At 26.1% G+C, this 72,089-nt stretch overlaps 5 protein-coding genes across 6 annotated transcripts; 3 read left to right on the forward strand and 2 right to left on the reverse strand.

The window, feature by feature from the left end:
- Positions 1–3,464: 3,464 nt before the first annotated feature.
- On the forward strand, positions 3,465–10,149 carry LOC132930162 (ankyrin repeat and LEM domain-containing protein 2). Its single transcript, XM_060995871.1, has 12 exons — positions 3,465–3,889; positions 3,969–4,288; positions 5,152–5,457; positions 5,520–5,681; positions 5,754–5,953; positions 6,032–6,332; positions 6,395–6,660; positions 7,199–7,407; positions 8,391–8,444; positions 8,518–8,574; positions 8,639–8,774; positions 9,863–10,149. The coding sequence occupies exons 1-12, from the start codon at positions 3,805–3,807 to the stop codon at positions 9,993–9,995; spliced, it is 2,229 nt and encodes a 742-aa protein (XP_060851854.1). The 5' UTR covers positions 3,465–3,804; the 3' UTR covers positions 9,996–10,149.
- Positions 10,150–12,514: 2,365 nt separating this feature from the next.
- Positions 12,515–18,658, reverse strand: LOC132929474 (dynein regulatory complex subunit 2-like). Its single transcript, XM_060994852.1, has 8 exons — positions 18,268–18,658; positions 18,091–18,204; positions 16,566–16,704; positions 15,514–15,737; positions 14,910–15,107; positions 13,791–13,985; positions 13,594–13,710; positions 12,515–12,876 (listed from the first exon to the last, which is right to left on the reverse strand). The coding sequence occupies exons 1-8, from the start codon at positions 18,406–18,408 to the stop codon at positions 12,658–12,660; spliced, it is 1,347 nt and encodes a 448-aa protein (XP_060850835.1). The 5' UTR covers positions 18,409–18,658; the 3' UTR covers positions 12,515–12,657.
- A 1,358-nt stretch (positions 18,659–20,016) lies between these two features.
- Positions 20,017–27,063, reverse strand: LOC132930385 (uncharacterized). The gene is made up of 6 exons (XM_060996232.1): positions 26,381–27,063; positions 25,464–25,677; positions 23,139–23,575; positions 22,831–23,047; positions 21,189–21,485; positions 20,017–20,972 (listed from the first exon to the last, which is right to left on the reverse strand). The coding sequence occupies exons 1-6, from the start codon at positions 26,881–26,883 to the stop codon at positions 20,568–20,570; spliced, it is 2,073 nt and encodes a 690-aa protein (XP_060852215.1). The 5' UTR covers positions 26,884–27,063; the 3' UTR covers positions 20,017–20,567.
- Positions 27,064–29,307: 2,244 nt separating this feature from the next.
- LOC132929863 (protein N-terminal asparagine amidohydrolase) lies at positions 29,308–52,096 on the forward strand. 2 transcript variants are annotated; one of them, XM_060995479.1, is made up of 10 exons: positions 29,308–29,494; positions 29,643–29,722; positions 32,035–32,118; positions 46,482–46,669; positions 47,898–47,963; positions 49,776–49,958; positions 50,066–50,173; positions 50,250–50,350; positions 50,892–51,053; positions 51,501–52,096. In XM_060995479.1, exons 4-10 carry the CDS (start codon positions 46,483–46,485, stop codon positions 51,624–51,626), a joined length of 933 nt encoding a protein of 310 aa, XP_060851462.1. In that variant the 5' UTR covers positions 29,308–29,494; positions 29,643–29,722; positions 32,035–32,118; position 46,482; the 3' UTR covers positions 51,627–52,096. The 2 variants fall into 2 exon arrangements, with proteins under 2 accessions (XP_060851462.1, XP_060851463.1); XM_060995480.1 differs by lacking the exons at positions 29,308–29,494; positions 29,643–29,722; positions 32,035–32,118 and adding an exon at positions 39,368–39,622.
- Positions 52,097–66,010: 13,914 nt separating this feature from the next.
- On the forward strand, positions 66,011–71,083 carry LOC132929773 (ATP synthase subunit alpha, mitochondrial-like). The gene is made up of 10 exons (XM_060995332.1): positions 66,011–66,163; positions 68,334–68,451; positions 68,939–69,052; positions 69,192–69,532; positions 69,589–69,737; positions 69,822–69,991; positions 70,048–70,362; positions 70,427–70,571; positions 70,747–70,864; positions 70,944–71,083. The coding sequence occupies exons 1-10, from the start codon at positions 66,051–66,053 to the stop codon at positions 71,050–71,052; spliced, it is 1,692 nt and encodes a 563-aa protein (XP_060851315.1). The 5' UTR covers positions 66,011–66,050; the 3' UTR covers positions 71,053–71,083.
- The last annotated feature ends 1,006 nt before the right edge of the window (positions 71,084–72,089 follow it).

A 72,089-nucleotide genomic window follows, 5' to 3' on the forward strand; every position in this document is an offset into this window, starting at 1 on the left:
TGTCCAGTGACCTGCAGTCCAAAACATAATTTTAGATATTGTTTATATTCCATTCACCGTGTATAATAAATGTTATAGTCAATGTTGACAATCAGTTTTTTCAGTAATGACTGGCTATTATATTAACAAAGTAATATTTGTTAAGGAAATGGTAACATTCTTTAAACATTCCTAGGACCATTACTAAAAATTACTAAAATCGATAGTCAGAGTAAGCAATATTAATCGAAATTAGTATATAGGTATTAGTGGTATCATAATTTATTTTAGAATATACGATATATTATTATAAAAACAACGATATGTTATATTAACTGTATAAAATAATAATCGATAAAATCATGTATTATATAATTTATTATTATAGACATTATTATTACTTTAATTTACTTTTAATACTAGTAATATTATAAAAATATATTATTTAATTTATTTTCACTATAGAAAAACTGCTATAGTCAGTATGAATATATACGTCATGTTTCTGACCCATCATAACGGAAATATATAGTACATATATGGTGCATCATTCGACAATATGCATGCTTTGGTATAAACGTGAAACTAAAAATAAAGTGGAGGGAGCCTGAGTCGCCGAAGTTGGTTATTTAGCCTATGATAAATGTCATAACTCATAGGTAAAGAAATAGATAAAGACATTTTTTATTAGTAGGTCCTTGTCGATGGTTGTTCAAGCTTTAAAAATAATTATATCATAAGTGCTTCAAAAGACATCGGTTCCCTTGGAGGGAGCTTTAGACAAGTGATGTCTCCCCCTCTCACAACTATCACTATAAATATACTGGATTCAAATGTTTTTCCTACGTATGTAATTATAGCTTATAATAGTACGATGTTTTCAAAATGTGCAGGTCACTCCTCCCGTCCCCCGTCAGAAAAAAAAATATTCTTCTAATTAGATCATGTACTTAGTCCTCCCCTCACTACTTAAAATAAAATTTTAGTTTTACAAAGGTAATAATAAATAAACTAATAATACATTTCATCTCGTTAACACCTTTAATTTGTCTGATCAATCTGATTACCATTCATTTTATGATACAACGATATAATACATATTATAATATTATATTTATTATACAGAGTGATTCTTTTATCATTATATACACTCATTATTTCGTCAAGTATTGACTTAGTTTCATATTTTTTTCAAAATATTTTGCATCACGCTTTTCTTAAACTGTAGGAAAATTTTATTTTTTCACCCTTTTATTTAATAGTGAAATTGTGAAACCACTATAGACTATTGATTTTCAAATGGCAACTTACATTTAAAATGTACTAAATTAATAGGGCTATTTTTTATGAATTTTAACGTTCAAATTATTATTTTTCGTTAATTTTTTAGCGAGATATGCTTTTTCAATGTTGGGCAGTTTTTGTTTTTATAATACTTTTTGTTTCTGAAGACTAATAGTCACATGAATAATAGATAATAAGAGAGGTACATATTTTCATATGTAATAAACTCATTATCGACTATCGACGCAGTGATAAACTTTGTATCTGACATCTGTAATTATACCAATGCCTCACAACCGTAATAACCTGTAGTATGAACACCTAAAAACTTCAAACCACCCAACTTTGAGCAGCTAAACCCACTAACGATTTTAATTTTAAAATTCATAAAAAAAATTGCCCTATTTTATGACATTTTAAACATAGGTTACCATTTGAAAATCAAAAGTTGATAGTGGTTTCACTAAATAAAAGGGTGAAAAAAATAAAATTTTTATACAGTTTAAAAAAGCATGATGCAAAATATTTTGAAAAAAAGTCAATACTTAACAAAATAATGATAAAAGAATCACCCTGTATAGCTATAGTATATATGAATACGATAGTATACTATACTAATTATAATTGTCAACTTATTTGATTATTTTCTTATGAATTATAATTATATATTCCCTATTAAAACAAAACGTTTGATTATTAATTTATAGTAAAATGTTCATTGCAAATTAATTAGTAGGTATCTAGGCAATTATGAAATAAAATCATTCCCGAGAAGTATTAAAGTATTTCAAGTAATACATTATGATACCGAAATATTGTCTTAGGCGATTGAGCACTGAGATCGTAGTTTTGGTTAAGTATTACAAATACTTTTAAATTTTTTATTGACAAATATTAAATACATTATAGCCATTATGTTTTAAATATTTAAAATGACTGCATATTTTTATTCCGAAATACTAAACACTTAACATTCATTTCACTATTTATTATTTAATTCCAATCACAAACAATTTCGTGTTTTAAATTTTGTTTCTAAAATATCTATTTATCATAAGCTTTGATGAAATAAGTAGATAACAGAAAAATTAATCCATAATCTGAAATTCATGAATTCATTAAGTAAATGTATGTATAGGTATTAAATATTTATAAATAAGTATAAGTATGTATAGCCGTATAGGTTATAGGTATCTATTTGTGATTAATGTACAAATATTTCAATATTAAATTTATTGAACCTAATTAGAATAGGTACGAATTTCAAATAAAAGTGATACAAAGTAGGTATTTAATATTTAGAACGTATTTTGAATACATTTTATAATATTTTTAACAAGATTGCAGCGGGTTTTAAAACTCGCTATACTTACCTATACTGTTTGTGTAATTTAAGAGCGATAAAACACAAATTATAACAATATTTTGTTTATTTAATTTATAAGCTAAATATAAAAATTATCTGTTTTGTTAAATGAACAATTAATAATGATTTAAAGCATGGCAATTTTTTTTCAGAATCATTCGTAAATAGGTATTGACGTATTGTATTGTAGTGTGTAGGTAACTATTTTTTTTTTTTATAAGGGCGTTTATCGTTAGAATTTAATTTATTCATCAAGCATCTTTGGAGCCAACTTCGTATTATGAGTTTATGACATTGGAAACAGTAACCAGTAACATTGTTTAAAAAAAATTGAGTGATTCACTGATTCGTTCAATAAAGGAATCTTTGAGACTGTTTACAATTAATTATAAATATAATTTGGTATTCTGATAAACAAATAACAATAATTACTTTACAAAAATCTTCGATATTCCACTTAGCAATATTACGTAATGTATTAATGTTTTAAGTAGTGATATACGTTTGTACGTATTACACTTACGAATTGGTCGTATACTCGCATATTATATTGTACTATTGTAGTTATTAGTTATTACTATTATTAGTTAATGTTAATGTACATCGTCATCACAGGAGTACGGGAATACGGGATAATGGACATGGACATTGATCATAATATTATTATGATAATAATTGATAAGTGGTAACACTTTGTTATTACGTCCACGTGACTAAGGTATCCAATGGCGGTATTGAACACGGTATCGTATGATCCGGGAAGCTGCTGATCTTGGTTGCGTTTTTGTTGGCACCGCTGTTTCAAAATATAATCCAATGATTTTAAATGATACTTATCAATAACGGTGTTCGTCAAACAACAAATAAAACCAACTGGCAAGTCGACCAAAAATAAGTTATAAAAATACGTTTCGGTAATTTGTGACAAAACCCGGTTCCCGTTTTATTCTTGGCTTATTTTACCATACAAAAAGTGAAAAAATGCTGTTTCTTATTGAATTTTTTACCAATCATCCCAGTCATCTATTAAAGAACTATAATTCATGTTTAGTGCAGCAAAGTCCATAGTTGTAACTTGCAAGTGTGTTCATTACGAGACATAGTTATTGATAGAATTGAATTAAAATATATTTTTATACTTTGGTGGTGTGCCCTGCACTCAAAGGAGTGATCTCATGGATTCGAGTAATACTGCAAACGTTTCAGATGACGAAGAATCGTTTTATGGCGTTTTTTTGGAATCAGACATTGATGACAGCAGTAAGTTTTTTCATCAATTTTTTAAATTTTGTTAAAACTATGTTTTTACTTTAATTAATATTATTATATGAAACCATAGGCACTCCTAGAGTGTTCACTAATTTTCAAGAAACACTTTCTGCAGTCAAATCTAACAAAACTGCCAGATTCAAGCTGTTCAGATCAGCAACTGAAGCTGAAAGATTCAGCGTTTTTGGACAAGAATTACCTATAAAACAAATTGAAAAAAATATACTACCTAATGTATCTACAAGTTTCACTTTTAAGTCTCTAAAATCTGAAGACCTAGTTGCATTCCGTCGTCTAATTGAAGGCGGAGAACTAGATAAGGTGAAACTGGCTGTGAATTCAAATCCGAGGTTTCTTGTTAGCAGTGGTGATACACCATCAATAATTCAAGTAAAATATTTGAAAGTATTATAGCTAAATATTTTGAGGTTCTTTTAATTAACTTTAGATTAACTCTTGTCGTCGAGCTTGTCGACTACTTATATAAAAAAATAATAATATTTAAGGTTTGGAAGTTGATGCATTTTCCATTTTTATTTTTGGAACTTTTTAGACGATGTCTTCTGACCATAAATGTATTTCATTAGTATGTGAATCTGAACAACTAATTTTTATTTTGCATTTTTTTGGTGTTTTTAACTTTTTAAATTATTTTTGACAATTTTAGGTCATTTTCCCGCATTTTTAGTCATTTTTACTGATTTTGCTTTAGTTCACTTCTTATCGTTTCTTGTTGACCATTATGCCGATAACTTACTTAAAACATCTAATATATTTGTAATTTTTTAATTTAATTTTTTGTCATTTTTATGCCATATTTTGAGTAATTTGTAAGCTTTGATAAAGATATATAGAATTTTATAGTAAAATATAATACAATTTAAAGGAAATATATATTTTATTAATTTAAAATAAATATTTATAATTTTTTTAGGTCATTTTTATGTCATATTTGTATTTTTTGTCATTTTTATGTTTTTAAGGTCATCAACTTCCGAGTCCCAATAATATTACTATAAATTTTATTTATTATTTTTTATTATCTATTTTACAAACTATTAGGCTTAAGTATGGTTTGAACTTTTCATATTCAAGTTTGTACTATTTTTATCAAATAATCAAAACTATCTTGCTTAAAAAAATGTTAGTTATTTTTTTTTTTTAGTGTGGTTAAAGAGTTGTATATTTTGAAAGTATTTTAAACATCACTGTCTATACATTTTTTTAAATTAATTAAAATATATTTTTTTTAGGAAGGATGTCGGTATAATGCTATGCATGTAGCAGCTCGGTATGACCAACCACAAATTGTTCATTTTATAATGGAATGTATTACTAGTTCAGAATTTATAAAAAGTTTATATGGTATGGAGCAATCATATTTATCACGGAGTGAAATCATCACAGATTTGTACTTAAACACACCTGATAAAGCTGCAAATGATACACCTCTACATATCGCCTCAAAATTTGGCCATGTGGGTGTAGTGAGAGAGCTAGTTTCATATGATAAGTGTATATTAACACCTCTAAATAAATATGACCAAACTCCTAAAGATGTAAGTTTCATTGATGAATTAAGTTTTTTTTCGAAACTAAAATATCATATAAAATAATATAGGTTATATGCTCGAGAAACAACAAGGAAATGTATAATGATATATTACATTTATTAGAGAATGGATATTTTGTACCAATGTGGAAATCTGATGATGATTGTGTTCAACCTACAATTGGCAAACCATTTTCACCTAAGTCTTCATCTATATTTCCACCATTACAGGTGATAATTATAATATATTTTAAGTAATTTCCTATAAACACAATTCAGTTTTATTATATTGTTTTCATTTAGAATGACAATCCTAAATCATTAAATCCCATACTTGAAGTAAGAGCTGTGGCCGGCCCAATGAATGAATCACAAGCCCTAAAGTTTTGGAAAGATTGGAAATCTCCAGTGCGAAAAACATTATTGTCACCTTCACCAAAAAAGTCTCCTTCAAGTCCAAAACAAAATGAGTTTAAAAATAAAAGTATTGAAAAGGCAGGAAGGTAATTAAAATTATTTATAATTTTTTTTTTTCATTATTAATCACTTAAAAATGTGTTATTAATTTTAATAATTTATAGAGATTTAGCTGAAAAAAAGAATGTTGGCTGGGCTGAATATTGGCCCTTCCTTGATCAAATAGTAGATCTCAAATCAGATAGAGGTTTAGATCTGCTTGAAAAATATTTAAGACAAAGATTTAGTACCAAAGAACAAGATATTCCTGAAAAATCATTTACATCAGGACGAACTGTTTTACTAAGCCCCATGGCTGAATTATGTAAAGCGTTAGAGTCAATGAGAATTGGGAGTATGCTAAGTAGGAAAACTCGTCCACAACATACTCTTGTATCTTATACTTGTCTTGTAAAATCTTGTAAAGTATGTGTAAACTAAAATAGTTGTATAAATAAATCAAGGTATTATATATTTTAATTTTTTAGTTTTTAGCAGAACGTTTATCGAATGTAATAATATCCCAATATAAAAATATATTAGACATTGAGTCATTAGCTACTCGGTTATGTCATGAAGTAAGGCATTTATTGGCTTTGGAAGATAGTTTCTACTCGGATAGTCGTTTTGATTCAAATATTAAAGGAAAAATTCATGGAAAAGTAGCTGAACATCTTTGTCAGTTGTTAATTAATAACTTGGAACTTGCCAGCAATGTTTCTTTAATAGTTACAAAACTTCAGAAGTATTATGCGTGAGTAAATTTAAACTATTTTTTAATATTATTTTACTCAAAAGAACACTATATCTACAAGTTCTGTCTATGTCTTATAAGCATGTAACATACAAATAATTTTGTGTCAGTTTTAAAATTTGAGTGAATTAATGAATTATATAACTTAGCAAAAATTCTAATATGTCAATTTATAGTTTTGTATGTAACCCCTGGGATTATAATGAATTTTTAAAGTGGTTCTCAAGATGATTTAGGTTGTTCAACCTTGCTTTATAATATGCATAGTTATAGTTGTTATAATAGTTAGACCATTATATTTTTAATTAATTCAATTACGTATCAAATATTGCTAACTCTAAAATCATCAGACAAAGTTGCTTGTTAACAATGAGATAATAAATAATAGATATGTAGGTAATTTCAGCAGCCTAAAATTTAAAAATAATTGTTAAATTATACTATTATTTAAAATATTTCATATCAAATTTAGGTACATTTTTAAATCCTATTGATTGATCTAATTTTTAATTTACTTGTTTATAAAACTATATTACAGATTTCATGCAACTGGGAGTTGTAGTGAAATTACTGCAGCTTGTTTGATAACTCAGGTACATAAAATTCTTATTGAAAAGTCTTCTATTATACATAGTATGCAATCTGATGATAATGAAGAAAGTTGTAAGCTATGGTTTTTAACTGCTGTTCCTTGTTTATGTAGTATTGAAGCTAAATCAGGTTTAAAACCAAAACAATTATTTTCTGGTAAGTATGCAAAATATTTAGTTATTAATTCAGACAGATTAGGGTTGGGCAGTATCAAAGATACAATTGTATCTTGTATCGTGATACATAATTTTGAAGTATCAAATATCATGTATCATGATACATTTTTAGAGGTATCTTGTCTCTTTTTTTGTCAAAAGATACAAGATCCTTTTATTGTAAATATTTGTACTGAATAGTACCAAGAAATTTGAATTCGATTTGTAGAACCTTCAAAACTTAGATACGTAAATGAAACAATAATTATAATTTTTATTATTTATTAATTTTTCTTAAAGGAAATCAAGATTTTATTTAAACAAATTAATTTAAAAACTAACCATTAGACTATAACCAATTAAATTTATTTATTAATTTTTAACAATTAGTCCATAACCAATTAAACACATGTATAATTATATATAAGTACAATTTAAGTTGTAATTTTTATGTAATTTATTAATTTTGGTGTATTTATATACATAATAGTATAATGCATATAGTAATTTATTAGTTATAATTTTATGTGTATTGACTTATTGTATTATTTAATATTTATGATTTTATTGTACCTAATGCTTAAGCTAGAATACTAAACTATTATAGAGTATGGACTGTATACTGTATTGTATATACTATATGTTTGTATAGACGTTTTACGTTTAATAGTTAATAAAATTCAATTGGAAATATAAAAGTATTGTGTATCAAAGCATAAAGATACATGTATCTTGTATATTTTCTACATTCACAATGTTTCTTGTATCTTGTATCTAGATACACTAAATGCAAGTATCATGTATCATAGTACTTTTTTTTAAGTATCTTGCCCAACCCTGAGACAGATAGAACATACAGTTTTATTTATTTAGCTTAAATGTATTGTGTTATTGCATTTTTATTATGTTTAGATGTATATTTGCTAAAAACGGGAATGTTGTATATCTAAGTTTTCATATTATGATATGTTTTATTTTAATTAGATAATGAACCTGTTAAAAAAGCAGTTGAGACTGAAGAATCTAAAAATATGCATGGTAATTATAAATATCAAGAACTAAAATTAATATTAGTTATTAAAGAAATATTTTATTAAATTTTTCATTTTAGATAATATCAAAAATTCTTTAAGTTCCACTCATGAAAGAAGAATATCATTATCAAATGGTATAACATAACTAAAATTGTATTTATTTAGTTTTGTTTAATTAATAATTACTAATGACTTTAGGCTATGACTCGGATGATGATGTTTTTTCGAGTGCTCCTACAAGTCCATGTAGTGAATATTCTTCGTCGGAAGAATCTGATGAATCAAATATGTTTCATAACGCTGAACGAAATTTTTCTTACCTATTATTTTCAAGGTAACTATTTTAATAATATTTAAGATTTTGAACAAAATGATTAAATTTAGTTTTACTATTAATATAATATTATGTATTACTTTTTTTTTTTTCGGTTACATCCTTCTAGAGTTTAAACCCAAACGTAACTATCTTCATCCATTTTGATTTTATGCTAGTATATGACAATCTAAACCTGGACAGAAATATCTTGGGTTCCCTTTATGTGTGACCATTCCAGTCTATTTATTTTAACCTTATTTACCATATCTAGTCTATTATTAAGGTTTTTTGGTTCAATGTTGTATATTGCCATTTCCCCATTTTTGAATTACGGTATGGGTCATGTATCCTTAGTTTTATTTTTTTTTGAAAAATCAGTCTTCAAAGTTATTTATTGTTACTCGTACATTATTATAAATGTTATCATAATGGTGCTTAATCTTATACTCTGAGAGTAGCCTTGACTTAATATATAAATTTTCTAGGGAATATTTATAATTGCTGTATTTGGATCCTTTTTAGTATCTCAAATTATTGTACCTAGATACTTAGATTGTGTAACTTTCTCAAAATTATAGGATCAAACATCTAAGGTCTCTTTAGTTTATCTTCTTTCCCTTATTTTTTTTGACTTCCCTTAAATGTTTTTTCTTCATTATTTCAAAGAAGGCCTGTTTTCTTAGTTGTTTCTTGAGTCTTATGCATAGCTTTTCACTGTTTTTATACCATTCCTTATCCACACCATATTGTACTATAATATTATCTATATACATTGAAAGATTATGTTATGATTTTTCATTTAATGTTTGTTTATGTTTATGTTATCAATATTATGTTCTAATTTTTTTCACTGTAATAATGAACTAATATTATTTTGAATGTGTAAGTCAGTATACCTTGTCTCAATACTCAATAAAAAAAAAAAGCTAGCTTTGTGCAATACAAATGAGACTAGTTATTGTCCATATGGCCCAGTATCTTATTTTGGGATGATGCATATTTTTTAAATTATACTATAATAATATATTATTGTTATTAATTTTGATTATTTAAAAAAATATTGATGCTCTACAAGTAAAATTATTTATTAAATATCCTTTTTTCAGAGATGAACCAACAGATTATGATTATGAAATATTTGATGCTATTAATGGTGTAAACGTAGATTCCAACAAATATCCATGGCTATTTAGGTGGTTGTATTCGATGAATGACTATAATTATGTTAACAATCTGTGATAAACAATTAATGTAATGTATATATTTTAATGTGGTGATTTATTAATTAAGTAGGCAATATATTTTATTCGATTTGTAATGTGTATATATGTCTTTGTTATAATTTAAACACAAAACTAAGTTGTTAGTATTAAATATTGTTATCTATTTTCAATGCTTTGAATTATTTTGTGTAATTCAGTGTTTATTTTTTGTAATCATTTATATAACAATTTGATATATATTTTTCTTTTCAAATTCTAAAGGGTAATTTTATATGGTGTTGCTCATGAAATTCATTAAATGAAATTTCTATGTATAAGATTAAATTTATTGTAAATGTTTAAGTATCATATTACATAAATCTGGTAACTGCAATATAGAAATGTAATGTTTAAAATACAAATTATTTTCATTATTCATGAAATATTTTATATTTTCATATGTGTATTAGTTTGGAGAATGAACATTTTTTATTAATAAATTAATATATTTTTTATATAATTTATAAATATTAAGTATATATTTCTTGGTAAACTGAGGAACTGAAAATAAATAATAAAAGTTATTTAAATAGGTTGTTACTGTATGACCTTATTTACAAAAATACAGATTTTTTATTTTATACTGAAGTTATAATAAAATTATAATATTAAAAACTTTTCTACTTTGTGTTTTTTTTTTAATTCACTCATTTGATTGTTTAGTTATCTTTTAAAAATAATTAGATTTTGTTGAATGATTTTACTAGGAAAAAAATGTAACATTATATTTTAAACAATATTATTGACTACCAAAAATTATTAAAACCGGGGTACATTTTTATATCTAATAATGTGGGTTTTATGAAATAAATGAACTATTATACTTTTTTTTTTGTTTTCTAAAGCAATATACAATCTGTATCATTTGATACAATAATAATATAGGCTAAAAGTAACAAATATAACAGGTTAACATTATTTTAATAAAAGGAGCCCCCCATTGATGACACTTACTAATACTATTATACTAAAAATATTTTTATCAGTTTTTTTAAAAGATATTTTAAGATATTATTATTTAAAGTTAAGAATTAACAATTGTAATCAATTTAATAAAAATTATAGTATAATTTTCGTTATACTAACTTAAGTTATGTTATTAATTTTAACCACACAATTTTGTTAAGTTATCTGCTTAAATGTTGTTAGCTTGATAATTAATTTGTATTGTTAACTTGGTGATTAAAGTTATTTTAGATATAATAGTTTATTTAAAAATGATAGATACCTTGTTAAATACTATGCTAGGTTACCTATAATAGTTAATTTCAAATTTTATATTTTATTCAATAACAAAAAAAAAAATAGCTAAATTTTAAGTCATCAGAAAATTTATAAATTGAACTTTGACTCAATGACCCCAAGCCCTGATCAATGGTATTAATGGGAACAATTTGCAAATTTATTTGATATTTATTTTTATTATCTATTCAAAATGAGATCGGTACAGAACGGCAAACAGTTTTCGTCAGCGTTGCACAGAGTCCAGTGGCGATCAGGGAGTACTCCGGCCCGGGTGGAGAAGATTTGAGCGGCCAAAAAATCTTTTGTATGTTCAAAAAATGTACAGTTCGATTATGGCCAATTTTACAGACATTACGTACATTTTTAAAGATCTCTATATGTATAGTATTTTTTTTTATATCAAATACAATTCTGTTATAGCTCACAAATTCATCACGTCGGTCAGAGAAAATTATTTTTCAAATGATAAGCAGATAAGCTGGGTTGGCAATGGTGTATATATGAGAGGGGCGCGTAATTATGATATTATATATTTATACAATGAATTTTAGTCATTTTTAAACTTGAATAAATTTTTGATATAGGTAGAATGCTTAAAAATATAACAACTCGTATAGGTAAGTAATATGTTGAATCAAAGCGAAGTTTGAATTTCGGATTTAAACAGAGAAAATTATTGAATTTAAGTAAGTAGATACTCTGGGACCTGGGTACTCATATGCATGTATATTATTACTTTTATTTTTACATAAAAATTATGGATACTTAACAGTTAACACAATACACAAATGAGTTCTCTCTGGAGTGTCTGAATGGATCAAGAAAAGTGGTCCAGTCTAATAATAAAAACCTCTAGACCTCTAGTTCAAACTAAGGTTAGGTTAGATTATAAAATGGCTGGTCTGCTAATCCCTACTTGCCGACTGGTTACGTAATTGGGCTCGGGCTAAAAGGAAAATCACAGAGGCTAACTGTATAAAATAAAACAACGATGGGTCAAGCAACTGCGACCAGAGAGGTTTTTTTGTCTTTTTCATTGACGTAGGTTAGGCAATAACCTCCACATCAGCCCCTATAGTACCCCAACCAAAGTACGTACTATTTAGATCTAGTTTTCTACAAGAAATCGCTCTTAATATTGAAGATTCGGTAATTTTCCTAGTCCTTAAACGTTAAACGTGTCGTTGAACATAAAAAAAACTCATAATTATAATACCGGAATATTACTCGAATCAGCTCAAGATCAGAATCTAAAATGTAAAAAATATTTTATTGTACAAGCGGTTACTAAATACGTATATAATACTACAATACATCATACTACATTTCTATTATAGTATAGTATTATCTAAGTATATTATAATCGAGATTATTATTTGACGCGTTTCATGTTTTCATCCAGCTTTGACTGGAAGCAAATTCAACTGTATCCCGCCGTCTTTCATGTCTCTCTGCACTGATGCCGGCCGGGCTATAGTTTTTAAATAGTAGGTGAGAGCGGCTTTCAGGTCCTTGTTCTCCTGTGCAGCTTTTGTTCGTCTGACGTCGAGCTCTTGACACTGCATGTCTGCTCGAGCAAAGCGCTTCCAGAATTTCGACATTTTATCGAACTCCTAAAACGAACATTTTTACTAACTACCTATTTAGTATACTGTTTTTGTTGCTATTTGTTATTTAAATTAGTGTGTATACTGGTGTATTAATATTTATACATCATTTGGATTTTATTATTTAGGCAAGTTTCTTAGCGTTACTTATCATTATATATTTATAAAGGTCTTTTAATAACACTGCTGTATTCTTGCAAAACAATCACATTTTTTTAAACACTATATAGTGTTTTAGAAATACAACCAATATTATTTATTTGAACATTTAAGAAACTATATAGATACTGTATATCAATTTAGTATTCTTAGTATAGGTACCTGGTACCTACTTCAAATTATATCTATTTGTTTTTAGCATTTATAAAAATCAATTTGCAGTAAAATAATTTGATAATATATATATATACTTAATAAACCAATACTCATATATTTTGTACCCAGGGGTGTTCCCATAGGGTATACTACATATACGCCGTATACTCTCAAGATTTTTTTTCAATATTATGGGTAACTGCGTATACCCATAAATCCATAATACATGCGTATTTGATGATATAGTATACTCTCAAAAAAATTCATGGGAACACCACTGTTTGTACCTAATAATTTGTGTCGTATATACTATATGTATATATTATGCCTAGCCACCTATAGGTATTTTATGTAGGGATTTAGAACAGGTATTATATAATTATTATAATAGGTATGTACTATACGTACTTCTCCGTGATTGTCTTCGTCGGGACAGACAATGTTGTCATCGTCTACCATTAGTTTGGCACAATTTTCTACAGTTTTAACTATCCTTTCGCTCTTTTTTGTAATACTTGTTAATTTCTTTACGTAACATTAACACAAACAATTTAATTTTTATGTTTAACTATAATATATTGCCTATAAACTTAAATCATTCTTACGTCAATAACGTTTTTGTATATTTTCGTCATGGCTTCAAGTTTATTTTTATATTCGTTTCGATTAAAGCTTAGTTGATTTTGTGCCACGAAACAACGTTTTATAAGGTCTTCACGGTCCTGTTTCAATTCATTTTCTCGTTGAGCATATTGAGCTTCACGTTTGGCACACAGCTGTGTTAGCATTTTGATCTCTTCCTATACATAAACATGTGCAATTAGTATACATGCCATGCCACTATAATATGTTAATATACTAGTACCTATAGTGCTTACTTAGAACTTATATTTTACATATGTTATATATATATATATCATAATATATGAAATTATAGTTTATATATAGACCTATTAAATCAAGTAATACACCAATTTGACAAACATTTTCTTGTCAACTTTTATGATTTTGTAATGTTTTTATTTAGTTTTTAGTTTGAAGTATAGCCAAGTCCCTAGATGCTTATTTTATAATTTTTTGTTTACGGTCTTATTTTAAATGGCTATCTTGCAAAAATTTAATTTTATATATCAAGCAGTATACTTTTTTAAAAAATGTTAATGTATTAATATATATATATATATAACTATAAATGTAAAATAATAATATATTATTTTATTTAAAAGTATTTGGAAAAGTCAAAAGTATTCCGTTTCAGAGTATAAAACTAAAATTATATATTTTTATATAGAAAAAAAGGAAAACATCAAAATTATTTATGATAAAAAACAGTTCAAGATTAGATTTTTGACAGATAGTATTATGACTGTTATCAGAAAAACAAATACAACATTTAAACTATCTATAATATTATTATTTTAAAAATATCAAAAATGAATTGAGTTTTATTCGTTAAATAGATTACTTTGTACTTGCATATACCTACGTATTTATTATAAGTGTAATCTAGCTATATTATTTTTACATTATTAGCAGCCATTAGGTATATTTGTTGAGTCTAAAAATTTAAATAGTCCCTATCTATTTAGTATTTATTAAATACTTTTATAGATAAATGCGGACTATATACATCAACAATGTCAAAACTGTGTTGTTGTGACAGACAGGTGATTTTTTTTGTGAATACTATAGTTTATCAGTGTTAAAATGTCAGAAACACGTACAGAATATTCGTGAATTCGTTTGTTGTTCTCTTCAATAGATGCGGTGTTGGCTTCATCTCGCATTTTCAAATAATTGTAATGATTCTTTTTCGACTCAGTTTCATTGCTGTAGTCGTCTAGGACTTTTTGAAATTTCTTCATAGTGGTTTGCATCTCTGCAAAACGTATTTTTGTGAACCTGTCTTTCTCGAAAAGCATCTAAATTTTATAATAACAGACATTCACGGGTTACAGTAATAATAATGTTATAACTTATCATTAATTTGTTGGTTATTCTTATTGAATACAGAATAATGCTTAAGAAAATATTTTTTTAAATTTTAAACTAAAAATATTATGCAGCCGAGTCACGATAACTCGAAGTTGAAGGGAGATAAAAATTATTAATTTATACATCATTTAAATTTCTAGGGGAATAAAAAAAAAATCCGAGTTATTGAGGTTCGAGTTATCGCGACTATACACTATAATTAGGAAGCTGATTCCTCAATCACAAAACTTATACATCAAAAAATAAATCTAAATTTAAACGAAACATGTTCGATGTACGCGTCCTATTTATACATAAAGGACATACTATAATATAACATATATGTATACCGACCTCGTTGTTTAACACGGCAATCGAGTCTTCGAAATTTATGTGGGTCTGTTGTGTGTCATCGTCATTCCGTGCATCGAAAATAATAGACATAAGGTCCAAGCGTTCATCGTCTCTGCTGAATATATCTCTCATCCATCTAAAGTTATGTTTCAACTCGTCTAACAACAATCGCTTTTTATGTTCGTAGCGAGCGTGAAGTTCTTCTAATGATTTTTCATGTATATCTATTTAAGTAATTAAAAATAGTATCGTTAATTTTCTAAGACAAAGCAATATATTACCTATCACAAGTATTTTATATTTTTTATAAACTTTTAGTTTTATTGCAATTTAGATATAAATAAAACTCAGCTAGGTGAAACAACGATTCATTAGTAGGTAATTGAATACATTTTTAATTTTTAACTTTGGAATACAAATAACTAATAAGTTATGTCTTATTCATGTTATAAAATAGTTTAAAAAAAACCACAAAATGTTAGTCTGATTATGTGTATACGGTAAATACTTTTGTATGAGACTCAGTAATATTTGATGGTCAAAGACTGTGTAATATTCCTATAATATTATGGATTCGGTAAAATTAACATTTTTGAATATAGGATTTCCGAACAAAATTTTTTATAATTTTATAATTTTGATAAAGGTTTTGATTTGATATAAACCTGGAATAACAATTTATGATCATTATAATTTATAATATTCATCCTATACATTTATATTAAATATTTGGGTATTATAGGCTAAAGCAGCTCACGAAGTTAAAAATTAAAACAGTATTTATTTAATTGTATACAATCAAAACTGGAAAAGATAACTGTATAATAATTCTGATAGGTATTTTATATCCAATCAAAAAAAAATGTTAAAACAAATCTGAAAATAATAATTTAATTAGAATTAAATTTACAATAACTATTTCAGATATTTAATAATGTATAGGCTATAGGCAGTAACTATGATATTTAATAACTAGCTTGTTCAACAGAAAATAAATATCAATATGAATAAAATATAACACAAAATTATAATACGTAACATTTAGACCTTACCCAAGAACTGAGATACGATTTCAGCATGTGCTCCATATTGTTTTAGGTTTTGTTCTTCGGCGTCTTCCAAATCTCTTAATAACATGTCTATATGGTCGTTTTTGCAATCTAGTAAGATGTGGAAACGGTTTTCCATCGTCTATTAATATACATACGTAAAAAAAACAATAAATCAGTAATATTTTATATTATAAATTCATAAGTACCGTTTACAATTAATATTAATATCACAAAACATTTAATATAGTCAGCAGTCGAACAAGTTTTAAAACATATTTAAACATTTATGTTTTAATAACTATAAATTATAATTGAGATTTTTAAAAACAATTTCTATTGAATCTTTTTTGAACATTATCATTTTATACTGTAGTCTGTAAGTATTTTAAAACATTGAAAATCACATTTATCATTTAACGTCAATATTATATTGATAACAATTCAAATTTAAAAAAACGTAACTAAAATAAGACATTCCAACATTTAACGTTATACTATAATACCACACCATAATAACCATAGGTTTTTAATAACAATATAATACTACCTATAATAATATGTAGTATAATGCATCAATGTGTAAGTAAGTATTGATGGACCTATAATAGTATTTTTTATAAAAATACAAATTGTTATCATTAGTTCTAAAATGGTTAGGTAAAAAGTGTTTAGGTATATTAATTGTTTTAATATTTATCTAACTAATAGGCGTTTGTATTTTGAAAAAGTTATATTTATTTTTTTAATTTTAAAGATTCTTAAAATAAAGTAAAAAAAAAATCAAAATCAAACAAGAATGTATAGATGGTTTTTTATTTTTAAAAATAAAAATTAACGGTTATAAATTTAATGTATGATGGGCGATGGCTATAAAAATATATAATTCAATGTTATATTTTGATTGCTATTTATTTTATTTATTATCTGTAATGTTAATAAGTATATAATAATTATTTATCACTTTTAAATATAGCAGTGAAAAAATAAAATAAAATAAATAAAATATAAGCTGTTATAATGTACCTACTAATGCAGGTATGCAAATATACAATAATAAAATTCTTATGTGTAGGTTTTAAGTAGTGTTATTCACAATAATTAAACCTATATATTAATTATAAATTATAATAAATAAAAGCAAAAGATATTACAGATCGGCGTATTTATTTAAAGATCATTAATAGCATTTTCTATCAGCACGCCTAACCATTCATAAATAGATACTTACTATTTTTAAGGTTGTTCAGATTTTTTGTTCTATAGTTCGTACATTTTTATACGTTTTTTTAAAATTCAAACGTATTGAGTATGTAGGATCTAGGTAGTTAACAAATTGTTGATCAAATTATTTTAATAATTGCCAATTTAACTTTTACAAAATATGCCCTAAATTCTCTTTTCTCGTTTAAGTTTTTTAAATTATCTAGTAAAGTATTTTTTCGTATTACCCACGTTGATGTAATTATTATTTTTTAAAAACAAATTTTCTATTGGTAAAACATTTAAAGTTTAAAATGGTACATACCATCATTTCGTCTTTCAGCTCCTTGCACTTGATTTTTCGCAAATTGTGTCGCCATTGCTGGTTCAGTTTTGCAGTATTTAGTCGGGTAAATGCTTCTTCTTTTTTCAATTTGCTCTATTAAATAAAACATAGAAAAATACAAGTTAAATAAAAAAATCTTACGATTGGTTTGAATACCTTTAAATACGTCGCGACTAAATGTTCTTTCCGTCGTTTCGTCTCTTCTTCTATAGCTGCCCGATGCTGCAAGTATCTCAATTTTTCCTCGTCGCTCATTCGAGCCAATTTGTTACTTTTCTTATTCTTTTTCGGTGCCATTTTATTATTTTTAAGTCGATCAAGTGAGTAAAATATAAATTAAACCTTTCGCGTTACGTATAAGGAAGTATATCTTGCAAGCGTAGAGTACCTACCTATAAGTTATATGTAACGTATGTCGCGTAATGTAATCGATCAAACTCTTTGGCGCTGGTAGCATTGTAGCAACGCTATTTTATTTTCATATACACTAAAACTATAGCATACAATACAAGTACAATGCTGTAGTATTGCAATAGATCTAATCATTGAATATATGATTCAAAATTTCATTTCTATAATATAGTATTAGTATTTTTTATTATTTTTTTAATTAAAATCATCTTGAAGTTTCAAATAAAATAACAAATTTATTTTTTGTATTTTATTTAAATTTAAATGTTAATAAAATGTAATTATAGCCTATAGGTATATTTATATAGAGATTCTTAAATCAATACCAGAACTCAATTACGGTAAAATAAATGATATAATATTAATCATTGTCTATACAATATACCCTTTAACCATTAAAGGAAATATATTTTTTTGAATAATTGCAATTAACTACCTAATGTTTATTTGTATTCAATTACACATGATAAGAAGTCTCTAAAGTGAAACTTGGGAAAGAAAAGATTTTCATGTATTCCAAAAAATCGAATATCAGAGATATACTTTAGAAGTGAATGTCTTAAAAAATTCATAGAACAATATTTTAGATTAACTACTGGAAATTGTATATGTATTTAGTATCTTCCTGTATATTATTATAATACATTATAATTATACGTATTATAATAATTTACATATCATGATTCTATTTTGTATTATTTTTGTTTGGTTTATGAGGTCCAAAGACACTTTACTATTTAGTTTCTAGGGTTTATCGTACGTTTGATATCTACGAATGTAGAAAATATTTTGTTACTTATATATTTAATTACATGGGAAGTTTTAGGAAAATGTAAACTGTATCGTGAATCAGTGTGGTGCTCAACTGACAACTATTTTATTATAGATAGTGTAAAACTGCAAACCGCGGATCCATCCACCCACAAAACTACTAACATTTCAATACTTTAATATACATTTAAAAAGTATTCTAATTTTAAATACAATTTTTAAATTATGTGTATGGCATACTTAAATCTAATATATAAATAATTTTGTCATAACCACCCACCAAACATTTTCTAAATAAGTAGGGTTACTGCCTCACTATTGACTATTGTTAATAGGGATGTCACTGATATTATATTTTGCTATTTATTGATTTTAATTTACAATAATGATGATATAATATATAATGAATAATGATATAAAAGTTTCATTTGCAAATTTTGTCGTCGGCGCAAATGATCAACCAGTATATGCACTTATACAATATAAATCGAAAAACTCGCATATGAATATATAATATTATTACATATACGTATATACCTATGCATAGCTGTAAGACATATTATGTGTATTAATATATTTTAGGTTTATAGATAATATATAGGTATTATTATCGATTGACAATTACATTCATACTCATATTATTAATATTATTATCATCGTAAAAGTATACTCAAAGGATAAAATAATGGTATTTTTCAATTATCGTACTATAACTTCGTAATATTATGCATATTTTACAAAAATAATTTTTTTTTAATAAATATAACGGCCCTTACAAAAACCAGTCCATCGGGAAGATTCCCGATTTTTCGATAGGCCAATCGACCCTTACTCTTAATAATAACAAATAACATATTTCTGTATATTAAAATATCACAATATTTTTTAATAACGTTTAAAAAAGTATATTATAAATAATCAAATAAATTACTATAATAATTTAACATTTTGTATTAATAATCATAAATATATTTGAATAGGTACCAACTTTGTAATTAATTCATTATGTATATATCACATATTGGATTTTTTAAGCTTTTTGGAAAATTAGGTACTCTTGTACTAATGTTAACACAATAATAATTAATACAGTAATACCTAAACTATAATATTGTATTTTATGATTAATTTTGTTTTATTTTACCTATTTACTATTTACCTATTACACGTTATATAGTTGTTACCTTTACCTATAATGTATAATGGATATGACTGGTATGAGTAAATAAATATATTATTTTCAAATATTCCGTGTAATCACTTAGACAATTAAATTAGTCATAACGATGATGTCTTCTTCTTGGTTTAGATTTAGGAGCTCGTGTATGATGATTATTAGAAGTGTGTTTTAACCGACGTTGTTTTGTAGAATTTTTCGAAACAATTTGTTTGGTGGCCTGTAGGTCATTTTGTTGATTAACTGTATCGATCTGTTTGAAAACATTATTCTGATTTTCATTCTTGCTACTTCCAATTATTTCAAGTATAAGAGTGGGATTGACTTTTTTCGATTTCAGTTGACACACATCCATAATTTTAGTTAATTGATCTAAATATAATTGCGTTTGATCTGGATTTTCGATGCGACCAAACATAATAGCTAATTTGATTTCATTACATACTAATTCAGCAAGGTTAAACACCTTAGAATGGTCCTTTATAAATATTGATCTATGTTTCTGAAAAATAATACGGTTATAAATAACTATGACCACATTATGTTGATCTTATTAAAATGTATAATTATTTTATGTATAAGGACACAGGGAGATATGTTTGAATATTGAATACAGATTTGTCAATAATAAATTAGTAACGTATTCAGTAATGCGAACAAAAAGATATTGAAACATAATAATAATAAGTATGTCTGTAAGTTTGAATCGATTTCTTACCGTAATAATATCGCTATTAGCAATTTTTTTATCATTGATTAACATCATGAATTGTTCCACACCAATTAAAAGATTTGAAGATTCTTTGAAAAGTATTGAGTAAGAACAAATTTGTGCCATTATGTTCCAGCGACAATTTCCGTCATATTTTTCGAATAGATTAATTAAGTCTAGTACCGGTTTACTACCTTTCTCGTATTTTTCTTGGATAAGTATTAAATCATTTTCTAAGTCATTCTCTTGGTTTTTTACTTTATATTGAATATTAATGTTTTCTAATTGACTTTTTTTTTCATTCTAGACAAAACAATAACTTAATTTATTATAATTGTTCAACTATTGTTTACAGTATACATTATATTGAAACCTAATAGGTACATCATTATACTGTACGTTGCACAAAATTAATATATGTTGTATACTTGTATTATATAGTTGTATGATACTATATCAAATATATTACATAGTACCTATATAATATATTTATCAAGGCTAGATCCGTGATTGCATAACATCTGGGTCTGGAGAATTCTAACGAAAAGTTTCCGTAAAATATAATTAAAATTACCTAATGATATATCTGTGGTTTTCCTCCTTAGGTATTGGTACAAATTTTAGGTTACAATGAATTTTATTAGCAATTTAATATTTTAAGTTCTGAGTGGAGTGATATATATTAGATTTACAATGATGTATTTTTGTTTGTGATTGAAGAGACTTTTTATAGCAGTTAGATTAGGTTATTTTGTTATTTTCTGTGGAAATAATTTTACATATTTGAAATTTTCATTCAAATATATTTTTTTCAATCATTCTTTAAAAATTTTAAATTATTGACTTTTTATAGTTTTTGTTTTATATATATTGACAAAAAAATGTTTTTCTTGCTCAAAAACTTTATAAATTGAATACAATTCAATTAAAAAATATCTACAATAATTTTATGGTCACACTTTTTTTTTTTATAAGCCATTGAAGCTCAAATTATAATAAAATCATAAAAATTAAGATATTATAAAAATCGATCAATTTTTCAATTTTTAATTTCAAATAGCTTATATACTAGAAAATTTAATTCAAAATTATTAGTGTTATTCTTGAAATAATTTAAAAATATTGAAAATATACAACTTTGGCAACTTTTTTTTATATGCATTTGAAGTTTAATAGTTATGATAATATTTAAACAAAAATATTCAAATTTTCTATAGCTGTTTTAGTTATTTTTGATCATTCAAAAATATTAACCGCAGGGACTTACAAGTTTTACCATTACATACTATTAAGTACCTAGTGTTTTATAAACGAAAAGAAAATATTCAAAACATTTAGGCTATTTTTATGGTATGTATAAAACTATTATTCAACATCGGACCCATTTACAGATTTTTAAACCATTATAAGATAGGTACTTTATAGTATAAAATATCGTTAGGAATAGTGGGTGACACATCTCGTTTTTGTATGTAATGTTTTCTAATAAAATTCAAATTTTACACATCTATTTTAATGACCTAGTAATTACTTGATGACAAGGTAAAATCGAAACCCACAATACAGTAGACTCAGTAGAGTTATAGTTAGGCAGTTCTATACGGTTTTTTAATATTAAAGTTTTTAACAATTAATAATTTATTATTACCATTTCTGTGTAAGTAAATACTAATTCTCTGAAGATTTCGATGCTTTTTTGAATCGCTCTAATTACCGTAAAATCGTGAAAAGCCATATTTACTGCTATCGAAATAATTTGTTTAATTAGAAAAATGTTGTCTTCGGTTAAATATGGCAGAGTCATTAGAGATTTTGCGCATTTAACAACTAAATGAGGATCTTCCGGTTCTATGCTCATGATGGCCCTGAGAAATTAAAATGTAATGTACTTAAATGTATATTTCAAAATTTCAAAATATCGAGGATAATTTTGATTAACCTTGCATGTATACTTACTTGATTAATTCTATTATGTTGAGAAAGTCTTTTTTAATTGTTTCCATTGCGTTTTCATTTCCAGTATTTTCCCCTCTATTATTATCAAAATGATAATAATAGAGTATTTTATTCGTCATCAAATGCATTCTGTGGAAGTTAAAATATGGATTTGGTTCATTTGATAAAATAATTGCTTGCTGTATAGAGTCAAATTCAGTATTAGTAGGGCACGATATATTGGTATTCAGATATTGCCTTTGAGCAGTCATGGCTACGGAAAGAAAATAATTCCACTGAACTGTGTCTGGATCTAATTCACATGCTGTTTTCGCGTACTGAACTACATTTTGCAATGATTTACCACCAATCTCTATACAAACGGCTGCATGTAAAGCATTAATTGCAGCTCTTGACTTCGAATCTAAATTATTAAATCTCGTTATCATTTCAAATAACTGAAACATACAATTTGACCGATCGTAATAGCATTATAAAATACAGTTTATTTACATTAGGGAGTATAGAAGGGACGGGGATGTTACTAATGTTTTTTTTAAGACATTTTTGAAACAATATTTTTTAGAAAAAAGTTCAAAAGTATATTATTATTGTTTATATTTATAACTAATATTATGTACTTATTTTATTACAATATATTATATCTCATGCATATTTATAATAAAATACCTACCTAATTATAAAATAACAATAAACGTATCTGAATCTTGATATAGGTATTAATTTTACTTCAGAGTATAGCTATACTCATATATTCTATAAAACCAGGTCCACTTGATGATAATAGGACTCGATAGTTTCAATTATGACAGCTTATTATCGTGATAGTTAGATATAACGATGCCCACGTGGACACGCTAGGTGTAAGGATAATATTATATTTTATATCATAATGTTTTGTGTTTATTAAATATGTATATTATGTTATATTATTTATTTGTTTAGTGAATATGTAATTTTTATAAAGAGAATTGATATAACTATACTTACCGGGGAGTATTTAGAAATGTCTTAGGGGGGGGGGGCACAAACAAAAAGTTTAAATTTGCGAACATTGGGCGTAGAATTGTAAAATATCTCATATTATAAAAATAAGTATAAAATACGGTAAATTGAGGGGAGCACAGGCCCCACGGGCCCCTCCCTTAAATACGCCCCTTTATACCTATATAATATAACTAAATAAACAAAGGTGTAACTAGGACTGATTTTTTCCCTACTATTGTAAAACATCTTTTAAGTAGAAAATTGATTTCGTGTTCAATAATTATTATCATATTGGTAAAACAATTAAACAATAAAATGTAAGTTTTACAACAAAATAACATGAAGTGAACTTCAATCGTGAAATTACAAGGTATAATTGTGCTATTTTTGACGAATGACGATATTGTATTTATTATTACATGGTTACATTTATAGTATTATTATGCAACATAATTTTTTTTTATTCTTACTACTTATTCATTTTTATTTCACTAGCTTTATTGGTTAAGGCAACCTATCTCGTTTTTTATTTATTTTTTATTTAAAATCATTGTATATATAGCGTGATTAACAAAACAATAACTAAAATTAAATTAAAGATATATATAGATATGAAATACTAATATACTATGTTTAATTAATTATTTTAACGTAACATTTTTGAAATTAATTGGAAAAGGTTTAAAAATTAATTTTTAACTATTTAATGCCCACTTTTGGCGTATTGTATACATAATAATATGATATTTAATGTTTTATATTTATATTCGTTTAATTTGTTTTTAAACCAATTAAAGTATTTTACGTGTTTTTTTTAAATTTATTTTCGAGTAAATGTAGAATGAACAAAGTAGCAAATAGAAAATGTTTCTTAAATTAAAAATCGTTAATATACAATGATATTAGGCAGGAAAATAAAATGTCAATTCAGAGAGGTACTAATATCAATATTTATTTCAAAGTATAATCGATTAATTTTTAGGATGAATTTCAAGTAGTTTTCAACGAATAATTATGTATCTTTTCACATTCTAGAATTATAGATAGAAGTAGGTATTCGGAGAATATTATTATTATATTTTTTTCTTATATAAACAATTATTATTGTAAATAGGTATCCCGAGAATACTTGAATATTTATATTAGAAAAATTAGTATCTTTAGATATAGCTAGTAAAGATATTTTGAGGACAGAAAATATTAATTATATTAATAATAATTATCTAATTATTTTGTTGAATACATAGTGTATTCTTAACTTATATAATACTACCTACATAATAATATATACTTCAGAGTAACTGATTTTTTTCATAAATATTGGGGAACTTGTCTTACCTGTTGACATTGCGCTCTATTCATAGTGAATAATATATGACATAATGTAGACATAACGATATGCTTCAATCCATCTCTAATAGCCAAATAAGTAGGTTCGTTTTTATCGTCTAATTTATCTAGCCATTCCCAAATATTTATTAATTTATCATGTGCTCTGTCTACTTTATTCATTTTAAATAGACCACAACTGATTATAAGATTGCTTATGTACCTAAAGAAAAAAATACATACATCATTTAATTTTTTAATTTTAATATTTAAATATTACTTCATTTCCTAATGTTAAGTTAGATAATAAAAAAAGGTGAATTGAATACAGCACTCTTTTCGTTTTTCTCAATTTGGCATTCGAATATTAAACTAAAAAACAACTATATAGATTATCACAGCTAAAAAATGATTCCGATTAGAAGCGTGAGTTAAAATCTTGCTTGCTGAAATGTTTTTACCATTTTAATGGTTGTTTCCTGTCGGTTATTCCATTTGTTGTAGGTAGGTATACTTATGTCTATTGAGAATATCGAATAATAAACTCGACAAAGCGCATGTTATAGCGTTCAGAGAAATATCTACTCAAAAAAGTTAATCGAATGAACAGTGAAAATACTAAATAAAAAAAAAATTGTAAAATTAATGCTGCCTTCTCTTCGAATTTCTGAAATACCTGATTTTTGAACTAAATAAGAGGTATTACAGTAGTTAATAATTTTGTTAATTTAAAAACTGATAAGTGAAGTAAAACATTAAAAAAAAAAGTATTGACGTATTTTTAAAATTAATATATATATTAATATATTATATATTACACATCTATCAAAAAATAATAAGAAATATAATTTAATAGAATAATATTAAGTCTATTTAATAGGTACACACAGGTACAATACATAATTCTAAAACAAAAATATATTTACTTTTCAAATGAAAATCTGACTGAGGAGATATTCGTATTGTATTTGCCATATTTTTTTTCAATTCGATTTGCAATATTTTTTTTCCACACTTCAGGTTCCAAATCCCAAGTAAATGGACATTGTAACGATTTTAAATGTTTTTCCGTAACTTTACCAAATCTATTATTAATAGCCATAGCGTCCTTTATACTAGCTTCTAAATCATCAATCTCGTTTATTACTTCACTGTCATTTTCAATAACCACTGATTTGTCAACCTCTGTTTTTTCTAGAGTAGACTCTTTAAATTCATTGTAAGGATCAACAATCGAAAGATATGTAAAATGTTTGTCCAGAACAAATACGTTATCATTACTAGTGTCCAAATCATCAAAAACGTCCAATTTGGGTAGAAGTTCTTTGATAATTGATTTTGAATTATTTACCTGTATATAATTGTCATCAGATTTTATCGTCTTACTTTTTTTGTTTTTACTACAGTTTTTAAAAAGTAACCAAATCATATTTAATCAAATCACTTTAATATAAATATATTTTACACATAAATGCACAATTATATTATGACAATAAATTATTTTAAACTATAATATTGATAACGAAAGATTTTATTGAAATTGTATGTTATTTAATTTTTTACAATCATGTAATGAAAATATTACTGTCAAATTGTCAAAATGAATAGTACAGTTATTAAAACGTAACTTATAAACACAATTAAACATTATCTTCAAGTTTCTGTATAATAGGTATACTAAATAGATAATAGGTATAATGAGCTAATAACCTTGTAACATACATGGTGTTTCACTTAGCAAATAAAAGTTGTATAATAATATGAAAGTACTACCTAGGTAAAAACAAATTAACTACTTGTCATAATCGTAGTATATTTCGATCAAGGATATAACATTAAAATAGGTAACTAGATTAGGTTAGGTTCAATCTTAACTAAAATCAATAGCTCGTAAATAACTTGAGTTTTATGTACCTAGGTATCTAAATATTCATAAATAATTTTTTAACCGTACTGTACACAATATTTTTTTTTATTGAATACTTATTGAATAATTCATTTCTTACGAAAATTCATTATTCTACAAAGATTCGTCCGCTTTGTTTATTTAATTACGTATATACCTATCGCCTATGCGTATAGGTATTATTAAAATAACTTTCTGCGAAGTATCCGAATATTATTTATGTGTATTAATTATGGAAGAAATAGGTTTTTGAAGAGTTTAAATTTAGTGAGCAACTTATTAGTATAAAGCTATAATAATAAAGCTATAAAAAATTATTAAAATTGTATACGGGACAAAATGCTTTTAATACAGTAAAATGTATACATACAATTATATAATACCATCAATTTACAATGTGTTTGGGTATTCAGTGGCGTTTATCCTAGGGTTTAACCGTGAAAAAATATCATAGGTAATTTAAATAAGTGTAGACAGTAGACACCTTGAGCTCGAAATTAGTAAAAACTAGTCTTTAAATTATACTATGTCTTAAAAGAGACTAGAAAAATAAAAAGAGAGTTAATGAATTTCTAGTGGGCTAGGGCTGGCGATAGGTAACATCTATATGGCTATATAGAAATTTGTAACGGGTATTTGAAATGACATTAGTGTCATTGCCGTTGTAGATATATCTATTATTATAATTTATAATAATCCCAAATTCCCAATACTTTTTTATTTAATCATTTATTGATCAGTTTAATTGTTTTATCCAAACTTAAATCTTATTTAGTTACCTGTTTTGTGTAAGTACCTATTTATATTTATGGTCTTGTTAGAAAAATTTAACCAGACGTCTTATTTTTGCTAGAAAAAATTCATTACTCCAAAATCACTGTTTAGGAAAGTATTTTAATCCTTAGTGCTCAATATAGACTTAAATAATAATTTTTGTAACCATGCTATTTGTAATTAATTACTGTTTTATTGTTTTATCATATTGTTATACAATTGTTTAAGGTTAATTTTAACTCTTGATTTGATTTATTTTTACAAAATTATAGGTAGGTAGTATAACTTATTTACATAAGTAGGTGGGACTTGGAACTAACGATTATTACAATAGTGCCCAGATTTTAATGCAGTCCATTATTTTTTGGCTGCTCTAGGACAATGCATTCCAAGTTATATACAGTGTATATTGTATAGGTACCTACTTCAAAGGCTACACTTTTATTTTACATTTCTTCGTGTTTTTTAGAACATTATTTAATATTTTAATTTTTAATGCATGTATCAAGGTTAGGTTTGGGCTTTTAGAGTAAATTTAAAATATTGTATTAGTAATTTTTTATTCGTATAAACAAATAATAATCAAGAACAAAATAACAAATATTAATTGGTCAAATGGAAATAGGAAGATATACTGCGAATTGCAATCGTATTTATTTCCAGTACCCAGGTACATATACTGTTTATTTATTGTGCATGCCTAATTTTGGTTTTTTGTTTTTGTATTATTGTTACTTGTTAGTTTAGTTAAGATGAAAATATGTTAAAAATGCCTAAATTTAAACGTAATTTTCCTATTGGTTGAGTAGTTGCGTATCTATAAAAACTGCTGATAATTTTTTTTCTTAAGTCGTGTCTCCGACCTAGGGGCTAGGGTACTCACTTACACCGAGTTACACGGGCTACTAATGTATGCATAAAAATAAAAATACAAACAGAATTATAAAAATAATTATTAAACAAAATTTAAAATTATAAATAATGATCCAATACTTAAAAATTAATAATATTATTAATAAAAATTTTAAATGCATCTATTCCTAAATTGGGGGTGTACGGTAATATATTTATTAGCATGTAACGTTGGTTACACTGTCTCAAAAATCTCTAGATAATAACACAGAATACGTACTGTATTTACAATAATTAATACCTATTGGCTATTATCATTTATCACGCAGACTGTTAGATATAGTGCGAAGGAGTTGACGTTGAAATGTTGAATGGTTCATTTATAATTAGTGATTAATAATATTAATTTTTAAGTATTGGATCATTATTTATAATACATAATATATTTTATACATATACCCAATAGAAATTAAACTCATATATTTCTTGTTTTTATTGTTTATTTATAGTAAGTAATTTTAATTTTTAATAGGTAATACAAATTTATTGATCCTGTTTTATGAAATTAAAATAACTTTAGTATAATATACACTTTTTCATATAATATTATCTATTATAATTTAAATTTGTAAATAATTTTTTTTCTCTTAAAACAGGGCGAGATAAATCCAAAATAATCGGCATGAATTTCCAATGTTTAACTATTGGAATTATTTAATAAATGCTGACAATAATCGTAAGTAAACTATTATAATTTGTAGGAACTAGGTACCTATATATTTATTTATTTATCGGACGTTAGTCCAATTCACATAGAACATAGGGTATACATTTGAAAAAAAAAATGAATAATATTAGAGATACATAAATATAAGGTTATAATATATTTAAGTATTTATACAATAAAAAGAAATAAATATATAAATATATTTATTATTATTTGTATTGTTTAGTTGTCTAATAGATAACAAAATGTAAAGTTCTTAGAAAATATTTTTTATTTAACACTTGGAAATTAGTTTTTGATTTATAAAATAATGTTGATTTTCGTACTAACTTAAACTTAATAGAACAATTATGAAAGAATACACTTTTGGCTTCTCAATATATTTTATTTTCACAAAAATATTTGATAAATAATTTACTGTATAAAAAGGGGCAGTGATTAGGAAAACAGAAATGTGTATTTCTACATGACATTTCTTAAGTAATACAAAAAATCTTAATAATTTGAAAATATGGTTTTTTAGTAAATTAAAAATAATAATAATTATAATATATTAAAATTATATTCACTAATCAGTTGGTATTCTAAACTTTTTAATTTTGTTTTATAGAAGCAAAGTTGATAGGTATGTTACTTTATGAATTATTAGTTATAAAATATGCCTAATAAATAATTGGCAGGTGTTTAAAACACCTGCTGATTTCAGGATTAAAATGTATTTATTGGTTTTTAAATTTATTGAATATTAAAACTTAAAGTCAATATAAATTATAAATATAATTACTACATTAGTACTAATTTATTATTCAATTTTTTAATGTTGGCTATCTAATTTAATATCTATTTTGTCTCTTATCTGATGTTACTGAATGTCGTTTATCGTTATTTATATTTCTACTGGTTTTTTCTTTTAAGATTTTATGGATGTCATTTGTAAATTTTTGTTATAGGTAATAATTGATACTTTTGTAATTAATTTTGTTTAAGGTCTGGTTGTATAAATACAAAACATATAAATTATCAAGATAGTCTTATCTTTCATTTTGTATTTTAATAGTGTAGAAATATGAATATTACAAAAATGTCATCTGCTAAATCAATTCATATATAGCACAGTATGTCATATAATTTTATTATGATCTAATATTTTCTTGGTTAATGCCTTAGATCTTAGTCGGTAATTCCATGGATACTACTGTAAAGAATAAATTACTAAATACTTGATAATATAATATAAATATTATATTATAATTACTATTGTTGATAACTATTTAACAAAATACCTATACATTAAGTATTCAATCATTTACTGGAATTATTTTTTACCTTTGTTAGTAGTGTTACCTAAGTATTTTTTTGAATTCATTGTTTTAATTTTAGATATAGTTAAATTAACATAATTATTATGTGTCAAAATACTCATTGTATGCTAAACATTCAATAAATTACATTTAAAATTATGAATCATATTGTTTTTATTTTCATTTGAGCAATTATCTACAAAATAAAGTACAGTCTATTATAGTATAGTTTGTTATAATAAGTAGTCAATTGTAATATCCATTAGATTTTTTGTAGTTATTAAGATTCTTTTGTTTTCTTGTTGGATATTTATATTCTTTCATTTTCATATTTTTCATATCTTAGGACACTTAGGTACTTAAAATATTTAATTTTTTTAGTTATTATATTAATTTAGTTATTAAGTTATTTAATTTAATATTTATTAGTAATTAAACATATATTATAATAATTCAAAATAACTTGTAAATGTAGAAAATATTTTAGTGATTGAAAAAATGAAATGTCATGTTTCTAATTTGTATAAAATAGCAAAATATGAACTTCTCAATGACTTTCAAGGTATTTGTTATGTATCTCTATTATCCAAATATTTATAACTGCATTTAGAAACACAATGTAAACTATAAGAAATAACTTAAAGTTATTTTATATTTATAAAGTTATAACATTGTATAATACTTAAATTATTATTAATATATCAAATAAATAAGTGAATAAATGTACATAAGTTAAATAAAATAATCCTCCTTAGTGTTGTAATAATGAATTATTATAAAAGTAAAGGTTTCTAATTTTTTAAATTATTATTAGTACTTATAGTGAAATTAAAAATTGTTCATTTGAAAAAAAAATTGATGATGTCTTATGAGTTATGATTAATATGATAACAATAATAATAGATATATTTATTTATTATTAAGCTTGATGTTGTTGTCTTACATAAAGCACAATATAAAAAATATTTACTGTGTATTTTTACTGTGTATTATTTACTCATATTTAATTTTTTGTTATAGAATGGAGTTGAACAATTTTCAACAAATATTATTGATGCTAAATTGTATCAAAACAAAATACACCATCCTATAAAAATAATTAAGGTAAGATTTTTATTATCTAAATAGTAAGCAGTTAGTAGTCTAATCATTTATTTCTATGTGTGAAAATAAGGCATGATAATTTATAATGTAATATAGCATACCTATTTAGCCAATGTACCTATAGTATATAGGTCTAAATCTTAGGTAGTTTATTATGACGCAGAATATAACTATAGTTAGTTCAGTTAGTTGGATATATAGTACTCATTATAAATAATTTTTTTATTAAGTTTTTAACTATTACTTAACATTAAAAATAGTTTATTTATAGGCATTATTATTATTTTAATTTATCTAGTGGGGATTATAAATGCTTATGATAAACATAGTTATTTTAACTAGTTAATCAATATTGCAAGGTGATCATTACATTTTAATGTTTAATTCTTAGTAGGTAGGCTTTTGATGATAAACTGAATATTAATAATATTTTCTTTTATCAGTGTTGTTTCTAGTTTATATCTAAAATGATAAATGATAATTAATAAATTAATAATTTAATATGATGTTATGACTCAATCAATTTATGCATGAAAATAAACAAACTAAGTTTAAGAACATCTAGGTAAATAATAGTTAGGAATTTGAATTGTATTATATAACAATTAGGTATGTAATTAGCACATTATATACATTTTTTAACTTTTTAAATGAGACAATAAACAATTATGATAACCGTTTTAACATTTTCGATATTATTTACATGGTAATAAGTTCATACCTAGTCAATACAATATTCTAATTTCGTGTTAACTACTGTGTATTCATTAAGTGTAATATTTATACTTAATATTTTTATATATACATATATGTTATGAGATATTTTAGCTAGGTACTATTTTTATCTCGACGATTATGGTTAGGTAGAATATGGAATGTGTGATATTATTTAGATATTATATTACATATTTTCAGTACTCATTAAACAAATTATTTTAAATTTAAACAATATCAATTCTTTATTATTTAATATAATATGGTAAAGTTGTTAAATATTGTATTGTTTATTTATTTGTTTATTTATCATATATCGATTTATAACTGGGATTTAATTTATATCGCAGAGGCGTAGTCAGGATCTTTAAAATCGGAATCCAAGTTACTAGTTTAGAAAATTTGACTTTTCACAATGCTAAAACGTAATATACCATTAATTTTAAATAATTTAAGGGGCCGCTACACCAGCATTTGTTTTCTTTGTCCATCTTCCACATAATATAAGAACAAAGATACTTCGTTTTTCCACGATTGCGATTCTCTGGTTTAGTTTAGGGCAAAAGCACTTATTATATATTTTATAAAGAAGAGTATTTTCTGTGCATTGACTGGATACGTTTTTTATAAATACAAGCATGTTTTAATTTAAAATAATTTCGATTATTTTTAACCATTAATAACTTACTCAAAAATATAAATATTAAAAATCTATAAAGAGTCGTAATCGTGGAAATATGGAGTATCTTTGTTTATATATTATGTGGGAGATAGACAGAGAAAACGGTCCCTTAATGAATAGTTTTTAGGTATAATTTGTATGGATATGATTAGGTTTATATAGTATATAAACCTAATTATATTATGTATATAATAATATCGCGTATATATGTATCTTACCTGTACATATTATATACTATTGATTTTCATGTTTTTGCGATGACGTTTTTTTTTATATCTGACCATCGAGCATATTATAAATATATATATATATCACACTACAAACACGCTATAGTACAAATTCTATACCTAGGTATATGTTTTCAAAGCGTCGTGCAGTCGTTGAACTCACTTGCATTTATTTTCCTAACCGTTGCGCTGTATGGCCAACACGCCGCCCACGTCTCGTCGTGTTTTCGACCAAGTGGTTGGAAATTGAAACGACCATCGTTCGTTCTTGAAAAACGTACACAATAATAATATCATAGCCATACGCTGTCTTATGTATCTACTAAATGTGTTATTATTATAACATATAGTAGGTGCTATGCTATTATCGGGCTCATAAGGTGTATGAGACACGTCGACGACCGTTCGTCGTCATCGTTCAGATCGTTTGCATTTCGGACAGATGACAGACGTGGCGGCGGCGACCGAATGATAAATCGTGCCGTCCGCCTCGTGCTTCGTGTGGTCGTAATATTAAATATATATTATGGGTTAATATTATAGGTACGCGCCAGCGACGGTTGGATTACTATCGATGCGCCTCGCGCCGCCGAGGATCCCGACCCCACATCGTAGATTCGTAGCCACACTGCATTAGTTGATTGATTACAATCGAACGACGTGGTGTCGTCGCTCCGTGCAGGTTCGGACCAATGTGTATTTTATACGCATAATATAATTTATTATAATATATTAATATTCTACTTGAAATTGTAATATAATTGGAACTGGGAACTTGATGCACCCTAAAAACATCAACACAAGTAATTTATAAAATATGTCCGATAACATCATTTATAACGATTCACCTGTTAAAGTAAAAATACCTTCTTTGCGTTTTCTAAAGATTACGCATCTCTTTTCGTTCTTGCAAAATATAAAAATATACATATTATATCCTATAAATTAGTTTCGACCCTAATAAAAATATTTTATTAACGGATATTGATACCGTACAGATGTTTTTTGTTGCTACTACTTCTACAGCAATTATACCGCATACGTTACTCATATCTGTTCTATTCATCCGTTTTGGTTCCGTAGAATTCAATCTGTAGGGGGTCTTTTATTTTACTATCGCTGTGTATGTTTCTTTCGAGAGGAGATAACATTCACAGATTGAAACGTTTATATACATTTGTTTTCTATCGGCATTTTTACAGTTCTTAGTTTACTTAATGTGACTTCTAACTATTTAGTGAATTATATCGTTAATATAGTCAAGATATTGTATGTTTCGTTTGAACGTCGTTGAAAAAATATTTTCCAAATCACATTAGGTATATAATAATAATAATAATTCGAATTAGTGTTATTTTGTATGCAAATACATTAAAACTATATCATAAAGGGTCTTTAGTGATATTTATAGCCTTTAGCTATGTGTCAGACTTCTTGTATGAATAACGTCATCATTTAATGGGTTCCTACAGTATATGCATATATATATAATTGGGAAGCTTTAACTTAATATCACGATTGCGTTATACCAGTTTTTCCTTCCAGTGGCCAGTGGGCCGCCGTTGCGGTCTTCTTATAGTTTTTGCTGTTATGCCGCGGTAGGAGTGGTAGGGTTAACGTCCAGTTGTTTTTCTCTTTCTCTTCTACAGCATCAATGGTCATTATATTATTAGACGCCTACGTATTTAATGTGTTACATTCATCAAGAAAGTATCATATTATATACTTATCGTAGTGGTTGTTAATTTAAAAAAAAATCTGTTCGATATTTTGATAAAACGTGACAGTTGATAAGCTCATATCACTTGCGAGTACCCTATCGTTTAATTGGGCCACAATATAAATGGTCAGAGTCCTTTTTGTATAAGACTTACATAAAACGGTTGTGTTGTTTCACTATAATATTTTATATCGTTCCTTCCTAACCTTCATACATATACCTTACATGTGTTAATATGTTATCTAAAATATAATGTATAGTTAAGAAAAAAGCGATTTGTCTTATTTGGAAATATATTAGTTGCATTATGTTAAACACGTTTTATTACTTCTTGATTATTTTATAATCTTAGTTGTATTTTAAATTTGTAAATGAATGGTGGTATTGAACTATAGTATAGGTATTATAAATGTGCTAGATTTAGTTAATCCGAGAAACTACGAGTACATTCAGTTTATTTTTGTGTTTTTTATAAGTGTGCATATTTTTCACTGTATTCTATTAATTTTCTCTAATTCTGGTTTTAAAATATATAAAAAATTTATATTTTTCGTTCAAATAAAATAAAATATTATTGTTTTATATTGATATTAACGAAGAATAAAAACAACTAAAAAGTAAGAACAATGATAATATACGTATAGGTACGTTTTAAACATAATAATCGTATGAGGTAATATTTGTTTAATAACTATTTTAACTTTATTCAAACAGCTGTCGTGCCAGTGTGCTCAATGCTGTGCTTTTCTATTTTAAGTATCTTTTTAGAAATGAAATATCTGGCAACAAATGTTATTCCAGTATATTATCTTTAAACTTAAATCATAAATTATAGACATTGCATTTTAAATATATCTATTTAAAAATAAATTTATATATTTATGCCTTAAGCATTATAACAGAAATAATGAAAAATAATATTTACAATAACTAGATAGAGTTAAATAATAACAATAATAAAAGAATAAGGTATAACTATCTAAGTGATTTATTCTTTGAAATTTAAATGATCTAAGGCTTGAAGAATCTATACATTATTAGCTCAAACTGCTCGAAGCGTTTGAAGTAAGATCTGGTTGTGCTCATATGATGTCATATTCGTAGGTACTATAGATTAAAGTAAAAACATAGAATTATAATTTTTAATTTAGTCCTATTGGAGTGTGAATTATTTTGTAACTTTTGCAAGTGTTAATTTTCTAACAGTTAATTAAAAAATAAAGTAAAATTAGTATAAAATCGCGTATTTTCTTAAGTTATACTCACATAGTTTATAGAGATAAACAATGATTTAGAGTTTTTAAATATTTTAGAGTTTGTTAGAGTACTGTTTTTCCCTTTATCTGCCTATGTGCAACATAGACAAAATACATTCATGCAAAATCATTTTTTTTTCTTGAATAATTTTAGAGTAAAATTACCCATTAGAAATGTCCAATAATTATTTTTTAAGATTTAAATCAAAATTTAAAAAAATACATTATTAATGAAGTAGTAGTATAATTATGGCTTAGTATGTATGAGTTATCTGTATATTAGTTTTTATTTAGTGCTAATGCTTATAGTTTTAATAAATGTATTATATTATATAATATATAAAATTTACATAATTGTATTATTTTTAATAGTTATTACAATAGTATTAATAATTAAATAATATGAAGTATATTATTTAATATCATTTTAGTATTAAGATTATTTAAATTAGGCAATGGTGCCTAACGATCTTGATTAACAACGACTATTTGAACGATTTCCACAAAATATGTATCAGCTTTTAGAATTACCTCTGACCGTTATTTTTATGCTATAAATATGTTATACGTAATGTTATTTTTCATGTTTATTTCCTTGTTTCCTCATTTCCTTAATTACCTGAAATAAATATATATTTTTTTAATTTTTAGTTTATACTATATTTAATATTTATTATAGGTTCCTATTTTAGTTTGAGAAATAGAAATTCATAGAAACTGTAGTGTACAGATTACGTACTGCTGTTATCTTAAGGTATACACTCATACATACATTTTTTGTGGTTGTTTGAGATGAGTATTATAGCAAAATTAACTAATTTAATATGCGGTGATTTAACTAGTATGCTATAACCTCCATTTTACGCTTTTATTTAAATTATATGTTAGGACGTTTTTAAGTATATTTTAAAATTATATATATATATATATCTTTATACCATTTAAGGGAAGTCCTGTAGTTATACTAACTTATTTATTTTAATGAGAACAATCTTTTTTATTCTAACTGTGAGCAGATTATTGCTTTTGAAAATGTTCGTGGATATAAATCCAAATTTGAATGATTATGTTTATTATGAGTTATATTTTATGTTTATGATAAAGATAATAGTTTTTGATAATATTTGAGCTTTAGTGATTTAAAATTTATAGTAGTTAATTAATATTTCAAATTAATTAATTAGAATGTGTTTTTACAGTATACTGTTATTTTTGTTGTTTATTTACATATATGATGTTTGTGGTAGATATATTAAAAATAATAATTATTTTAGTGGAATTTTGTGTATAGGATATTTTTGAACCAAAAGTTTCGAGTGTATGTGCCAATTTAAACTTCCTAATGTAAAAGAACCTTTATAATATTTTATTGGTGTTATTCATGTTTTTTTTTGTATTCTGTATAAAGATACTATTCCAAATATTAATTTTAGAATGTTTAAGGAAATAGGAATTGTTCACTTCTAGAATATGAATTTTTTTTGTTGATTAATAAGTTTAATATTTATTAATATAATGAACGATCCGCGTTTAGTGGCATATTTATTCGCGATTAAAATATCTTATTTTATTATTCAATAAACAATGTTAACCTATATTGGATTGAAATTGTTGAAGTGAAATGCTCGAAAGATTGACTTCGTAATTTATTCGTTGATATATCAGAGTATTCGTGATGTACAAATAAAACTTTCAACGTATAGCTGGTGAAATGTCTTATATAGGCAGTTAATTAAAATTTAAACAAGCAATATTATATTTATAAAGAATAGTTGGAACTGGTTTTTCTACATGAACTTTTCGCATATATCTGTGATACGTTTAGTGTAGCCATGGCATTGTAAAAGTACTCAATTTCTCTGAGCATTTAATAATAATTTACTGCATCGGATAATACGCGTAGTTAAGAAGTTGATGTCATTTACATGATTGAATTTATTTCATCGGTCGATACACAAATGACCTAACATGATATATATATATATATATATAATTTCTGTTATTGTAGTAGGTAAATCCCTATCTCCTAATATTTTGATGAAATTTGAATATATTTTTCGCCTTTTTGAAATATTTAACATAATGATTTTGTATGTATACAGTTAAATTATTTATTTATTTTAATTGTATCCTAGAGCTTAGAGTCTATTCTTACCAGGCAACAACATTTTGGTTTGTATTTTTTACTCTGGTATTTAAGGACAAATATTCTAGAATTGTATCATTGTTTGGGAGATTTGGTATGTTCGATCATATAGAATATGGATATCTATACATAATCTGTATGCGATAAGCGTGTGTATTATAGACGAGGGAGCTGGTCTTCTCCTATTGAAACACATGCTCACAACGGAGTTGATAGTCGTGATGGCAATGAGACGAGAGTAGAAGAGAGAAGTTAGACAAAGAGAGACTGTTAGACTGAGAAAAAGAAGAAAACAAAACAACGGTACTTTCTATAAGAAATAAAGATCCGTGTGTATATTATATATGTGTTTGAGTGTGCGGGTGGATGAGGAGATAGGTCGTCGGTGGAAAGTGGTGGCAGTTGTGGCGGTGCGGCGGTCTCCCAGTAAGCCACGGCGGCGGCAGTCGTGTACAACGCACACAGACACAACCGGTTTGCCGCCGCCGTCGAAGAATTCTTCGCGCGAATCCAATCCTATAGTGGTCGTGCGTGCCCGAGGGGGTGTCGACCGGCGGCGTCGTCGATCGTCGGGAAAAACTCATCGTTCCGGCGAAATTCATACCGCTGCAGTCCGCGGACGTACCCGCGCCGCGTACCTATACGGATTTTTATTGTCGCCAAACGGTTGACTGTTGTGCAGCAAGTTTAGTGTCGGTGACCGGTTTAATAGTGTCTCATCAACGAATAATACTACCTAGTAAATTGCCATCAAATTAGGTTTGTTTGTACCTTTTTTTTTTTAAATTTCCAACCGTTGTTATTGTCGAATAATCATTATGTACATAATCATTATTATTACACACTGTCATAGTATCATAACCTGGTATAGTGTCGTATGGTGTATTTTTTCTTTTGGTTAAAATGGTTTTATGTATAAACAAATATTGTGTTTGGTACAACTTATAACGTTTTGCGAGTTCTGAAGTTTGAGATTTGTTGTATAGTTTTTTTTAACTGTACCATAATAATTTATAATAGTAGGTTTAATATATATATTATACTCACGTGAAGTAAATGCAGGTATTAATTAATATTTATTGTTATATCCATTGTAAGTTTAATGATTATGCGAAATACAATAAATTTCATTCCGAATTAAACATAAGTGAAATAAAAATTTAATTTAAGACATAATCATTCTAAATACGAAATTTAATTCTGAATACTTTAGACGTAGATACGTGGTGATTATATAATATACATATAGCTATTTAAATGTTTTTAATGTTTTTTATTCGATATTTAAGAAATACAATTGTTGATTTGAAATTATATAACATTTATTTTATAATATTTTAATCTATAAAAGTCAATCAATCAAAAAATATATTATAAATATTTGTCATTAATTCTTTCAAAAATTTCTTATGAAGCTTATTTAATTTTTTTTCATAATTTATATTTGCTTAAAATATTTGAATACATATTAATACATTAATACATTTTTATTAATTTTTTTACATATTATTTACATTTTAACCCATACAAATAAAAATTAATTTATTCTATTATGTTTATTTTGTATAACTTTTCAAATTTTTGAATTTATTGTCATATTTACTATACAATTGCCTTATTTTTGAGTGCATAAACGAGTACATTTATTTAACGATTTTAGTGGATTAAATTCGTTATAGGTAGTATTATAAAAGGTATTACCATATATTATATTGGCATATCATCGCCTTGGTTTTTGAAAAGCTTTTTAACATAATCACCTAGAATTTTTCCATAATTTAAGTTTATGTAGGTCATAGGTACTCTACAGGCTCTATGTTCAAAAATAACATCTAAAATTGATCCAGTTTGAATCATTTTGTTCAGTATTAGTGCATCACATTTATACAAGTTAACTCTTAAAAGTAATTATCTAAATGTATATTTCAAGTTTCAAATTATAATATCATGTGTATGTATTCATTATGCTATTTTTATTAATGTTTTACTCAAGTCAACAAAACAAAAAGTCTTTATTTTACTCATAAAATAAAAGTTCCGGACACATTTTTTTCTGTTGTGGTTCTGAATCATAAACTCTGGAAGTAATTTAGTTTTATTTATTGGTCTTATACTCTTATACCTGAATACCTGTAGATGATAGCTATAGAAATCAAATAGCGTTTGTTTTAAAATAAAAAAGAAACAAATGAAATATTTGTACAAAAATAATATTACTGATGCATTTTGAAAAAAATATATTTTCTACTCATACTCATTGTCGTGTACTATATTCCTTATTACACTTATACGATATTCTTTTGTCCGTGCAGTGTATAAACAATGAGCATTGTTAAACCTTACCATATATTTGTTAAATCAAGTTATAAATACAGTGAACTACCACTATTGCTACAGCAATAACTTATTGTTCGCAAACGGTTTGCACATAAATAGATTAGGAAATATTTAAAATTTAGGTGGTGGCATTGTATCGTAATAATTTATTATTATACTCTTGATTGTTCTACATAGTTTATTAAATAGTATTCCAAGTATGTTAATTATAAAATATAATATGTATGTTTGATGAACGAATACATTTTCCTCATTATTGTATATTATAAACTATAAACGTATTAATCCAATCTAACATCTTGTTTTTAACCTATTTAGTATGACACTATAGTTTACCCTTGTCATATTATATATATTTATGCCTAAACAATGGAACGGTTGTTGACTCCCGGTACCTCATATGTTAATGTTGCGTTAATTTGAATAATTTAAACTGTTTTATATTTTGAATATTTTTTCGTTTCAGACGACTCCCCTTATATATAGGCATATACGATTTGCATAACTCTGCAGAGGGGTCTTTATTATTTTATTGATACAACGTATCTTTAGTTTTATAGTATATACATGTCTTAGTCACGGTATACAAATATTAATTTGTACCTACATTGTACACTTTATTGTAATTAAAATAGTTTTTTAAAACTACATAATATGAGTAAGAGATACCATTTTACGAGGCTATACTTAAATCATTAATTGCAAACTTAAAATCTATATACTATACCGAATTATGTCGTAGTAATGCACGTGATTTTACTATTGCTACAATCTTGGTTATACATATACCCGGATAAAATAAAATTCGTATAATGGTATATTGATGGCTCTCATTATTATATTATAATATTATTAAACTGGGGTTTTAATTTTTAAAACATTAATTAAATATTTTATTATTTTTTTTTCTATTGAAAAATATAATTATTTAATTTGAACTGATTTTGTTTAATCTGTATGTATAAATCTCTATGTTATGTTTGAACAGTGTGTAGTTTTTGTATAGTTGTATTTGCAATATGATAATATAATTACAGTTTCAATAAACAAAATCAAAATATCGCAATATAATATAAGTATGATTACTTATCACATTAAACGGATTTTGTACTTATTGCCTCGTTGATCGTTTTATCGTCACAAGATCGATTTAGGTATATAGATGAAAATACTTGTTAAAATACGATAAATTTTGTAAACATATAATTATAGTACATGATTTAAACTGTGACATTAAAAAAAAAAAAAAAAATTGATTTTAGGTAAAAATTATTTTATATAAAAAAAAAAATTAAAAACTTGAATTATATTGACTGAGATAATAAGATATTTAATTATTTTTGGGCATTTTTAGTGTATATTATTTTCAATAGAGCACTGCTTGTGTAGTATTTTAGTATAGCTGTGATCTGTGTTAAAAACTAAACTTTAATATTATATTCATCAGAATATTACGCGTAGTTTATAATGTTGTTGTTTATCAGGTAAAATCCGACGGTATTAATTATAATTTACATTGCCCGAACGATGTTATATCCAAAATGATGTAATCCATTTGATAATATAGTATAACTATTTATATTTTTAATTCCAATTGGCATATATACTGTATGCGTATGTAATTTAAATCATTATCTTATTCTTAATGGTAGTTATTAAACTTTTTATACAAACATCGTACCTACATTTTATAGGTTTACATAATATTATTGAAATTGATTTATTAAGTATAAATACATTAAAATATTTTTAAAGACAACCGTTTTTATTCATTGTATTGAATTTATAGAAATTTATAAATAGCGAAATACATTGTAATTTTTATAAAATAATAATTCAATTTTATTTTGTATGCAAAGTAGATAATTTTTACATATTATTTTAGATTCTGAAATGAAACAAATACACTATTCGTTTTAAATGTGTTTTTTATGACTTACTACACTTTAGACACTTTATAGTAGAAAGATACTCCATTATTCAATATCAAGGGAGGTTTCTGTCAAAGTAGGTCTAGTCGAATGATCAAAAGTAAAAAATTCCCAGTATTTTCAAAATAATATCGATTAATCTTTTCATAAATATCGAAGATACTAAATATTATGTATATTTTTTTATATATATATTAAGTTAAATTAGTTATGTTTGTTATAGTTTAAGATTTCAAGATTTTAGTCGTAAGATTTGAAACTTTTTATCATGGCAATGAAATTTTTAAAATATTTAGACTAATTTAAAACTATTATTTATATCAATGAATTTATTTAACTTGCCTATAACACCATTTTACTGTAAATTATTAATATTCACTTATAGAAATAAAATATTTTAAAAATCATTATAATATAATGTGTCTATGCAATATCATCGAATTCAAATTCAACAAATCCGTTACTGTGGCCTATTGCCTATACAATTTTAAGTACACTCAAAATCATCCTCTATATTCTATGTTGTTGAGTGACTTCAATTTTTATTAATATTAATATATTTTACTATTTTGTTTTTAAATATTGTTAAATATATTATAATTTTAGTTTTTTTTATCAGGATTATTAAATTTATTCAATAATAAGTATGTTATATGTAATTTGTGTTAAAGTATTAAAATTAAAGCAAAATATGTAGTAAAATAAAATTTATAAATACGTCATTCGCCTATAAGATTCATAAGACTAGGTTATAAGACTCACTTTGTGCTGGTCCCAAAGTGAGTCTTATAAGCGGCGTCTACTGTATTCTAAATTGACTTACTATATACAGCTTTTATAGTATAAATATATAGGAATTGTTTTGGTGAAAACGTGGAATCTGTCAATATCTTGTTTGTGGAAAATAGATACTGATGATAAACGGAAAGAAAGGAATACTCTTGCTCGACACGTGCTACCCTTGAAAATAATCGTATACGTTAAACCTACATTTTTATATTACATTGGGAATGTAAAATTTTCTAAAACTTATCTATTTTTTTATTATGTTTTTTTTTTGTTAACTGGTCCCGGTGGCCGGTAGTCCAAAGGTCGATCGTTATTATATCCTTTATCTTGTTTTTTGTTTTACCGATATGAAAGGGGCATTATACCTACGTATTTTATTGGAATTTTTTGATTTTAATTATGTGAAATACAAAGTAGTTTCATGTTTATTTAATTTTCTATATTATTTAATAGAAAAAATGATATGACTTTTAAATAAATTATTCGATTAAAAGTATAATAATAATAGTTATAGTTATATATTTAATCCACATTATATGGTAAATAAATTAAATTAGATAAATCACATTTGTAAAAAAAACATAATGTAGAAATTATAGTTGTGTAATTAAATAATATCATACATTTTAAAACACAGAAAGTTGAAATCAATCATTTATTTCATATATTTCATATGAGAGGACATTTTAAGCCAATTTTGTTATTCAGTTATAGAATTTTTTAAAACGAAACGTTTCTAATTTATAATTGAAAAGCTACAGTAACAGTATAATTTTTTAACATGTCGTAATGATCAATTTTTTTTCATTCATCTAACGTTATATTATCATGATCTATAAAAACATAAATTGGCATGATTAATAATATAATCTTGAAAGATTTTTTTAAATCAATAACTAGTTTTTTACTAATTATTACGTAACTAAAAATTATCAAAGTAATAACTATTATTATAAAAAAATCAATTTGTTTTTATAATTACCTTTTCATTGTTTTGGTTATAGTATAGATTTATGAGTGAATTAACTTTGAATATTATATTGTTGTTCAATCAATTGGAGAATTTTTTTGTACGCAATACACAGCAATGTATTGACACGTCTATATGAATATTCTACAGTGTTGGGAATAATATAAAATGAGAACAAAATGTGGTATACAATGTATATACATATGTAATATGCTTTATGAAGTATTAAAAATAGTTTGACTGTTCTCAGTCAAATATACATATGTATATACTATATACATATGTATTATTTGTGATGTATGGGTTTGTTGAAAACGAGTATTACTCACACATAAACGAACATCATACTTTGACAAATCACAATTACTAGTGAAAGTATTAAAAAAAAACCATACAAATTTGAAATTTAAATACAAAAAAGTTATTTATATGTATGTGATGAAAAGTCATATTTTCTTTTATTAGCATAATTATATTATTATCATGATCACATTATTTATTACAAAAGTATAATATATCGTGTCCTATTTATAGCAGATTTACGTAATATTTTATTAAGTACTCTAAAACATTTATTATAATGGCTGCGCATGACTTGTGTTTCGGATTCGTACAATTTCTACCCAAATGAGAGGTGTACACTTACCTAACTCAAAATAAGATTTACACTAATTGCAGCTCTGGTATCCATATTTGTTGGTTGTTATTCATTGAATAATCTATAGTTTTAACCTATTTTAGCTTATGATTAAATATGCAATACTTATTACTTAACTATTTATTTATTATTATAACTACAAGTTAAATAATATTTTATTTGTTTATAATACAAATATGAATTTTTGTCATATAGGTTGTACACTTTTAGTGTTTGTACGTTTCATAAACTTAACTTAATTCTAAATTAAAATTATTTCTTGATAATAGTTTATATTTTTATTTATGTTGGGAATATTAGTAGTTTATGATTTATATTGAACCGCTAAACAAGAAAACTTAAAGCACATTATAGGTTAAAATCTTGTCTAGAATGCATAATGATCGTATACCGAGAAAACTAAAAGAGAATTAACCACCTTGAATTTGATTGAGAGTAAAAAAATACAATAAAATACTAATATAATAACAGTGAAGGGATATGTAACCAATAACCATATAAGATATACTTAATATAGGTATAAATACCAATACATTTAAAGCTTAAACATAAATATTATCATTTATATTTGTTTAAATTTTGAATCATATCATTATCTATATTGTTATTAATATTATGTCAAACATCTATCTATATAATAATTGTTTATTTCTTTGTATTTAATATCCAATAATACTTTTTTTTTTAATTATTTAAGAATTCAACTTATATAAGTGAATATATGACGTATGTTTATCATTTATGATAATAAATTACAGACTAGGTAGAAAAATGATTAGGTGTGCACCAATTACTATTATATCTATGTTATTATTACTTATGTCCTATTTATATATTACGTAGACTTAACTATGATTTTTTTTTATATTAACTGCAAAGTTTGATTAAAAAAAACCCCAAGGTTATTTTTATTCATTTTCCCGTTTTTCGCAGGATGGTGTTACTGGTGCGAGGCGTGGTTCAGGACGAACCACCGCCGGACACGAGGACGCTGTACCTCAACCATCCGGTACTGCGAGATTCCGCATCACAACTGCTCACCATCTCTACAAAAGTAGTTGGGCCCATAGGGCTCCTTTACGTGTGCCAACGGGAGATGGCTGTGACCGTACCGCATGACAGTATGTATATTTTTATTATTAAAAAATAATGTCATATCTGTGTGTTGTTTAATCGTGTTCGGAGTCTCATAAGTCTTTTTTTAACGTTTGTAATATATTTATTATTTTCGATATTTGGGATTACGCTTGTTTTATAATAATGTATTGATATCATCAAATAGTATGGCGTTATGGGAATTTATTGTAATTATATTGGTTTCTAGTTTTTATAAAGACCTCGGTGTCCGGTCCTATCTTGGAAATTGGAATATATAAAGATCAGAGGTGAGATCGTCGTAATTATGCGTTATTGTACGCGTGCAACACAATAATTAATATAGCTTTACGTACATACGTACAGAAAATTTAATACCTGCTTCATACAATTACTTTCCAGTTTACATCGTTAGTATTTCCGATTTATGTTCTCATTCTTTAGCCGAAAGAATAATTTAATTAGCGTGACATTACTTCGTGAGCATTTCTATATCTAAGGAATAGTGTAATCGATTCTACTTATCTTGTAAATTGTATATTATGAATTTTAATTTTTAAAGATACATTTTTAATTTTCTATACTATCGAGTAGAATACCTTATTGATTAGTCTTTGGCCACTTTGATTTCTATGAATTACAGATCTTTTAGGTATCATATGTATTATTGTGTAAAAATATCTTGAAATATCGGCCCATATTTTGAATAATTAAATACTCGTACATATTATAATCATTAGTGGTGGATTTAGGATATTTTTTTTTGGGGAGGGGGGGGGAGGAAATTGTTCATATTAATTTTAGTATAATTTTATTATATTTAGGATTTGATGTTAGGCCTTATACAAATGTAATATAACTGGAAAGAGTGGGGAGGTGGTTCCCCTTGAATCCGCCACTGATGAGAATAATAAGGCTATGTTAGAAAACGCCAACATTTGGGTCTTAAAATGTAGCTGTATAATTTATAATAACTATAATGTAATATAACTAATAACCTATTACCTCCTATGTAATGTGTTGATATATTTTAATAATTACCAAACGTATAATATTTTTAATTATTTTATTTTATTGTACATTCATTGAATTATAAGTAATAAGTATAACGATTTTCAACCCTCCACCACACCATTGTTCCGCTTAAAAAAGCTGAAAGTTTTAATAAAAATAATCCAGTATTATAAGTATACTTATGATATTGATGAAGATATATAATGTATGACGTAATATATATTTATTAAATGTTTTTAGAAAACGTGTCGATTATTGGTTCCGACGACGTTACCACTTGTATCATTCTCGTACTCCGACATACCGGTAAGTTAATTTTGTATTAATAATATGTACTGCGGTGTATATAATAGACTCTATAACAATGTGTGTCACATAAGGTTTTTTTTAGTTTCAATGTCCACTAAATTCTTCAGTTTTACACATGGTATATTTAAAATTTTTTTTCGGATTAATTAGTAAAAACAACAACAAAATAGAATGTGCTCGACCTGTTTATATCAAAACCTAGATTATATATTGTGTAAATCAAGCTCTGTTTTAAATAACTTACCGAAAATTTCAAAATGGTTTTCAAATGTGATTCTACTGGCTATTAATTATCTAATATGTATACATAATGTGTATAATAATATGACTCGTCTGAATTTTTATATTTCTTTAAATTTTTGTTTAAAAATTTATATTTTTAAAATAAACTTTCGTGTTATATACCTATAATAATATGTATTATGCATTTACCTGTCTACCATTTTGAATTTTCCAATAAATATTCCGTACACGTAGGTCTAAGTTAGGCGTTAGCCTAATTAAGGTACCTGTATGGACATGGTGACACGCAAACACTATCAATAATATAGGCGAAAGTCGAAAACTGATTATTTTCAAACTCCGTCATATTATACCTATGTTTTTATAATACTAATAAAGAGCTTCCTAGCGTTCATGTAGGTAGGCATACCATAACACAGTTAGAGGTTCCCAAACTTTGTTTTTCATGTACTACTCATGTATATATTACGGATTAGTGACTGACAGTCACATCTCGTGTATCACTGACTAAAAATATAACTTTTTGAAATGTTAATAGACTTATATCAAGACAGTAAAAAATTACTTAAGTTCTAATATTTTAAATTATCTACGTTCGTTTGAGTGTGTCAACGATTACAACTTCTTGATGTATTTTCCATGATTCAAGATAACAATTAATAATATGTTCAATATTAATAACAATTTACACAAAATGCAAAATACTTTTAGATCCACTATAAACTTTAAGAGGACACTACATCCTTATGTGTTATCTCCGTCTTACACATATAAAACATAGCAAAAGCTGTTTTGCGCGGAATAGAACCACTATGGCTGTAGTGATAGTTAAGATTCCAAATTGGTATATAATATAGTTAAGAAAATTCTCTGTGAAATATCGTTTTTATTTTTTTAATATCACTTATTACGAAAAAATTCTTATTGTTTTAAAATCCATTATTTTTGAACTTTTAGTTACGATATCTAAAAAATAAAAACGATATTTCACAGCCAAAGTTCTCCTTTTTACGTGGTGAAAATTAGTTAGGTATTACTGTAGCCTTCTCGGTTCTTTTCCGCGCAATACAGCTTTTGCTATGGTATACATTTGTAAGACGGAGACTACACATGCGGGTGTAGTTCCTCTTAAGTGATCTTTACTCTTTAGCCTATTGCGTAATTACAGTTTGAGAACTTCTATTATAACATATAAATATGTTTACATTTTATTACATAGTCGTGTCTAACTCATGACTTTTAACAAATTTATTTTACAACCCTATATTAATAAATTATAAAAATTTCATGGTAATTATAATAATTTAAATGCAATTTAGACAAGTTTAAATATACCTATTATTACATTAATTAAATAATTTCTTTACTAAATATGTAATAAGTAATAAAGCATTAAATACTTTATATCATAATTTCTAAAGAAATTGTTAATTGTTTCCTGCTCATTAAACTTCCATTCACATTATTTTATTTTCCTGGATAGTACTTTAAGTTTTACATGCTTGGACTAAGATATGATGTGGAGTCAATTGCTTTCTTTGGAATACTTACACACATCGTGTTTAGGTTCCGGAGCCGTGGGATTCGCTCATCTAGACGGTTCATGTACTGAGGAATGTGTGGTGAACATGGTGCACAGGATCCAAGAACTGTCCATGGGCTTCCCGGACGGCCGGCTGGAAATGTCTCTGATTGGTGGATTCACTCACGTGTTACGTTATAGCGAACAAGTGTTTTATAGTCTGATGGGTAAATGTCGTAAACTTTTTTTTCCAACCGAAAAGTTGGTATTAATTAATGTAATAAAAACAAAAATATTAATATATTTTGCACTCGTGCATACATATATCAAACAGTTGCAGTTCACAAACATCAAACCGAAATCGAACTTGTGCTTGCGTGTGTTGGAGAACTCAACACTATTATGCGAAACAACGTCCACTGGCCATTGCTTTATGGAGCTGGTAATGTTTTTTTTAAATATATATATTTTTTAGATACAATTTTAATAATGGTGTTTTGTTTGTGTTTCTTATATAGGAGTTATGGTCAAGAGCGGTGAAGTATTTCCGGCCAACTTTCCTGACAAAGGGCCTGAACAACCCTTGAGACTTGCTCGGCTGTTCACAGGCCTGCAACCAGTGTGTATAAATACGTATTATTATTACAGTGTTATAGTAGTATATATGTATAGTATAATAAAGTTATTCTTTTGTGCATTAATTTTTTAGGTAAATTTATGTCTTTGAAAATATACATTTATTTTCTTTTACATAACTTGAAATCATTATAAGTTACAGCATGAAATTTTCATTATACTTTTAACTTTTTATTCTTTAAATGACATCTTACATTTTTAATTCCATTCTCCTAAACAAATTAATTATCTGGGTATATAAGTTAGGTACTCCTATAATTTAAACTTTTAATACTAATGTAATTATTAACTTAATGAAAGTTTGATTTTAATATACGCTAGATAATATGTCAATCTTTTTATACTCGTATACACAATCTAAACTAAAGTATGATTAATACAATTTTTTTTGTTCTTGATCAAATTTGGTGTCTATACTTTTACCGCATTATTGACACAATAGGTCATCCTGTAAACTATGTTTCATTGTTAAAATCACACAGGTACCTATAATATTTGTATTTTTTTTCTTTATCAATTAATAGGTGTTGGATGTGTATGACTGCAGCTTGGGTCTCTTGAGAATCGGACCGTTTAACTACGAGCCCATGCGCAGTGTCGATTTGTGGCTTCAGCAATCCGATGAATTCATCCTGCAAGCTTTGTCAACTACGCCCGACGTAGAACCACCGCACACAGTCATGGCCGTAAGAATCTAATAACAAAAAACAATATATATATATATATATTAATAATTCTCATAATAATTACTCTCACTGTACTCAGAAATTCAAAGCTCGATAGTCGTATACTCGTATATAGTAGTATACTGTATTACTATAGTAATTGCATGATGTAATAATATACTATTAGCGATTTAATATTACTTTTAAGATAATAATATATTAATATATTTCTGGAAAACAAAGAACGAACGTAATTATATTTAGTAATGTTTAGGCGCAACATATATCGACATAAGTATACCTTAATGCTTAATTCGAATTTTAAACATTTTAAATACCTATGTTATTTTGAAAAAACAATAAGATATTTGTTGTTATTTGCGTTTTACATTTTTTTCACATGACTTGCACAGCTGTTAATTATCAATTGAAATAAAGTTTTCTTATCTTATTATTGATTTATTTCAGATACGAGCCTCTCTGAAATACGTTCAAGATCATCCATTTCCGGCGGTTACGGTCTTCAGGGACAATCGGCCATTATACTATAGACGAGATGAACACTCAGGCACGTGGACTCCATTTCGCTATTAAAGAAATATGAATCTATAACTCGACAATCCAACGATTAAAGTGTCAAATGTTTGTATGGCGTCAATAGTTCGATAAAATTCAAACATAAAATATCATTGAAAAAAAATTACCAGTGTTAGTTTTTTTAATATTAATTATTTTTATTTATAGAACATTCCATTTTGTTTGCCCTAATCTTGTGTTTTATAAGCTGTTCATTTTTATTTTTAAGTGCCTTTATAGTTAAATTCGATTTTTTAAAAGCTGTTTTTATAATTTTTAGAAACTAATGGAGAACTTGAGAACACTTAAGTAAATTATAATATGTATTAAGTTTTATCTGCGGTAATATTATATTTTGTGTTGTACGATGAAATAATCAGAAAAAAAAACATTGTTAATTTTTTTTTTTAACAATTGTTTCATACATGTGAATTTTAATCAAAATGAATGTTAAGTGTACAATAATTATATTTTTTTATCATAATTTATTTTGCAATTGACTTTTTTTAGTTGTATTGTCATAATACTCATAATATTGTCATTGGCCACTCAATGCTGAATGTTTTATGTTGTAGTAACATAACGTCATACACTCATGACTCATAACTGTATAATAGGTATATATCATAGTTTGAAACCGAAATTTTAAATACTGTAGCTATTTGAAATCATTAGAATCCATTTTCGATTTTCTTAGTAATTACCTAAATCGGAAGTGATAATGAATAATGATATTTGTTGGTATAACATTTTTTAACTATTTTATTCATTTAGGTAATAATTGGTTCATGAATTTGATTGTAAATGTATACATGGATTTATAATTTTTTATTTTTACTATTTATAAAAATGTACAAGAAGATGATAAAATACGAGCAGTTATAAATATTTAAATATATGAAGTATTGTTCGCTCGTCAGTTAGATAACTTGATTATTTTCCTATAACTTATTTTTAGTTTTGGATGATGGAGTTAAGTGATGTTGAAAACTAATAAAATGATTATTAAAATAAATCCATCATAAATATGTACCTTTAAATCTGTTATCAGATTATGACATGGACCAACAAACTTAATTATACATTTATTTGTGTATGTACATACCTACTACATAATATTTAATAATTTATAAATATAAAATAGTAGGTATATTAAACCAAAACATTTGGTACCATTATGTCATTTTAATTTAAAAAAATTGACTAAAAATATGATTTTTATAGAAAAAAATGTCAATATATTGCACATCTTCTGCTATAAATTTCAGTGGTTTTAAGTCTGAAGTATATTACAAAGATAGGTCATAGACTCACAGTTATAGAGTAGATTAATTAAGTAACTAGGAACTATATAAAACAAAGTGATATATTAACAACTACATACTTGGTCATTTAGCATAAATTATATCTTGCAATACCTAAAGTACCTATAGGTACTAGTTGAGTTTGCCATTCGTCCTGGTTTTAACGGTATGTCCCGACGGCCGGTCATTAAGTTTGTCCAGGTTAATAGAAACTGAAAAAAAATAACTTTAATATTGTACTATTTAATAATATAAAACAGAATAAATAGTGTACACTGTTTCATTATATTATTATATGATTATCTTATATAATTATGTTATTAAAAAAAAAAAAAAAAAAAAGATGGTTATTCAATATTATTGTATACCAAATAGGTTTGGTAATTTCAAAATCTGACAACCATACTATACTATATAGGTATTTAAATTTTAAATAAAATCACTTTTGTTAGGGACAATCGAGTCAAATAGACTAGATATTTGATTGTATCAAACTGATGAACTAATCATTGTAACTTTTTACAACGCATATCAAGCTAGGATTTTTTAAACTTGGTTTTGGATGTTTTTAAAGATATAATAAATGTGCTAAAGATCTTTTGACCTACTAAGTCCACTATTTTTTGATCTTTTATTTTAGATATGAAGTTTTGTACTTACCTAAATATTTTTTTACGTTTAGGAAAATAATATGCTTTTAAATACCTATCTTGCTGTTATTTACAAAATTGGAACTGTAAAATTCTTATTAAGGTTCCAAGTCTTGGTATATACCAATAATTTATAAATAATTTTGATAATTATGTCACAAAATATTTCGTAATTTTCTATACAAAGATCTATGCATTATTATCTCTATAATATAATATAGTATTAACATATTATATACATAATTTAATACCAATTAAAAAATTTAATGATACATAATAAGTATTATGAATTATCATGTATTAACGTAGGCAGTGGGTGTTTTCACTTGTGAAATTATATCTTTATATATACCTTTAGTACCTACCTTAGTTCCTTAGTTGGTATAATATTAATTTATGCAATGTAAATCGATCAGACATTATATTATACCCGTATGGGAATTATCGAACGTTAAAATTTTTTTATAAAAACTAATTTCTGTATTCGTATACTATGTGTTCTATCGAGTGGCTGTGGACAAGAGGATTTATTTGTAACTTATGCTATAAACCAAGTATTGCTCACATGTTGTAAAATTATACATACATATCCAGTAGAATCCACTTAATTGGGACACATTGGGCGGTGACCTATTTGTCCCCATTATCCAACTATCCCGATTAACCGAATAACTAATAAACCGATACATTCGTTTTGGTCTATGCCTATCTGTCCCTATTAAGTGGTTGTCCCCTTTATGTGGTGTCCCAAATAAGTGGATTCTACTGTATTATAATCAGTGAGTTCAATGTGGTCGAAAAATGCTCTGAAATTAAAACGAACCGTGAAACAACAGAATCAGTTGTGTTTCTAACGGACTCGGGAGTGATAAATGACAATGATATAGCCAGCGCCAACGCTGTATAATATGAACGAAGTGTCGACATTCTCCTAACGGGACAAAAGTTTTGAAAAGTCACTTTTATCTAATATTATGACGCGCCGCAAATGTTTGGTTTAAAATTGGTCCGCAAGTTTTGGGCCGGAAATCGTTCGGGAAACTTTCGCGAGCCTGCAAGTCGCTGCCAACCGTATAAGTATTCCGCACAACTGCAATGACCTAGTTTATCCCATTTTGCGTGAGCGGTGGAATACGACGTCGTCGGTAAATTGCAATTGTAGTACCGGTGTGAGGGGGGGGGGTCGGACGAAGGGGATCAATTGCACTGTGGACTATATGATAGATATATGATAATACATGCTCAAAGGGATCAGGTTGTTTTAACGCGAATTGTCGAAATATCCCAAATATTTAAGCTATTGTATTGCGATTTGCTTTTCGAACAATATATGTACATTAAATCCAAAATAAATGTGTTTTATATTTTAGAGATATAATCTACCACTTTATTTCACGTTCCAAGAATATCGTTACCAAGTTTCAAAATCGAGTATTATGTATCGTGCATTTATTTCTTACAAGCTTTGGAGAGATATGTATCTTTACATTATTTATTCAAATACCTAAATAGTCTCCTATAATTGTATTTATTAATTAAAAACAGAATCAATTTTTAAAACAAGCAACCAAAAAATGTTCAGTTATTTTATTGTATACAATTGAGACATTAATGTGACAGTGACATATTAATCGGCGGAAGCCATTAATATTCAAATCGCAATCCACAATTATCGTCCATTGTAATTCATCAATCGAGAGATTAATATTATTTATCATATCACGATATCGTATGTGAAAATCAAATTTTTGTTAAAATACTTGGTATCTAATCTATTATTGATAAAGTCACAGATATTAAATTAAGTAAATTATAATTTTGAACAACACGAGTTATGGTTATAGCAATAGCAACAGCAATGATTTTGGTTTTGAGGTATGTATACAATGTATTTGTTATTTTAAAATTTAAATCAGATTTCAAAAAGGTTCTTACATTTTTTGTTATTAGATTAATCAAGGCACCTTAGCTATATATTCTGGCATAGCCAGTGCTTGACTTGGAAAGAAAGTAGCGTCCCTAGCATTTTAATATAACTCACATAACTATTGTGTGGGGTTAACACTAGGAAGAAGGGGTACGCTAGTGTATTCAAAAAATTAGTTTAGTTCGCGCTCCCTCCCTCTCAAAATCAAGCACTGTACTTAACTGAGTCCATTAGTTTAATATTTTTAAATCTTATTCTCAGTTTTATTGTTGTTTATGATTTATACTTTATAGCTGTTAAGTGTTGTATGATAATTATTTTGTGCTTTGTTTGATACAATTAGAATTCTTTTTGGATACAAAATATAAAAACAATGGCTGGAAAAAGAATAAAACTAAGGGACAGGTACAGTTTCTGGAAAATCAGCCATAAAATCAATTCGAAAAACCACTTGTTGCCTATTTCTAAAGTTTATAAACTAGACAATTATTTTATAACAAAGAAACTGAATAATTGAAACGCATGTATCAAATGTTGAATGTTATAAGTTCTTGAAAATCTTTTGTATTCAAATAGTCATTATAGTGACATTTGAGGGTATAGGATGAGGTAAAGGGGCTGCATAAAAACTTTGGGCAGGGCAGTGAGATTTTAAAACTTTTAAGAAGCCTTTAGATGAATATGTAAGTGGATAAGATTTTAAGCAATAAACAATAGAAATAACTTGTAAATGATTTAGTTTGAGTATATTTGATAATAATAGTAACTGTATAATACCGTTATAGAAAATTCACGACGATAATATTATTATTTTATCTTAATTTCTATAATTTGTATTTGTATTTGTATTTTTTTTTTTTACAATATTTACAAGATGAATATTAATATTATTAATCGGCTAAGCCGTGGTTTTTCAGGTACCAAGTGGCATAATTATGTGTGTGCATGTACGGGGTAGGGGTGGAGTACATTTTAATTGGACAGGCGTAGAATGCCGTAGATACTTATTATAACGTTTATAATTTTATTTATATAAGTACCTTTCATTGTATACTTAATTATTTATACATTTTATAATAGGTTATTATATTTTTTGATTGCTATTGCTTATTGGAATTTTGTTAATAATTGTATGTTTTTCTTTGTTGAATTTCCATTTCTTATTTATGAATATAATTTTTGGTGTCCACGATATAGAATTCCTGAAAACTTGTTATTCTTACGTGTAGAGATCTATTTTGTAACTCGTCAATACGATTGCGTACGTAAAATGACAGCGGAATATAAATTATAATAAAATAATGTGTAAATCACTCTATCGTTTTCGATCTGCCTTATAATTATTTCTCCCACTGTAAACTGTTCGGTGACAAGCAGTATATTGCAAATTTACAATTCGCAACTAATTCGAATTATTTTCCTGTCAAAATTATACGCTATAGTTGTGGTGTTGTATTGCATTCGCCCAAAAAAATAGATGAGTCACGTTATTCGCATTAGGTACAGTGTAAGAACAGGACAGTGATTCGACAGTAGCCCGTTTCTTTTTACGTCATGGCGCGCAGTTTTGTAGCACATTTTTAAAAATAATTTGCAGTTGACGTTCTTTTTTACACAATATTTTTATTAAATATATTATAATTGTTTTCCAACCCCGTGAATCTTTTATGGTTTCTTTTGTTGCTTTTATTGTTATTGTTGCGTTTTAGTTTTATATTTATTTGTAGAAAATAACGTTAATTTAAATTTAAAGTCAATCGACGGTGTACACAGCGAATAATATTATACCAATATTAACAAATTCAATTTGCTCACATATATAACGCTACGTCTTATCCCGGTATAATAGTTATTCGTTGTTTATTTAACCAGAGATCTAAACACCGAAACGAATTAAACCTTTAGGTTCCTTTAGAAAGCCAATTCGGTAATGATAATAATATTATGTTGTATACAATTAATATTGGTCTGTGTGAAAATTACTGCAGCAGCAGCTGTCGGTAATTATATATTTTGTATAATAATTTTAATATTCGATTTATGTTGATCATTACAATTTATAGGCGAAACGTCAGCCGACTGTATGAGTTAGATTTAGTATAGTTGCACGCGTATACTGTCTTGCGTTTTATCGGTTCTCAATAATAAATAATAATATATTATGATGTATCGTTCCCTATTAGCCGTAATTTCACCAGATGCGATAAGAAATGGCTCATAATAATAATAATATTATCATCCCGCATACAAATGTAAGTAAACTTAAATAATAAATATTGTTAAGGTAAAATACGACTTTGGTATTATACTAATCTAGATGAGAATAAGATAACAATCTAATCATCAAGGTTTATAGTTCGAAAAACATAATATTTAAAAAAAACTGAGCCGTCGCGGGACGCCTGGCATATATGAAACATCAACAATTTTTATTTTGTAATAATATTGAAAATTATTATTATAATTATTATTATTATTTAATTATTATTATTTTTTTTTTGCCGAGCTTCGGCGAATTGAGCCGACTAGCCACGAGTGCGGCGTCGCCACGCCATAGTCAGTCTCACTACCGTACCGCGCCATTAGATGTTTCACATCAAAATAAAACCTATAAGTAATATACCTTTAGCTATATATATTATGCATTTACATAATATGTGGAAACGATATTATTATGTTTTTATTATTTTTAATTAATACATTTTTGATACAGGTATTTTTTTTATCATTCGTTTTATCCAATAGCAACTGTCATTATCCATAGGTTTTTAAATATAGTGTGTAAAATAACTATTTTTTTTTTTTTTTGGTTGACTATGTTGATTTGCTAACTTATAATAAACTACAGTTGTCACTTATTTTTTACAATTACCACTGACCTAGCGCGTTGTTTGTTAACTTTTTCTACAATCAATAAAACTTTTAATTTACGTTTTTATTTTATGAACATCGACGCAAGTAAATACGAGTAAACAGAAGTCGTCTTAATTTAATAAATTTTCGATTTAATAACTAAATACTTACCTACTTTTAGCGGGGTATTTTATACGTATCTATATATTCTATATCAATAAGTATCGAAATACTAAACCACAGACCACGGTATAATCAAAATATATTTTATGACAGAACGGTCACAACGAATTTTAATTTAATTTATATAATAATAATAATAATATTAGGTATATTATATTAGTGTAGGTCACCTAAACTTACCGTATTATTATAATAAAAAATATAATCTACTTATATAAAAGACGATTATTTCACCAGTAAACGCTCATTATTTAAAAAAAGTATCTATTAACTTTATTTCAAATATCTGTATTGGTCCATTTATTTTATGTATAAGACATAATAATATAAAAGTACAATATAATACACATTTTTAAATGGTTTCAATTGAAACAATAAATGTGTTCATGCTGTTCAAGTGCAAGACATCGATTTAACATCAAATCAGTACTTAAATAAAAACTGGCGTGTGTGCTTTTTTTTATTCCAAAAGTTTTTGTTTCCATCTTCATTGCCAAGTCCTTAAAAAGTAAAAGTACTACAGTCGACAAAAAATACCGCTCGCGTTGTAATAATTATGATACTGAGATGTGTTACTACAATACTACAATAGTATAACGTTAGTTTTATCAATTATCATATTTTATATCTGCAGCGTACAGATTTTTTTTTCGTAAACTTTCATTCAAAGTATGCACATTAGAAACAGAGATAATCATAATATTAACAGTAGCTATAATATTATGTATAATAATTTCCGTGATAGTATCACTGATTAGACTCAACTAAAAATCCGTAAATCTTGCCAACATAATAGAGCTGGCCGTACCCACCTGTACAGTAGTTTATTTTTATATAAAGATAATAATATTTAATTTATTATTTACTGATTCTGCACAATGTTGTCAGTTATTTCGATAAATATAACCATGTATAGATTATAGGTCTAAAATATCATCTAATTATAAAATTATTTTATTTTTTGTAACTAATGGGGCAATGTTACACAAATAAAAAAATTGAATCAAAAAACACTTGTGATTGTTTTTAGAAACATTTAAATAATGGTTTGAATCAAATTCAAAAATATACAAAGTAACTACTATATTCAATCCACCACAGGCGGATTACTCTTTACTCATCTCGGTCTAAATACCGTAACTCGTATGCCATTACTTATTTATTACATTTTTATACACATATAAGACATAATTTACATTTTTTTTTTATGAATAATATATATTAGGTACTAGGAGCGGATTTATTTAGGGGCTTGTATTTTGTATTATTTAATTACGCAGGACGGCGTATGATCGCGATCGTAAACGCTGCTGTGATGATGTCGGCTCCCCCGTCGTCGTTACGCCAGCATTCCGATGATGATACGCACAACGAAGGCCCGTCGGATGTGGTGACCGATGGTGAACCCCGTTGAAGTCACTGGTCCGTCAGCGAGTAGATCAGTTTCATTGACGAATATTTCGATAAACGTGACGCCTATCGAAATAGAAATGCAAATTTCGGCCGACGATTCGTATAACGCGGCATCAATAATCCTTAAAAATAAACGCGGGTCTTTTTGGAAACGGACAAAAAGGTTTTTCCGACGTTTGATTTTCTGCTGCTCTTAATAAATATACGGCGGATCATAGAATGTTATATTTGTACTTATTCTAATATATAGATTAATATTCAGCGTACTAAAAATTATGTTTGACGTGAATAAAGTTTTTTGTTAATAGTTATTAATTGTTTATTATTTCTTAATATTTTTATTATTTTATTTTATTGTAAAATTAGTTTATGTGCGGCTTTTGAAAATTGTGAATAATATATTGTAGATAGATACTTTTGTATTTTACTTTTATATTTTTGTATTGTAGTTATAACACGATTAGGTAATAGAAACATTTTGATATTAATGTGTAGAGTTGCAAAGGTTATTAAAATATACTAAAATTTATTTTATTTATCTTAAAGCTAATAATAGTTAATAGTTAATAATTATAGACAATCAATTAAATTATTGAGTAACTCTTAAAACAAACCTAATTTGTAAGATGTAAAATATATGCTGTAGTATTTTGAAAATATAACTGCGTATCGATATACAACTCTACAACTCGTATATGATAGGTTATCAGTTATCACTATTCACGAACGATTTACCATAATTGTACCTGTTTAGAATTTACAATTTTTTTTTGTTTAGATACAATTAATTTATATGTTTTAAATGTATTTTGTGTACACTGTTCATGAGGTTATTTTTTTATACTTTACACGAACATAATATGTAGCTACCTAAACAATTTGTTTTCATTCCGTGTCTAAGTCTAAGGCAGTAAAAACAAACATAAATTAAAATCATGCTCTTCGTCCTTTGTATAGCAGACACTATATTGTATGTGTACCTAACCTAAATCCAGTGGCGAAGTCGTAAATATGTCCTTAGGAATATGTTTAATTATTAACACTATACATTGTATGATATTATGGAGGCTCTATCCATTATTCCCAAACTAAAATCTTTCTATTAAACTAAAAATAAATAACAATATCTAAATATTTAAGCCTATTGTTTAATTAAAAGGTTTTAAAATTGATTATAAAAACGATCATTATTTTGTATTTATATTATTTAAAAGTTAAAACAATATAGTGCGTAACGATTAATATTCCTTTAATATTTTACAGTTCTTGTCAGTTTCAATGAAATTTAATACGGAATTAAGGTACATATATTTTTTTCAATCTGATAAATTAAACTATTTTAAATTACTACGGTTTAACTTTTATCATGCATCAACTATGATCTTTGGTTATTTACCAACTTGCGGTTTTTCACGTATGATTTAAGGCTCTACTCACATCAAGTGGGTGGTCTATTTATATTTATGTTCGTTAATATGTACATTATGTATTTATTACATTTTATTACGTATATACTAAACTTTAAAATGCTATATTATACTACCATTAAAATTATTTATTAGTAAAAATACATTATTTATAAACTTCTATTTAAGAACTGGTAATCCGTGTTCAGCCGTAAAAGAAGATATTAGACTTACACATTTATATTTTTGGATCGATTATCAATGATATAGGTTTTCGAATTAGTCATTTGTATTAAATTATAAGATATTGTAGGATAATAATATTATACTATTTACGTGTGTTTTATAAGCAACGTATTTTCAGCCATGATTATCCTTACTTATGCGAGTCTATACAGCCATATTGCCACGTATTGACTTTTATTTTATTCCTATGTATAATATTATATACTCAGGAAGTGAATATATGCCGTATGAACTCCCATTACCAGCGTATAACCTCCACTAAACTACTGTCTATATGGTATTATTTCACGCGTTTTTTTTTTAAAAACATTTCGTCATACGTCTTCATTTAAATTTCACAGGGACTGCACATTAGAGCGTGAAAAAGTCAATAAATTCGTTTCCGGAAACATTGGTGACAGTTTCATTATAATAAGTATATATCGTTGTTTCACCGACTCGCAATTTTACCAACTGGAAATCCTGAAATTATTTTGCAAATGTACAGGTAAGCGATAAGTTTTTTTTTTTTAAATAATAATATTAATTGTTCTGACTGGGTCCAAAATTGTTTTGTCATTTCCAAAGTGTGCACGTGGGCTTGGCCTGTGATTTTTTTTTAGGGGTGACTAATTCAAATCGGTAGGTGATTATACATGTGTAAATAAATAATGAGGGATATCACATTTATCAATCAATATTTAGGGCTAGTAAGTTGAATCATATCCGTGAAGCCAGGGGTTAAAATACTAATATTTTAATATTTTATATTCCTCTATACTGCACAATTTATATAAGGTTATAAATTGCCTCACACAGCCTTCAATAATATTATTGAATAGTAGACATTTAAACGTAACTAAATATCAGTCTGACCACTTGAGCTGTATTTTCAGATAAAAGGAAACTACAATAATTTAGAAAAAAAGGTTAATCAATCTAAATATTGTTACATATATAACGGAATTTGGATAATTTAAAATGTTTTGGATATGCGCATGTTTTTGAATTTAATGTAGGTACACCCATATAACGACAAAACTAGGGATCAACATAAAAATCTTAGCTTTGTATATATTATATACCTATTATAGTCGTGTAAAAAGTACAGTATTTACCGACACGTCTGGGTACAAGATATTATGCATTTAGTTTTAGAACTAAGTTCCTAAGCACACCTGTCATCGCAGTTTACCACACACACTGCATAAAAGCTCTAGAAGCTACAAGAGACGTTTCTACGAAAAGGGTTGGATACCTGCTACGACTTGATTCTTGGAAAAGTAAACGCTTTAGTACATATTCATTTTCCATACACAATATTAAGTATTAAGTTATAACACGATAGAAGCATATATACATTGCACATAAAATATCATACATGTGTAATAAATAATATTACTCAGATTATTATTGTGTTAGAAATTACAGTTGGAATAGTAAATAAACACGTTTGCAGTGTACGTAACCGTTTATTGCGACCAGGGTTCGACATTATAATACGTGAGTTGTAACAATCGGTTATCCGTGTTAGATGTAGAAAAATATATAATATCTAAGTACCTAACTATAATAGATATTTTCGACATAATATTATAATTTGTTTAAGAATTGTAATAGTTAAATTCATTTTACATGGTATTTATTAGCATACACAGAAATTACATAAGTGACACGTTTTTCATATGTTATTGTATTTTTGAACTTCAGCCGTACTAATCTGTTCAATCAATCACCGCTCATGGATAGTTTTTGTCAAATTTGAATTTGGATTCTAAGCAAATAATAATGATTAATCCTTCTCCTATTTGTAAACAGTATAAATGGTATTAAAAAAAAAGCTGTTCAAAGTGTCCATTTCATAGTTTTACTTGATTATTTAAAACTCTTCTCAAAAATTGACTCTGCAACATACAGCCACTGCCTTCAAAATGAGCTTATCTAAGATTATCTAAGTTAGTAGTAACTTACTTATTATTGGCTAAACTAAATTGAGTTGTTATTAAACGCGAACAAATGTCAGTCAATGTCATTTATTAAATGTCAAACTCCTTTCAATTTTTTCTATTCTATAAATGGATCATTTCTAGCGAGAATATCGTTTAAGAATTGTTTGGGTATTATTTTCACAGTTAATGTAGATTTTCATCCCAATATTGAAAATATTTACTGTAATGCTTTGAGAGCATTATGCTTCATCAAACGAATTTGCTTGGATTTTAAATTTTCGTTTTCTTCAAAATCCCTTTATTTTTCGCTTGTCAGGTCAATCGTTGAATTTGAATTGGTTGTCTGGGACTAATTCACTTTTCATTGTATTTCATCAAAAGTTTTCCCGTTAAACTTATTAATGTGCATATATTATTATATAATATAACAATGTTGAAATGATTGTAAGGAAGAGATAAATATTATATTTCAACCACTAACTGACGATTTCTGTAACGACAACATTTTAATTGTTTTGTGTCAAAAATAAATTTTAATTACCCCTAAAAATGTACTGTCAAGGAATGAAAATTAGGTTTTCAAATACTACAATATTATGCCAATTGGTGCACTTTTTAAATTGATTAGCCCGAAAATGGATAGAATCAAGACAAGATTTGTGCAAGATTTTTGCATAAAAATATACGTATTAAAAAAAAAATAAAAAAAATATGTGATGCCAGTGGATGCCACTACATCGGTATTAACTTCTAAGTTAATAAGTAATAACAGCTATTGTATAAAGCAATAAAAAATAATATTGTAATAATCACTTTTTAATATTTGTTTAATGTAAACATTAAATTAGTATACCGCATTATTTGATATTACTAATAGCAATATAGATTTACAATAAAATATCATTAGAAATATAAACATTATAAACTGATGGTTTGTTAGTCATGGGAGATCTCTGGTAGTAAATTCGATATAGTTTGTACTTTTGGGGGTTAAAATTAGACATCATTTTCCAGTACCTACGTTTTAAAAATAATCGGGGGAATTTATTTTTTGTTGGTTTGGTGCACTCAATACTTAATACATATACGTAATATAAATTATCAACATTTTTCTATGGACATTTTTTTCCTGACAATCACATGTAAATCATTATTATTAATATTTGTGTATGTGCGTTGCCTGAACCACAATTAAAGTGCATCAATATTATAATAATAAATTAATGATCTGCAATCTATATATATAAATAATATATCCTATATATTCATTATTCATATAGAATAAATCGGTCATATATTATATGAGTAACAAGTACGTTATTATTACTGCGTCGCGTTAGTATCGTCTGAAGTTTAAGTCATATAACATCATTATATGACAAAATTAACAATATCTATCTCATCAAACGATTTTAGTATTTAGTTGTGACTTAAAAAGTATTCATTTTATAAAATCGAAATTGTTTACGGTTAACTAAATTATCATTTTCTATAATACTCAATACAATTTTCAAAGATTTATTTTTTTAACTAAAATGGAACGTAAACAATTCATTGCCGTTTTAAATTTTTTAGTTTTATTTACATAATATTAGTTATATAACTATATATCCTGTAATAATTAATAATTACTGTATAATATAATTTATTGTTGCACTAATTGATCTGTCTTTTTTTCCCCGAATATTAAATTTGAACAAAACAAAATTGGAAAATACTTATTCAATTTATAGATTACTGAAGCTTAATTTATTTGTTATTAACACTGTAGTACTACGTAATCAATGTGACAATGGACAATAATTATTATAATAGATATATATTTTTTTTTAAATTTATTATTATTCTCACTAATTTATGATTAATATGGTCTCATTTGGACCTTAGTACCTTAGTGGGAATAATAAAAACTGTTTACTCGGTCAGCCGTTTACTGTAGTGGACCTTACAATGTAAAAGTGAAAATTGACTCGAAGGCTAATGCTGCAGTTATAATAATTGTTCATTATATTGAACACTGGGCCTCAGATAGAATATAATGAATATAATGATATGATATATTACATAATAATTTCTTATATTAATGTAACATTAATATTATAATAATAATAGCTTATAGTAAGATGATAGTTGTAATAGTAATATTGAGTATTATAATAATTTATGGAAATAATAAATGGAGTTCATTGTTTATGAATAATACGTAAAATTATTAATTTTATTTATATTGTAATGTCCATGATAAAGACTGTACATTGAACAATGCACTTATATAATAAGTAGGTTGGTTTAGTCCACAAGACAAAATATATGCATCTATTTTGTCATGTTAATAATAACTTCTATGTAGAATACATTTACTTTGTTATGACTTGTGATATAAAAATTAATTAGTGTTCACTAGTAAACATAGTATAAGATAAATTACCTACTAAGTACTATATTATGTATTTTTGATAGGCTGGGAGTCATTACCACCAAGCCAATATGACATAAACATTTTCAAGTTCATTCTATCATTTATAATATTATATGATATCGCACGATCACATTAAAATAGAAAATTTTCTAAAGATGTCTGGTCTATCGCTCCGCTTAGCAACAAAAATTGGAAAAAAATTTAACAACACATTACCCCAGGTAAAGTATATTGATTTATATTAATTAAAGTACATTTATAAACTTATCCTATGATGCCCGTCGGTTAGTAGGAACGGTTCATAAATTACTCGTCGCTGATATTTGTTAAATTTAATTGTACTTTATGATATTAATAAATTACTATTATACATTTATTGATCTTGGAAATTAATATAATATATACGTAATTTTTGTATATACATTATACAACAAAAACATTCTTATGAATTTTGATTTTTATTGAAATATCTAATATCTATAAGCTTATATAAATAAAAAAGTGTAATTTCATATTATACAATTTGGAATATAGTCTTATTAGATACATACATTTTACTATATAGTTTAGACTTAATATGAACTAGTGATAACTGTTGTATAAATAAAAAAACAGCCAGTTTTTTCGTATAATTATAAAAAAGTTAATTAATCAATGTAAGAAGTAAACATTTTAATAGGTAGTTTATTTTATTTTTTGTCTTATTTAATAGTTGCAATTACAGTGTTGAGTTCAGATAGCAATAATAATTTCTAGATAAATATTAGACTACTAGTTAAATAAATATAAAATATTCAATTTTTTTCTAGATTCTTATCTTACAATAGATAATTTTTATTATCTAATGCTTGGCATACTATTTGATTCTTAGCTGAGTAATGTGATTATGAGAGGCATAAGCAGAAAAGCTTATTTTATGTCAAAAATATATTAATTAAAGATTATTAAATTAATACATTTTATAATATATCGAGTTTACAGTACCAATTTTAATGTATGACAAATATATCTTTCTAAAATCATAAAAAAATAAAAATATTATTTGTGTACTCAAGATAACGAAAAACGATTAATTTTATTTTGATTTATTGAGAAAAAAACGTTACCAAGTGTACCTAATGGTAATTTCAAGGGGATTTCAATGTAGTTCGAGATAGCGACGTTCGACATAATAAGAATCTACTGTATATACTATAACTATCAGTAGTCGAAATGGCTCAAAATAAGTGGATGGATGACTAACGATTCGGATTTCCTTATTTCATCATAACATTCTTCACACTTTGTTTAATAAAATTTATATATAAATTTAGGAATTAATCGACTCACACAATATATGATATACTATACACATCCACTTATCAGTGATCAACAAAACATCATTAAAAATAAGTTTAGATACTTTAGCATATAGCCTACTTATTATTATTAATTTCGTTATTGTTCTGTGATATTTTATTTTATTTTTATTTGTAAAAACACTAAAAACATATATTTTTACATTATATACACTAATCGGCTTTAGTTAAAATATATTTATAAATTATATTATATTATTGGCTCTAGATTATATAATATTGCGAAACATCCACAATAAGTAGTGCAACATTTTATAAAACAATTATTTTTACCGTGAAAATGAAAAATTTTCTCTTGGATAAAAATATAAGCTCAATACAATATTATAATTAAAATTTTAAATGAAATAATTCAAAAAATATAAAAATGTCAATATGCACTCCATTTAAAAAAACAAATCTTAGGAGGGATGCGTTATTCTAGACAAAATAAGTAGAGGGATGAAAAATGACAAATCAAAGTTAAATTGTACATATATAGTAGCTAGATGTTTTAAAAAAATACGTAATAAATATTAGTAAAATATATATAATATTGTGTACGCATAACGTATAATATATAATAATATTATATCATATAATAACGTGGTAACATTTAATTCTGATTGATTCTGAATGGAGATGATCTAACTTTTTTTTACAATAATACAATTTTAAGAAACAATTTAATGTTTAATAGCTCTTATGATTATTTTATAATGTACTGAAAAATTTCTATTTTTGATCTTCCTAAGAACAAACTATATTAAATGTTCTACCAGAAACCTTTCTCAAAGTTTATTATAAAAAAAAAAAATACAAAAAAAAACATATACTACCAATTATAAAATGTATACATTTATCGCTCCACTCTGAATATCTAATATAATGAATGATAGAAAATACAAACGAAATCTATATTAGATACCTACTTATTATTAATAAATGTTTTTTTTTTAGCTCTGATTAAAGATACCTTTAGTATTGGTTACTACGTATTATTTACCTAATTTTTAATTAATTGAGTTTTAATTTTTATATTTACATTCAGATAATCAGAACTTCTTCACGGACTACATCAAAACTCATATGTCGGTCATTACATATAACATGCAGCGCAAGAGCTTCAGAAATTTCTTCTATTCTGGAGCAAAGAATTTTAGGAGCTCCACCCACAGTATGTACTACAATAAAAGGCAAAAAAAAAGCCGTTATTATTCGTGTAATGTGTACTGTACCTTATCATCTAGTGGCTTACTGTAATAGATATTATGTTAAATTTAAATTTAATGATAAATCGTTATACTTGATAAAAAATGATTCTGGGCAAAAATGGCGTAACTTTTTGGTGACTACGGTTAACATAAAATTATTTTAATAATAATAAACAAATTTTAACAATTTTTATAAGTTTATTTCTAAGTCGAATAATGCATTTATTGATTTTACAGTATTTAACGAGTGTTTTTTTTATGTCATTAGATACTCGTACTTTTTTTCTTCCTTTGAATATAATGATGATTTTGAAATTTGTTTTAATTTATAAAATAATTATAAAAAAGATAAAAATTACAAAAAAACATATTATTATGAAATCTATATATTTTTCGATTTGCTCAGAATTTAATGAAAGAATAAGTAATGTAATACTATGTTTAATCTAGGCTGATTTAGACGAAACTGGCCGTGTTATAACTATTGGTGACGGTATTGCCCGTGTTTATGGATTAAAAAATGTTCAAGCAGAAGAGATGGTAGAATTTTCCTCTGGGTTAAAGGTTTGAATTGATTTTATTAAATAATAAAATGTTTGAAATTTATTGTCTCATATATTCTAGAATAAACATATTATAATAAAATCATCAAATCGTATTCTTTATTAAATTTAGTATAATATGATTTTTTTTTCTCTATTAGGGTATGGCTCTTAACTTGGAACCTGACAATATAGGAGTTGTAGTATTCGGTAATGACACACTAATCAAAGAAGGCGATGTTGTGAAACGTACTGGTGCTATTGTGGATGTACCAGTCGGCGACGATCTACTTGGACGTGTGGTTGATGCCTTAGGCAATACTATTGATGGTAAAGGACCATTGACGTCTAAACTTAGATACCGTGTGGGTAAAAAGGCACCTGGTATCATTCCACGCATGGCTGTACGAGAACCTATGCAGACTGGCATTAAGGCTGTCGACTCACTTGTACCCATTGGACGTGGTCAACGAGAATTGATCATCGGTGACAGGCAGACTGGGTTAGTAATTTTTACCCTTATAACTTATGTTTTGAGTTAAATTATACATTATTTAGGAAAACTGCTTTGGCTATTGATACCATTATCAACCAAAAGAGATTTAATGATGCTCAAGACGAAAAGAAGAAACTATACTGTATCTATGTTGCTATCGGACAAAAAAGATCAACTGTTGCCCAAATTGTAAAAAGGTTTACAGACACCGGTTAGCATAATTATCTATAAGAAAGTAGGATTGAGTTTTGATTTTGGCTAAAATTATGAATTAAAAAACAAATAATTTTTATAGGTGCAATGAAGTATACCATCGTTGTAGCAGCTACAGCTTCCGATGCTGCTCCCTTGCAATACCTCGCCCCATATACTGGATGTACCATGGGTGAATTTTTTAGAGATAATGGCAGACATGCTCTTATTATCTTTGATGATTTATCTAAACAAGCTGTTGCTTACCGTCAAGTATATACGAGTATAAAATTTTTTAATTAATTTGTTTTAATAATTATATTTTTTAGATGTCTCTGTTGTTGAGACGTCCACCTGGTCGTGAGGCCTATCCTGGTGATGTGTTTTACCTTCATTCTCGTCTTTTGGAACGAGCAGCTAAGATGAGCGATAGTATGGGAGGTGGATCTTTGACTGCTTTGCCTATAGTTGAAACTCAAGCTGGTGATGTATCTGCATACATTCCAACTAACGTAATTTCCATCACTGATGGACAGATTTTCTTGGAAACTGAATTATTTTACAAAGGTATTCGTCCAGCTATTAACGTAGGGCTTTCTGTGTCTCGTGTCGGTTCTGCTGCTCAAACTAAGGCCATGAAGCAAGTTAGTAATAAATGAGATTTTTTATTCATTTTTATACAAAAATTAATACATTAATGAATTGTAGGTAGCTGGTTCCATGAAACTGGAATTAGCCCAGTATCGTGAAGTAGCAGCATTTGCTCAATTTGGTTCTGATTTGGATGCATCTACTCAACAACTTTTGAGTCGCGGTGTTCGCCTGACTGAACTGTTGAAACAAGAACAATATGGTAAGAAAGAAAAATGTATAGCATTTATAATCAGGGTGGTGTACAATCCAAATTTTTCATATAACAAATATTATGAATAAACTGGGTATAAACTATATAATAACGAATTGTATGTATCAATACTTTCATACAAAACATATTTTAGTTTATTTGATTATCGAAATTTGTATCTTAGTACCAATGGCCCTCGAAGAACAAGTCGCTGTTATCTATTGTGGTGTACGAGGATATCTTGATAAAGTAATCCCATCCAAAATTACTACTTTTGAAAAAGAATTCTTACAACACATAAAGTACTTGATTTTAAATATTATATAGTAACTATTAATTAACAATACATGATATACAATCACTTTATTTGTATATTTTTAGAACCTCCGAAAAATCATTATTGGAAACAATAGCAAAAGATGGAAGAATCACAGATGAGAGTGATGCAGAATTAAAATCTGTTGTTATTAATTTCTTAGCTTCATTTTAATATGCCCAAATAAAATAAACTGAAATTGAAATAATTAATTTTTATTCTAATAATATCAATGAAGTGCTAAGTAAAATGAATTAAACAATAAGTTTTTGAAAATTGAAAAATAATTTTTGCGACTACTTATATTCTAACTAAGTTTGCTTACCTATCTAAAAAGTAAATTGGCAAATATCAATGTATCAAAATATCTAGATAAATTTTTGTTTAAGATATTCTTTCTAACAAATCTACATTAATAAATGTTAAATAATCGATTCGGGATAAACCTTGTATTGTTTTTTTAATTATTATTTATTTTTTTTGAAAATTATATAATTATATTTCAGCATATTCTCTATTATATAAGAAAAATAGTGTGAATAATTTACTTATATTTGTAAGATGAAGGTAAACAACAAATTGTATTGTAATAATGACTAGTGACTAACATTTCAAATTAAAACTAATAAAATAATTAATAATTTAAAATAATATGCAGCATTATATACACATTTTAGACTTTGGGTGGAGTAATTATTTTAAGTTTCTATAAGTACAAATTTTGTAGTAGAAAATGTGTTTGGGTTAAGTTTCAATTTCAAGAGAAGTTTCTAATAGAAAATTGAATCAAATAGGTACTTTAGGGAGATATCTTTTAAGTAAAAATTTCCAATCTTTAAAAAAAATTGAAAAACAGATTGGAAAGTGGGGACCACTTTGTCGTGTATTAGGTGTTGAGTGTAACTCATTATTGAGTAAATCACTATATTGAATTTTGTTAAATTTGAATTCAATGACAACCTATTTATACGATGAAAAAATATTCTAAAGCAAAGATTGTCTACATTTTGGTAACCATGGTTACAAAACAATTATTTTAATAATAATATTGGATTTGCGTGAAAATTCCCGTTTTTTCTTAATTATTATTATTTTTTTGATTATAAATAAAAATACTAGGAATTTTTAATTTTGACCTCTTTAAAATATAAATTAGATCCAAATGATCAAATTGCTATTTAAAACAACCTCTATAATGAAAATTGAAGAAT

This window comes from Rhopalosiphum padi, chromosome 4 (genome assembly GCF_020882245.1).
Source record: "Rhopalosiphum padi isolate XX-2018 chromosome 4, ASM2088224v1, whole genome shotgun sequence".
Taxonomy (NCBI): domain Eukaryota; kingdom Metazoa; phylum Arthropoda; class Insecta; order Hemiptera; family Aphididae; genus Rhopalosiphum; species Rhopalosiphum padi.

Bases quoted from the DNA above. Each gene is read 5' to 3' on its own strand.
- LOC132930162 (XM_060995871.1), top strand. From the start codon at position 3,805: ATGGATTCGAGTAATACTGCAAACGTTTCAGATGACGAAGAATCGTTT. The intron at 5,954-6,031 runs GTAATTAAAATT...AATAATTTATAG, and splicing joins AGTATTGAAAAGGCAGGAAG to AGATTTAGCTGAAAAAAAGA. The intron at 8,575-8,638 runs GTATAACATAAC...TAATGACTTTAG, and splicing joins AAGAATATCATTATCAAATG to GCTATGACTCGGATGATGAT.
- LOC132929474 (XM_060994852.1), bottom strand. From the start codon at position 18,408: ATGGCACCGAAAAAGAATAAGAAAAGTAACAAATTGGCTCGAATGAGC. The intron at 13,986-14,909 runs GTACGTGTTTCT...GTTTATGTATAG, and splicing joins AACGAATTCACGAATATTCT to GAAGAGATCAAAATGCTAAC. The intron at 12,877-13,593 runs GTACGTATAGTA...TGTTCGTTTTAG, and splicing joins ACGAAGACAATCACGGAGAA to GAGTTCGATAAAATGTCGAA.
- LOC132930385 (XM_060996232.1), bottom strand. From the start codon at position 26,883: ATGATTTGGTTACTTTTTAAAAACTGTAGTAAAAACAAAAAAAGTAAG. The intron at 25,678-26,380 runs GTAAATATATTT...TTTTTTCTTTAG, and splicing joins GTCAGATTTTCATTTGAAAA to GTACATAAGCAATCTTATAA. The intron at 20,973-21,188 runs GTAAGAAATCGA...ATTATTTTTCAG, and splicing joins CTAATAGCGATATTATTACG to AAACATAGATCAATATTTAT.
- LOC132929863 (XM_060995479.1), top strand. From the start codon at position 46,483: ATGGTGTTACTGGTGCGAGGCGTGGTTCAGGACGAACCACCGCCGGAC. The intron at 46,670-47,897 runs GTATGTATATTT...AAATGTTTTTAG, and splicing joins TGTGACCGTACCGCATGACA to AAAACGTGTCGATTATTGGT. The intron at 50,174-50,249 runs GTAATGTTTTTT...TTTCTTATATAG, and splicing joins GCCATTGCTTTATGGAGCTG to GAGTTATGGTCAAGAGCGGT.
- LOC132929773 (XM_060995332.1), top strand. From the start codon at position 66,051: ATGATATCGCACGATCACATTAAAATAGAAAATTTTCTAAAGATGTCT. The intron at 69,738-69,821 runs GTTAGCATAATT...TAATTTTTATAG, and splicing joins AAAAAGGTTTACAGACACCG to GTGCAATGAAGTATACCATC. The intron at 70,572-70,746 runs GTAAGAAAGAAA...TTTGTATCTTAG, and splicing joins GTTGAAACAAGAACAATATG to TACCAATGGCCCTCGAAGAA.